We start from the raw sequence: 72089 nt of genomic DNA on the forward strand, positions 1-72089 counted from the left end.
GCTACATGGATTGTGATAGAATTGGGGTTTAAATTCGAGTTTGTGCTTTGAAATGTGCTGTACAAAAGCAAATTTTATTGAATTATGTTTATTTTTACATTAAACCTATTTTCAGAGATTTGTTCAAGATTTAGATAAAATTTTAACAAGTCAATGTAATTTTTCATAGTTAAAAATGATCTTTTCCTATGCAGAACTTTTTTTTTTTTAGTTTCAAACAAGTTTTCTTTGATAATTTCTTAGTAAAAATTTTTCCTTATTTCATTCAAATAGTTCTTTCATTATGAAAGAAAACATCTTGAAGAATGTAATAAAATAAAAATTACTAAAATACACATCTTCTAAGTATTTTTTAAAAAATCATGCAAAGTGCCAAAAAACCCCAGTCCGGCGGGAGATACGTGGTCAAAATAGGTAAGACCTGAATGTGGTAAATGCAAAATAAGTACTATTTTAGAAAATTTATGAGCTCAGATTAATAGTTCGAGAAGAGATAAGTCTGAAAAGTGTTACAAAGTAAGATTTTTATTTACAAGCTATTGACAAAGACAAAAAAGATATTTATTAAAAAAAATTCTCGTTTTGAAAGTTTATACAATTTACACAGTGGAAAATATACTAGGCCTTTGTTGATCCCGAAGATCCCATCCTTTGAGGGTCCTGGGATGGATAATGTATGGTTTGCTTTAAAACACTTGGATCTTCTGAAGGGGGAGGTTGGGCTGAAGTTTGCAGAGGTGGAGGGGGATAAGATCCTGGGGGGCGTAAACCTGGTGGCATTGAGATGCCTGGGGGTCTTAAAGAAACGCCACGGGTCCTGACAAAAGACACAGGTGGTGGAGGTGGTGGAATGGTAAATCCCATGCCTGAAGAAAAGAATTTGGTTTAGATAAATATTGTAAATGTAATAGAAAAAGTGACAAAAAATACATTAAACGAAAATGATAAGTCTATTTTCTGTTGGTTAATAACTACTTAATAATATGTAATAGGTGCCATAAAAATGGAATACACATTTGAGGCAGTGAGAAGCAAAGGGATGTAAGTGGACATTTTCAAGTTTTGAGTTAAACGCATTTAAAGATCAGATCCTAGGTAGGCTTTCATTGAAAAGTTTTTTTATAAAGCATGCTGTAAAACAGAACATACCAGGACTACTAGTACCATCTCTTCTTGCCCCAGGAACAGAGGAGAGGTTCACCTACGATTTGTACTGGTTATCCCTAAATTTTTTAATTTTCCACTTATATCCCTTTGCTTCTCACTGCCTCATATTTTGGTGTAACGAAATTTCTGCTTTAGTTTGAAAATAGAGCTATTGTAGAAAGATAATCTATTTTTGTTTTAACAACTTCATTTTAAAACATAAACGATGACACTCCGAAACATGCGTAGACAATTCATAAAGCAAATTTGTGCTTTTTTTATGCTTCTCTTCAATCTATGTCACATTTCTACAAACATTATAAATGAAAAGTGCAAAAGTACAATAAAAGAAATGAAATTTATAGGTTAAATGAAGATGATTTTGCTTGGTGAGTGCAAAATATGTGCATTTAAAAATTATATGGTGTAGGAGGAAATGTTTTAAAATTTTATAGTTGTGTCTATCACACTTCACACAAGAATTTCCTTAGCATACATATATTACAAAAGGAGAAAGTCAAAACAGTCGAGTCCCAAAATTTCCACACTCGATAACCTGGCCAAATCTAGAAAACTTCGGCCACAGTCTAGCAGGACGAAAAACCTGTTGCTCAAACATGGCATTTTCACTAACTCACCAACTTTTCTGTTCAAATTAGGCCAAGTTTTTGGGACTTTACAGTACTTACCAAAAACAGAACTACGAATAAGAAAAAAAGCTGAGTGACACTTCAGTATTTTATTTAATACTCCAATATAAATATTTCTAAGTACAGTGAAACCTCCCTTAACGGACACTCCCGAATAACGGACACCTCTAATTAACGGACATTTTTGCAAGTCCCAGTCCCTCAATATAGGCCATTCCATGTAATTCACTCTGAATAACGGACACTCCGAATAACGGACAGTTATTTCACAAAAAATTTCTCTTGCGGTCGTAGCACTTCCGTTTTTTTTCTTTTCACAGAATATCTTATTAATGCTTGCCTTACAAAGATTTTCATCCTCCACAACTGATATTCCCCCCCCCCTCCCCCATCATTTCCTTAACACTGTTTCTTGGAATTAAAAGGGTAACTATTCAAAAGTTAAGATAAAAAAGAGGAAACTGGGCGCTTTTTCTAACTGGGGCTCTCAGGAGATGCAATTGGACAGATCGGCGCCGGTAGTAGTCGGCTTTATGGCGCCGTGGTTTCGTTGGATTGTTTAATTTTTAGATATGTAAAAGATTTGCCCATATTCAAGGTTATATTGCCAACTGTCAATCATGCAATAGTGATACTGGAGATAAAATAAATAAATTAACCATAAAAAAGTGTGTGGAGGGAGGGGGTTGTTCCGCCGAATCGCCGCCGTTGGTAATGCTAAAAAGAGATGTCAAACTGTTTTAAGTAATTACTTTAATTGATTAAATGCTTTTTAAGACAAGTGTGTGCTGTCAGTATACCTTTATTAAGAAAAAACAGATTAATTACACTTGACGTAAAATGTAGTAATCGTTTCGCAATTGTTTCGATTGTGTTCTACAAAGGGAACAACAGTCCATTTTGAAAAAGGTAAATTAAGTAGTTCCTCCTAATAGCGGACACCTCCCAATAACGGACAAAACTTCTAGTCCATTGACTGTCCGCTATTCGGAGGTTTCACTGTATCTGATTACTGATGATTTGTATCTAAATCATGTAGAGGGCGCTGCGCATGCACGCCACTTGTCGAATGCTTGAACGTTTGTGTGGGGAGAGTAGCTTGTGTAGGAGCTCGGTGCAACAACCACCGACAGAGATGCAATATGTGTTGTTAATTGTTATTAAAGTTATTGTTTTGTGAATACAGTCCTCATTCTAAATGTAAAATGATTTCTGAGCTAACGAACGGACAACAACTGACATGGCACAAAGTTTGCATAGCCGCGAAAAAAGTAGATTTTCAAACACAAATGGTCAGGAACCTAAAGCTGGGGCTCTACATTTTCCTCTGTTTTAGGGCTCCTCTAGGTTTTTGATAATCTTTTATTTATTTATTACATGGTTGGTACAATTTTTGTAAAAATTATTTACAAGGAGTATTCAAGGATTTTTCAAAGATAAATGAGCTTTTTCAAGGACTAAGGATTATATGAAACTAAGAACTTTTTCACAACAATAAAAAAAAAACGAGGGCTTATTCAGTTTCCAATTCTAAAAACAGTTTCAACATTAGACAAAATCTTTCACACCATTGTAAAAGCTTCAAGAAAAAAAATTTTTGGCTCTTTAAAAAAAAAATTTTTTCAAACCTAAAAGCAAGTTTTTTTTAAAACTTCCAATATGAAAAAATAGTAATCTCTAGTTCCCGATTTCGGGTCCTGCCCCGATTTCCTAAAGCCGAAGTTCAGGTCCTATCGAAGGTGCAATGTGAGAAATCCCTACTTATTTTTTAAATCCCTTTTCCCTCAAACTTGTTTTGTTAAATTTGTCCATGCTAAGTCCCTCAAATTTTATGCATTGCTCTGCCTAAATAACACTTCACTGCATTTTTTGATAATGAAAGTTTTAAAATAAGCAATTAAAAAAAAAACTTTTAAACCCAGATTTGTAATATATTTTATTGCATTAATTTTTTCAAATTTACGATTTTGCACATATTACTGCGTTAAGGTGAAAAGATAAATTTCAGAGGAAAAAAATTCTGTACTCCATTACAAACCACAAAAGCTTACAAAAGCCTGGATAAGGGTGGTACTTTTCAATTATAGGTATGTCACAGCTTCAGCTTCAACATTTTTGGCCTACGGTTAAAACAAAGCGCTTAGTGGCTCCTCAAATGTTGCCGAAACTGAAAATTTAATGTTTTATTTTCAAATAAGACAATCTATTAAACATGGCTAAAAATTGTGTATTAAATTTTTAAACATTGCGCCAAAAGAGTGAACTAAGCTGTGAAATGCATAAATTTTGGATGTGCCAGAAGGTCTATGCAGGGTTGCCAACCTTGGAGAAACAATTTGAAGAGCATCTGTTGTGATTTTGAGGAGCATTTTGAAAATTTGCGGAGCAGCTCAGATTGGTACTTTATTTTATAAAAATCAATAAAAAAAACTAAAACCAATTATCTAAAATTGTTTTTGACATTTGATAATCATTTTAAGCATTAGTAATAAAAATTATTTTAAAATTAATAAAACAGCTTTAAATACTATGTCATGTTTGAGTATAAGCCTCTTTAATTTCCCATATTGGCGGAAGGGAGGTGAAAGGGTATTTGCATGGATCCGCAATCTCTTGAAAACACTCGGTCGGGAAATGGGCGTGGCAATGCAGAGCGTACAAGTCTTCAGCAAAAAATAAAATATAAGAAGGGGTTGAAAATAATATTCTACAAAAGGTTATGAAGGTTAAAGTGGCAGAGAGGTATGGTAGACAAAAATGAGCAAGTGTTATGGAAGCTGATGCAATTGGATTTCAAAATGCATAAATGCCAACGCTTGCATCATTCTTCTTAAACCTTTCCCCCTCCCCACCGACGGAACAAAGTTCCTAATTTTTTTCTACCTTAGAAAGAGTATGTGCGTCAGCAAAAATCTTGAATGGAAGATCGTGGCAGAAGTGAAATGAAGATTTGCACCATTAATTGAAAACGCACTTGGCCAGGAAATGAGGAGCAAAATATCTTCTTTGCGGAGTTTTGCTTTTTTTGTGGAGCAACTCCAATCGATGCGGAGCAGTTGGCAACCTTGTCTATGTAACTGTTTTAGCCGGTCAATTTCAGGGAAACATTCGCAAGCCCCATGAACTGAGAATAACTACATAAGAACTTGGGGGAAAAGGGAAATGATCGATACTTCAAGTCGCACATCCTCTAATATTTTATCCTTTTAGGCCAAAACAATTGCAAAATAAGTTTCACATAATTCGAACAAAAGCAACCCATGCCGACTTGCGCTTGAAAATGTAATGTTTACTAGACCGAATAATTTTTTTTTTAGAATTTTAAAATTTGATTTTGATAAAACATTGCCCCTATAGCCCCACATGTATCACAAAAATAATTAGGTTTCTGTCAAGAGGCCTAAAATTTATAATTTTTTTTAAATGGATTTTTTTTATTAATCTTTTAAAAAATTACATATAAATATCAATAAAATATCAAGTTCAAAAATCATTAGGGAACACATTTTCAAATGTATAATTAAAAAAAATTATGTAATTAAAATGAAAAATTTAAACTTGAAAAAATCCATATTTTGAGTACAATGTGGGAGAATTAAATATTCCAATAGAGCAAAAATTTCTATTTAGCGTTAATCACTTAATCACCGAGTTTCTGGTTAAAATTTTTCTGCTTAAAATATGTCTCACATTTTTATAAAAATGTATAGAAAAAAATCAATTTTTTGAAGAAAATTACAAATTTTAGGCTTCTTGCTGAACCCCTAAATATTTTTTAATTTGGACGAATAATTTTGTGGTACAAGTGGGGCTATAGGGGCAACGTTTTATCAACATGTAATTTCAAACTTCCGCAAAATTTTTGTTTTTATTATTCGGGTGTAGTACACAAACTTTCAGGCACAAGTTGGCACGGGTTGCCATTCTTCAAATTAAATGAAACTTTTTCTACAATTGTTTTGACTTAAAAGGAAAAATATAAGAGTGCATGCAACTTGAAACACTAACTTCTATCTTTTTTGGGGGGACACCCTACAGGTGACAGTAAAAAAATTTTTATATCCCTGTAATTGTTCAAGACCAAATATATTTTTTGATTTATTTGCTAGAAATCATTTGAGTTCAGTTTTATGCTTTGTAGCTGTACTTTCAGTTAGCTTTTTGCTTGCCTTTGCTAGCATTTGGAAAATAAGAGTTCATAATTTTAGCACAATGTTGTAAAAATGGACTAAACAGACTTGACAACATTTTGGAAATGGCAATGAATAAAATAATAAATTAAACCAACTAATGTGATTCCTACAATTTTAAGAAAATTTCAAGAAAATCCTGAATTTTACTAACTTCAAAATTTCTGACCTTTGCACAGTTTTAGTATTAAAATCAGAATACTTTAATATAATATCCACATCTTAAACATTTTTTAATTTTTAAGACTAAATTTCATTTAAAAATCATAATAAACTGAAGTTGAACACTAACGGATGGAAAATACACCGTTCACATGCAAAAACAGCTTGTAACCCCCCCCCCCTGTATCCAAGAAAGTAGTTTAACCCAGCATCCTTTGCTGCTATACCCAGCTAGTAAACAAACTTATTTTGCAAAGTACATTCAGGATAAAAACTCTGCTTTGACTCCAGTTCATCGCAGGAGGAAAAAAGATCCTCATTTTCCCAGCAACTAACCGGAATCAGAGTTAGAAATCAGTAAAAAATCCTACTGGTCCTTCAGACTAGTCAACATGAAAATGTATTGGTCTGCAGACACCACCATTGGTCCGCTTTAAATTTAGCAATAAGTATGTTTGTACGTATAATTATTTACACTTTATGATAGCATTTATTAAGTTATCTTTACTATTAATAAAGCTGAAAGTCTGTATGTCTGGATCCGTCTGTTATGCGCATAGCCCTTAGATCATTCGGCCAATTTTCATGAAATTTGGCACAAAATTAGTTTGTAGCATAGGGATGAACACCTCAAAGCAATTATATAAAGCGGTTTGAAAAAAAAAAAAAGTCAATGATTGGTTTGGCTAATAAATAGCTAAGCATCAGCCAGGCTTATGCTTTTGAATTTTTTCTAGCCAAGTGAGATCAGAAATTGCCAGCCGCTGGTGCTCCCGCTGACCACCGATCATTTTTACTTTCTTCTATATCTAATATATAGAAGAAAGTATTGGATTCGTGCAAATTTTCGAATTTCGAATTTTGACGGATTCGAACGTTTTGAGGTGTGCTGAGTCCATTTCGACCATTTTTGGAAAATGTCTGTCTGTCTGTGTGTGTGTATGTATGTGTGTGTGTGTGTATGTATGTGTGTCACGTCTGTGTGTGACCAGTTTTTTGTGGCCGCTCTACAACAAAAACTACCGCATGAAATCGAACGAAATTTAGTACACATATGCGCCCCTATGTGAACTTGTGCCCATTAGTTTTTGGCGCGAATTCCTCCAAGGGGGGTGGAGCAATGGGACGTTTTTCGAGTTACGCGTGCTTGCTATTCCTCAGGAAGTTACTGGCGGAATCAAACAAAATTTGGTCCATATGTTGGTATTAACAGGAACAGGTGCTGATTCAATTTTGATGTCAATAACTCAAACGGCGGTTGAGCTATAGAACGTTTTTTGTCGTCAATTGTGACTGCTGTATCTCAAGAAATAATGAACGGAATGAAAGAAAAATTTATCGGCAAGTAGCCCTTAGTGGGTATAAGAACTGATTTTATTTTTGTGTCAACAGCTAAAAAGGGGGCAGCGCAATCACCCGTTCTTTTTTTCCATTTTGAGTGCCCTATCTCAAGAAGTAATGCTACGTTCTGGTTGAAATTTGGAATATATGTGAATCCATATGTAAACAGGCTTTGGTTCTATTTTGACGCCGATCGCTTCAAGAGGTGTTGATTTTTTTTTTTTTTTTTTTTTTTTTTGCGAATAAAAATATTTTTATTAATGCAACAATAAGAAAGATAAATCGTAATAGATTGTCGTCTGCGTATTTCTCGTGATTTTAATTGTATGGAAATGATCGGAAATATTATCTCAATGATTTAAAATTTTTAACTGTTGCCATCTTATGTTTGTTAACAAATAAAATATTTGTAATTCATTCAAGCAAGGCTTTTAAAATAACTTTCAATTTTCGCTCTTTGCTTTGCTTTTGCAATAATTCAGACATTGGGATAGTCGTCAAGTTTTTGCATGTGTCATTTTGTTTTTGTTGGGAATATTGCTTCCTCGTCAAGCATGGGGAGGGATCAGAAAAAAAAAGAAAAATATAGAAGAAAGTTTCCTGATGACCACAACATACTAGTTTTATGGTGGTCCGAGGAAGGTTTCACTGGTCTGAGACCAGCAGTAATTTCAAATGCTATGAATGTGTTTAAAAGTAGGTTTTTTCCGTGGTAGAAAAGGTCCATGTAAAAGCAGCTATTCACTGTTCATTGAAAATTCTGCTAATTTACAAATAAAATAATATTTTTTCAAATGCAAGTCAAGAAACACAAGAGGTAAAAACATACCAATTGGAGGTGGTCCTCGAAGCATTGCAATTGGAGGAGGATACGGTGGCAACGGTGGAGCAGGCTGCATCATTGTCGGTGTTAAGTTGAAATAATTGTTAGCTAATTCTTCCGAAGGTGCCGGCAAAGCTAGAATAAGAAAATCAGCAATATTTCAGAAAAATTGACTCACATTTGGAGCAAATCAATATAATATTGCAATTGTAATAAAACCAAATGGAATTATACTACATAAACCACTTTTTAAAAACTTTGACACTTTGATAATAGACATCAGGGTTAGAAGCAAAAAATGGGAACAGCTGAAATCTTACCAGAATAAACAACTAACGAAAACTGCTCTAAATATATTTTTAGCATTATCTCAACATTTTAAGGTAGTACACTATAAGGTAGCACACAACATGAGTAAAATCCAAACTCAATTGCAGGAATTTTTATTTCCTTGAAGAGAAGGTAAAGCCACGAAAAAAATAAATAAATAAATTCTTTACTTTACTGTAATCAGACAAATTCTAGCAATACAGAAACCTAAAATTTTTTATTATCTTTACTTTTAATAGTTCAATGATAAATATAAATTACTATCTTACTAGTTAGTTTTAAAATTTTATAACTAGAAGGCAAAAATATATAAGAGCAATAAGATCTGACGAAGAAGAAATTTTACAAATGTAAGTACAAGCATAAAAAAAAACCTTCATTACGTATTAGAGGTTGTTTTCATTCTCTCAGAGTGTGGAGAGCATAATCTTTCACTGTTAATTTTATTATTGCAGAAACCAGAAGGCAGTATTAAATTTAAAAGGTTCCTTACAAAATAATATAAATTATCTCAGTTTCAAAGCTATTACACTGTCTAATACTGCATACATCAACACTAACAGCTTTTAGTTAAAAATTTATAACTAATAAGAAAAAATAACAGTATCAAGATTTGGAAAATGTTATGTGGCAAAGAAAAATGAAGTTTTTCAAAAGGTAACTGCAAGCATAAATGCTTTAGAAAAGAAGCATTTTTCTAAATTTTATATCTTTATACCCCCCCCCCCCCCCCCAATTAACATTTGCAACTTTTACTAATTATTATTTTATTGAGAACAGTGCAGTTTACTACACTTGCACAACAAAGTAACTACAGTGAAGCACCGTTTATACGTTTCTGAAGGGACTATATGAAAAAAGCGTACAAATGAAAAAAACGTATGGTAGGATACATTAATATGTATTAAACTCTGCAGGGATCAAATTAAAAAATGTATAAATGATAAAAACGTATAAAAGAGAAACATATAAACGGTGCTTCACAGTAATATAAAATTTGCAAAGGAAAATGAGTACTATTCAAAATTAAGTGCAAACAGTTGCACATTTAACAAAAAAGTAGTTACATGTTTTTGCTTAAAAAATATATATATGTACAATACAATTTCTGACCTTTTACTCATGGAATGTTGAACCATTTTTCATCCCATTCATATCTCCAGACAATTCTTAAATCACTAATTTATCTTTCCCCTAAACAGTTTCCAACTGTAAGGAAACCTTCTTACAAGATTTTAATTTATATATATATTTTAATGTTCTGTTTAATTTCTCCAACTTGAAATTAAAATAAATTACCTTGACTTTCATTACAAAAACACACATTTAAATATCATTTTAAGGTAGCATTGTTTAAAACAACGTGCAACTTGCAAAATGATTTAAGACTAACATGAGGTAAAATGATTGAAATCTTAAATACAGCATTGAATTTTTGCCAAAGCATTGTTCAACACTAGCATGTTTCCAACAATAATAATAAATAAAATTAGTGATTTTTTTTTTTAAACCTCAAGTTATTGTATAATTTAAATCAGTTATTTCGACCTCGCAAAGTGAATTCTCAGAAAACTAAAACTGTGTGAGAAAAGCAAAATTTTGCGTGAAAAATCAGACCTTGAGAATAATGGAAAAAAAGAAAGCAGGGATCTATTGAATGGCAAAAAATTACAATTCCAATACGTCCCAATTCATGGGTTATAACTCCGAAAAGGATGGCAGGACTCATACTAAAACTTCTCAGATCACCTTCTTGAAAATTCTGCAGGTAAAAGATGTAATATTTGAAGGGTTTTTTTTTTTACAGAAAATGCAGGACTGTTTATCTTTATTTAATTTCTGACTTCTTTTATTCAAAACTAGCAAATATACCTGGCATTGCCTGAGTCAATAATTGTGAGAAACAATTGCTACTTTCATTCGTTTTCTGTTTTAACTGAAAGAACTCAAAACACCCCGCTTTGACGTGATTAAAAATTTAGCTTCTTCATTACCCAAAAAAGTAAAATAGCAATAAGTATAAAGAACGAAACAGTATTCAGTTAGAAACGAAAGCACAACATTTAAGCATATAAAAATTTGAAGAATTTCCAAAATATGATTTAATAAAAACAAAGAGCACTAAAAAAACCATGCACTTTATTTAATTAATTAAATAGTACACACACACACAAAAAAAAAAAAAAAAAAAAAAAAAAAAGCTCTCTACTATGTTTTACTAAGTGTGGAAAAAGTATAGTTTCCAAATATTTAAATGACTTTAAATTCATGTTTGCTCCAGAAGTCTTGATAAAAATTTTTCATTATGATTACTATTAATATTGCTGTTGCAAGGCAACAAATTTTTGTAACAATGGGTTTTATATTTAATAATTAAATTAATGGGGAAACTACATGAAATTTACTGATTTCCATCATAACTTTTTGAAACTAAGTTTTTTAGGAAAAAATTATAGCCTAAGTTGCTTCCTGATAATGTAGCTATCTGTGGTGAAAAAATGGTTAAAATCCGTCCAGTAGTTTTGAAGCTTACCCCGGACATGCTTACATACAGAAGTACAGGGTTCATACTCTGTTTGGATGAAAAAATTCCATGACTTTTCCGAGACTTTTCATGACGTAATAAAAATGTTCATGACCTTGTTACATGAAGATAATAGTAATATTTAATATCAAAAAATTTGTCAATTTTTGGAAATGTGCATTACCAAAACTTCTATGTGAATGCCACCCATTACCTCATCGAAGTACTTACTTGTGATTGAAAAAATATCAGTGTGCACCTAAAAAACTAAACTATTCTTATTTGTCTTCATCATATTAATTTAATTAAAGTAAAAAGACAGCAAATGGAATATGGTGATTAAATGTCTAATATTTTTTTTATAAACAAGCAGAATGATAATGAATTGATAAAGGTCGTTGAATGAGTCATTACCAAGTTCCAATAAATTTGCTTTAAAAGTTGACTTTTAATGTCAACAGTACAGTTAATCATCCACATAACTTGACATTATTTTGGTTCTTTAAACAAAAGTCGCATTCTTTAGTAAATTCATGTTTCTAAACCAGAAATTTATTATTTTTTTTGAAACCAATTCAGTAGTGAATAAGTCTTCTGAATCAAATGTACTTATTAACTTATGCGCACATTTTCAAATGCATATAAATTAATAGGTTCAGAAATTCCAGAACATAGTATTTGATTCCTGACATTGAATGTAGCTGTGGGTTGCATGGATTCGTTTAGCAGGCTGTATGTTCTATTTTGGGCACTACTGTTTTAGGGTATTAGAACTCTCCTATTTCTGTATTCTATCGCATGACTAAAGATTTTCATTTTCTAAAACCTTCAGCAAATTAAGGTAAACTCTAATAAATTTAATAATCATGTTTTTAAGGGTGATGGAAATGAACTTGGATGCAATTGAATTGCATTTTTTGAGTGGGAATGGCAAAATTGAAAACGTGCAAGTTTGCTACTACAGAAAATAAAATATAAGAAATGTTGAAAATAATGGTTCAATCAAAATGAGTAAAATTACATAGCAAAAAAAGATGAGCGGCTGCTAGAGTAGTGGATGCAATGAGATTTCAAAACTCAAAGATTTGTTTTTGGAATCGTTCAATTTTCTAGTTTTAATAGATTTTAAGTGCAATACTGTTAAATCACTCAAGATTTCTTTTGCTTGTTTAAGCTACTGTTACTTTCTCATTGCCGATGATATTTTTCCATGACTTTAAATGAAAATTTCAATTTTACATGACATGACTTTCCAAGATTTCTATAACCCGTACGAACCCTGGTAGTAGACATTTATGCATATAGATGAATACATAAATAATGGTAATTATATAGCAAAAGAAAGAAAAAAAAATTGGTGCAAGGTATATTCAGACATTGTTATTGATGATCTATTTCATTTATCTCAAAAGTGTAAAAGTTTATTTTCTTAGAAAATGTTATTCTTATTTCCCTTAAACTTTTGTCTATATTTTGTACAATACCTCTGACCTGAAATGTAGTATGTTTTTATTCTTAAGAGAAATCAAAATTTTCTCTTTCAAATTGTTTATTAGCAACCTCTAAAAAGTGGATAAATATTTTTTGTGTAAATTTTAACTTATTTTTTTGAGAACTTAGTTAGGTCAGTTGTGAAAACATTGCTGAAAACGTATCAAATACCAATGTTCTTTTAGATATTTCTACTAAAAATAAAATTTATACCTGATTAGAATCTTAAAAAATCTTAGTAAAAAAAAAAAAAAAGAAGAAGAAGAAAATGCAGATTTTGTGAACTTGGAAAAAGTTTCGGAAAAAGCATGCAAATGCCATTTACACCATTAATATTTCGAGGTTGATTTAAAATGCAAGGTGTATTAAGTAGAAGAATTTAAAAAGACAATTTCAATCAATAAATTGCTTATTCAGAAGGGGATTTTTTTCTCATAAAATTAGCTGCTTTCAATTTTTTGATATGTTTCCTAAAAAATAATTTTATTTTGGCAGAAGTTTCTCCTAAGATTAAAATTCTTGGAGGAAAGCACTGATATTCATCCTTATCATATAAGGATAAAGCATTAATTTAAAATCATGGCGAAACAATTATTTATACCAACCATAAAAAACACATCAAAACTAATAGCACAAATTCTTATGTTGTTAATGACCTTTGGAATCAATTAAGGTAAATTTGCTTACAATATAGAATTTTCATATTACATACAAATTTTATTTAAAAAATATTTACCTTCTGGTAAACCAGGTACAGGTTCAAGATTTTTTGCTTCAACATCTTTACTTCCACCAGTACTAACTTTCGCCTGAGATCGACCCCACTTAATTGTCAATCTTCTGCCCCCGAGTATTAATTTATTAAATGCTTTTTCTGCAGCTTGTTCTGCTGCAGATCTTGTAGTAAACTGAATGAAAGCACACTGCTGCTTATTCAGCAAAGTTATAGAGCGTATTTCACCGTACTGGTAAAAATGATCTCTGAAAAAGAGAAAGCACAAGATTAAGTGACAGAGAACAGAAAATTCAAGTGAAATGTGTAATATATCTGAACGAAAAAAAAAAGTTTTAAAAAATACATGAATTCTAAACAGGAGTCAAATAAATGGTGTACACTAGGGTTGAGTGAAAAAAAACAAAATTGAGAAATATGCAAAGCCTATATGCGGAAAAGTTGCCTCTTACCAAGTCTATTTATCATAGAAAATTTCAGCTAAATCAAACAATATCTTTAGCTGCCCATTTGACTTTGAATTTTAAGCAATTAGCCTGATTTTTCACTAAACTGGCAAAAATGGAATGATAAAATAAAATTACATCTCTTTTGAAACTTGAGTGTTTAAAATGAAACTATTGATAAATAAATACTTAATATATAGTTAGTTGAATTACCAAGGCGATTGCAAAATTGCTTTCAAACGTACATTAAGCGTGCTAATCGCACATACCAGCACCCTTTCTTATTGCATTCATTGGTATCCACTGTCTTCTTTGTTCCAGTTGGTTGTCTCTCTCTTGAAAGTAGTTCATTCAGTTTGAATTGTTTCAAACCATTAAAAATGTTACTTCAAATATAAATGAAGACGCTGTTTTTACATATAAACAACTTGAAAATAGAAAAACAACTACTGTGTGACCATCGATTACATGGAAAGGCTAATGTCCGGTTTATAGACGGAAATGGACACATCTATTAGTTTATAGGGATGTTAATTGGTTTGTTTCAGATGTGCACTTTTGCCTCTCTATTATTTAGCCTTAGTTTTGTAAAAATGAAGTTTTGCTCACAGCAACATTTTTTAAATCTAAAGTATATTCGAACTATATTCTCACGGAAAAAACTAATTGATTTATTTATTTACAACAAAATTTTGAGCTTACCATTTTGCTTTTCCGTTCCTGAACGAAATGAAAATATTTTCTTTTCTTTTTGTTGTTTCCATGGAAACTACTTTTGTTTCCTTTTATTTTATTTTAGAGAATGCAATAAATGAATAAGGCCACTAGTGACATTATAAAACGCATGCATCAAAATCCCATCGTTATTTTCCCTTCCCCTCTCAATCAGATGGAATCGTCTTTACTTGGCAGATTTCCAAATTACATACAATCTATGGTCAAACAGTATATGTATAAGTCAAGGTTTTTCTTCTGCATCGTAAATGAGAATTAAATTTCCAAATGTAGCATAGGATAACTGACTCCGATAGATCAGCATCAATACTTATCAATGCTGCTTTAAAAGATATATGAGTTTGGTAAGATCTCATCTTTAGTAATTAAGTATGCAGTTCAGTTTCAGTCTCCTTATCCGAAGAAAGATATTTTTTCATTGTAAAGGGCACAAAGAAGGTCTTCTAGGCTAGTAAGATGACTTTTATATTTAGATAACAGTGCCAGACTTAAAACCTTAATATGCATAGCCTGGAGCAAAGGAGAGTCCGATGCGACATGATTCAGTTGCTTAAATTTATCAATATGGAAGATGCTAATGGGTTTAAAATTTTTGCATGGAAAGCCGGACAAGGGGTCATTGTCTTAAGATATTCAAATCTCAGGCTAATCTGGAAATTAGGAAAAATTATAACTTTAGTAGGGTTGTGGGCACTTGGAACAGTTTATCGACAGCGACTGTAATGAGTAAGGGGGTAGATAGCTTTAAGAGGGCCATTGATCTTCATTAGAGACTAACTGATCAAGGACCCGCCAAGCTGGGCCCAGAGCCTGTTGCTGGTCGTCACATTTGTATTTGAATAATTGCCAAAGAAGATTCCTCGAAAGAAGTCGATTGTAGCAAAGTCAGAGAGAAAAGAAGAAAAATACCCATTGATTTGAAAAAAATAAGGAATAACACTTTTCATAGGAATATGCTGTACTTTGACGGTCGAAGGAGCAATATTTTGATTCAAATTAAGGAATGAAAAAATAAAGCTAGGAAGATAACAGAAGACCAAGTTGTTTTCCTCTCATAACTTAAATCGAAGAATGATATCCTTGCAACTCCTATGTCTGGTAGCTCTCATAACATTAAAATGAGCATATTAACTTTTTTGAAAGAAAAATATTGATATTTCTAAGTAAAACGCTGTAGGTTAAGTGCAAACAGTTGTCAATACAGGTTTTAAAAGTGGAGTCATAAGGCAAATTGAGATTTCTATTGGACGTTTTTTGCAATGGTTTATTTATGAATTACAATTACGCCATTTCTCCAACATTTGAATAGAAATAACCACTGGGCCAAAAGGATACGGTTTAGAAATTAGGAATAAACTAGAGTCCTTTGAAGATATGGCTGTAGTAAACTTTTAAAAAGTAGATGTATCTTGGTCAGAGGTTGCCCCTGATGAACTTAGAACAGATCAATGGTATATCTACAAAATGTGGAATGGAATTTGAAACAAAAATATTTCATCCCGCTTGTTAAAAAAGAAAACAGTAATTGTAGAAGGTCAACGACAACAAATAGAACTTTTCGGTTTCCAGAAAATGCCCATCAAAGAACGTGAAATTTCAACAGAATATGATGTTAGAGTAAACTTTATAATATTAAATATACATTATCATGTCGGATTGGTAGTGAATACTTTTACAATTTACAGTATAATAAAATAACGTAGTCATGCCAAAAAAACATTCAATTGTCAATGCTGACCAACAATATAAAAGTGCGAGAGAGATGGGCCTTCAACAGCTTTAAAAGGGAAAAAATGGCTTAACTCGATAACTTATGTTCAATAATTCAAGATTCCTATAATATATTTCAATGCAGATAACTATTTGACTTTAATTGACATTTTTATTCAATTGCACTTATATAAAATTGACGCTGATCTCATTTACGATTCTAAAGAAAAACTTTGACTCATAATTGCATTTTTTCTTTTTTCCTAATAATCTCCTCCTATTAATCTCCTAATTTCTTTTCTCCTTCAGTTGTTTATATGCAAAAACAGCATCTCCATTTATATTTGAAGTAGTAATTGTAATGGTTTGAAATAATGCAAACTAAATAAACTACTTTAAAAGAGAGAGACAACAAACTAGAACAAAGAACACAGTTGATACCAGTGAACGCAATTAAGAAAACTCGCTGGTAGAGCATGTGCGATTAGCACGCTTAATTCACGTTTGAAAGCAATTTCTCAATTGCCTAGGTAATTCAACTAACTATTTATTAAATATTTATTTATCAAGAGTTTCATTTCAAACAGACAAAGTTTCAAATGAGAGGTAACTATATTTTAACATTCCATTTTCGATAGTTAGGTGAAAAATCAGGTTAATTACTTAAAATTCAAAGTTAAATGGGCAGCTAAGGATATTATTTGATTTAGCTGAAATTTTGTACGATAAATAGGCTTGGTAAGAGGCAACTTTTCCGCATATAAGCTTTAAATATTTCTCAACTTTGATTTTTTTACTCCACCCTAATGTACACTAAGGATCATTCAACAGAGCAGCATTAGTAGTAAACAATGCAGATAAAGCACAAATTAATAAATTTATCAATTTTGTCTTCTGCTGCTACTTTGCATCACAAAGGTATTTATTCATTTCATTCAATGTAATTTTTAAATTCCTCATAAAATTACACTCAGTTTAGCTTTAGAAAATTGCAGAAACAGAAGGAAAAATTATGATGGTTTTTTAAAGCATATTGCATAGATCATTTTAGACTCGATTAATGTAACCCAAAATAGGAATCAATGCCTAAAATAAATAGCATATGTACAAGCATAATTTTATTTATGAATGCATAGTACCAAAAATAATAATTACAGAATGTGCATATAAAATTATACACAGACATACATCATGCAAGCAAATATGTATCATCTGCAACTCTTTCAACAGAAATCAGCAACGGCAACCTTAACACTCTGAAATTTTAATTAGACTGCCCCCAACAGAAAAAAACCAAGTTAATTTTATTAAAGCTGCTGTTACCATTACTCTACAAATATAGAGGAGGAAAATAATGATCTTTTCTCTTTTACATTGTATTTCATGAGAAAACTTTTTAAGGAGAAAAATAAAGACTTTAATTCAAATGTTTTTTCCTTTTTTTGAAGGAAGGGGAGAGAGAGAGAGAAAGGTTTTGCATTTTGGCTCAATAAACTTGTTTTTCTTACAGTTTAGTAAATAATCAGAAACAAGGCAAACAAGAGCATATTTTAAAACTTATAAATAAAACAGCCATCCTAAAATTGAAAATTAATTTTCAGCTAAATTTTTTTAAGGATAACTGGGCCCAGCTTTATTTTCTATCAATATCAAAGTAAAAACTAAAAGCACAAAACTGATATTGAAATTTCGCATAATTTAGCAATGCTGAATATTTAAACTTAAGATTAAGATAGATATGGTACAACTATAAAAAATGAATCAGTCATGAAAACTTCAAAGCTGCCAACTAGTTTACACTCATCTGTATCAAATACAGTAAAAACTCTTTGAAATGAAACTATAGGCCCAAAATATTCTTTCCAGTTGAAAGATCTTAGTGCTAAAAGATGTGTTAATTGCACATTATAAATATCAGGACAGCTAGATTATTTCATGTTAATTGATTTTTCATGCTAATCGTTTTCGTATTAAATGCATTTCACTGTAATTCTTTACAAATAGTTAAAACTAAACATACGATGAGTGAAAATGCGAAATGCCTTTGATAACTTCAATGACTAATAATCAATATTCTTTTGAGTAACTAATGTTCCAGCTTTGTTTTTACAAAAACAAAAGGAAAAAAAATCATTGCTATCAACTTACTTGAGATCTTTTTCTGTTATTTTTTCACCTAAATTACCAACATATAATGTTGTTATAGTTTTATCTTCAGGGGGTTCTAACTTGGGCATTGCAGCTGCTCTTCTAAGTAATTTATCAGCAACCGGATCATTTGCACCATAAAACCGATCTTTTATATTTTGATCAGCTAATGGATCATCAGGGTCTGTAGGTTTCTCATGTCTGGGAGAAAAAGAAGCAAGTTAGTGCCAAGTCAGGGCTGGAAAAAATCTTTCAAATATTACATGCCTTGCCGGGCATGTTTGTCTAAAAGATACATGCCAAATTTTTACATGCCCAGTTTTCCTTATTGTATATCAATAAAAGCATTTGAATTTGTCCTACAGCATTAATCAGACGAATTATTTTTATATAAATCATTTAAAAAAATAGTTTGAATAACTAGTACATAATAAGCCATCGTTAAATTTAACAAAAATTTAAATTATATAATGGGAAGGATCGCAAACCGGAAACAGCAAACCATCTTAGCAGTAGGGCTTGAAATAAATTTTGAGCTCCAAGTAAGGATACGTTACTTTTTCAATAAAATACGAAATACTAAAGTTTTAGGAAAAAATATTTGATCAAAAAATTACATGTCTGGCCGGGCATGTAAGGGTAAAGATTCATGCCGATCGGAATTTTTACATGCCCCGGGCATGTCGGGCAGTACAGTTTTCGAGCCCTGATACATGTAATAATAATAATAATAATAACAAATGTTAACACATTACATTCTTAATATCATATATTTTGAATAACTAAAAAAATAGCTTCCATGGAATCCAAATTTTAAATAAAAATTAGATGAAAATAAATGATGTGAGAACTTTCCAAATTCAAGTTTAAAAACATTAAAATCCTTATTCACAATGAGTTGGGATGAGTCACAGTTTTATTTTCTCCAACTTCATGCATATTTTTTGAAAACAACACCTAGATACATTTTCAGGTTTTGAAAACTTACTCTAGACATTACCTGGAAAGCTAACTTAAATTTTTTTATTTACACTGGTTTTCTCACAATTTCAATGATTTAGCAATACTGTAAATTATATTAAAGGCTAAAAATAATCATTCCTTTCTTTACTTTCAGAAATTTTTAGGAACAAAATTATTACTCTCGGTTAACAGACATCAAATTTAATTAATGTATACATTAATAGCATATGTTTTACACATTGATAGCAAATGCCATTGCAGCAGGCTATGCAAATAAACTTAGTAGCACCTCAGTAAATTAGTTTCTGTTCTGTCTTCAGGATAAATTAAAACACATAGATATAAATTAAAATACATAGATATAAATTAAAACATAAAGATGTAGCATTTGTCACCATATGAAAAAGTTCAAGAAGTCCTTCTGCAAAGGATAAAAATCACAAGAGCTCAAAATTTCCCCAAATATCATGCTTAATGCTGAAAGAGAAAGCTCTACAAACTGAATTAGGAGAGAATGATTTTATGGCAAGCAATGGATGGATTCAGCATTTTAAATCAAGAAATGGCCTGGTTTTTAAAACAGTATGCAGGGAAGCCGGTGACGTGGATGAGAGTGCTTTAAGTGATTGGAAAAAATCTGTGCTAGATGACATTTTAATGTGGTATAAACCTAGGGATGTATTTAACGTTGATGAATGTGGACTTTTTTATCGAGTCTCCGCCCAACAAAACTCTTACTTTCAAAAATGAAAAATGTGTGGGAGGGAAAAAAGTAAAGAGACTGACAATTCTTTTATGAGCTAATATGGATGGCTCTGATAAACTAAAACCACTAGTTATTGGGAAATTTCACAAGCCACGTTGTTTTTAAAACGTAAAATCCCAATGTTTAGATTATGATGCAAACAAGTTAGCATGGATGAGTATGAACATATGGGAGAAAACTGTACGACGTTTCGATACACTTTTTTAAAAAGAAAAGAAAAGTAGTTTTCATCGTGGACTGCTCATAGCAACATCCCTCAATTGAAAGGAATCGAACTGGTTTTTTTACCCCCAAATGTCACTAGTGTGTTGCAACCCTTGGATCAAGGAGTGCTTCAAAATTTCAAAATGAACTACAGAAAGCTTCTTCTGAAAGACTTGATTTTAGCAAATGATGAGAAAAAAGATTTTCATGTTTCTGTGCTTGATGCTATTTTTTACATTGATAAATTTGGAACTTGGTGTCAAACACATGCATTTCTGATTGCTTTTAGACATGCTGGATTTCAATCAATTGATGCAGGATCACAGAAATCGTGGCTGTGTAATAGAATGTGAAAGTGATTACGCAAACCGTGATGATGAAATTGCTACAACTTGTCAAGCTTCAATTTCTGAAATTGTCTCCCAAGTTCTGGACACAAATACGATTGAGAGTAAGGAAAACGACAGTGATGCAGAAATTGAAGCAATAACAAAAGCAGAAGCTCTTAGAGAATTAAATGTTGTAAGATATTTTTTTGGGAGCCATGAAACAGCTGAAGAACATTTTCAAAAGGTATAAAGTTTAGAAAACATTGTACAAAAAAATAAATAAATCCAAAATTGCGACATTCTAGTATTCTGGACTACTTTTAAAGAGGTAAGTTGCAAATCATAAATTGCAGTTAAACAACAGTGAGCATATTTGTACACAATTTTATTCTGAATTAAAATTTTAACAAATAATTTTCTAATTTCTAACTAAATGCATTGATTTTAATTGACTCAACTTAATTAAAACACCATAACTTAATCAAGTGATATAGTTTTGAAAACATTATATTTCAGAATTTGTTTATTTATTTATTTATTTATTGATAAAAGTTTATGAACCGGTTATAAGGTCACATTATCGAAGTCCCAAGGGGTGACCTTATATTGAGGTCCGACTGTAATACGGCGCCTGCTATTTCAGTGGGCAGGGTTTATAAGTTGAAAAAGTCATGCAATACTTATATTTTCAAATGAATATAATTTTTAAACATTTTGTTTCTAAAAATTGTTGCAGAAATTTAGTACCTAATAAAACAGAAAAATAAAAGAGAAAGGTCACTTTTACTTTGTTAGATTATATATACATAAATGTGAAGAAAAAAAAATCATTGTTAGTAAATATCACAACTTATTTCTATTGAATAATAGAAATAAGAAAATCTCTTAGAAATAAAGATTGTAGCATCTTCACTGGGACTTTACTTGTTAGGAAAAGTTTTTTTGGGTGTGATATATTTTAAAACACGGTTCCAAACATAGTCCAACTTGACACTCCTCACAGCAAATGTGAATCTCTTTGAGTATTTTCTTTCAGTTTTTGTCTTTTTTCAAGCAACATACAACGGAAAAAAATCAAGAAAGATAAAAAAAAATCCTGACCCTCTCCAGTGCCATCTGATAGCGAAAATAAGCATCAAATAAAGTTTTTTACTCTAAGCGAACAAATAGCGGCATATGTATTGAAATTTGGGTAAAAAATTCTTCGCCCTCAATTTTCATGTGACTCGTATTTGGGGATGAAAATGACACCCCGCATAAAACGCAAGAGCCGTATGCAGAGGGTTAATTAATTGCCAAAACCAATTTTATTTTCTAAAATCTTCATAAAAACGAAGATGTTGAGGTTTGCTTTATGAAAACTTCAGAAAAAATGAATGAACTGGAAAAAATAAATCCGAAGTTTTACTAGTGAAATTGTTGGATGTCTTTTCATCATAAGCTCATTTCTTTTGCATGGAAAAAGGTGTTCTTTGTGATGCCGAAACACATGTCTGTAATTTGTGCTATTTGACGTTCTTATTTCTTATTTTACTTTTTATGCAAAAAGGTATTTATTAATTTATTGGTATTGGCTTGAATCATAAGGGATGCAATTGGATTGAAATTTGCAATAAGGCGTGACAAAAATGGAAAGCTTGCAAGTCCTCCGCTATAGAATACAAAACGTAAAAAGCCAAAAATAATGATAACTACAGAATTAGTGGTGCCTATGCAGCAAGATCAAGTGTTAAGCAAGAAGATAGGATTTTCACAGAAGTGGATGAAGTCAGATTTAGAAATGTGTAAAAAATCGGGGGCTGTCACGTAAAAGCGGAGGAAAAAAAAGCTAAAATGCATATCTTTTATGCCTCATTCACAAAAGATGGCAAGTACGTAGGGAAATGTGGGGCAAAGTGAAATGGCTAAGATGACTGAGCTTTTTGAAAATAAACCATTTGAAAATTTGATTTGAAACGTACAGTACAAAAAGAAAGAATATTGTATTTTATGATGAAACTAGCATTGAAACATTTTTAAAAATTTTTGGCAGTAATTTTGAGCTTTCAAAAAAAAAAAAAAGTGGAAAAATTTCACTTTTTTTTTTCATGGGGCAAAGTAAAAAATTTTTGCAATGAAATATTTTTTATTTGATTATAAAAAGTATTTTTGATCAATTGAATCTGTAAATAAAATTTTGAATAAATAAATGAAAAGAAAATGGAACAATGAATGAATAATTAAATTAATAAACTAATTAATGTATGAAGAAAAACAAATGAGTGAGTAAAAGAGTGAATGAATAAGAAAATAAGTGAACGGATGAATAAATAAGTGAATTATTAAATGAAGGAATGTAAAAGAATCAATTAATAAATGAATACGTAAATGTTTTAGTAAATGATTGAGTAAACAAAATAAGCTATTTCACTTTGCCCCGCATGTACTCGACTTCTTCAGCAAAATATTTAAAATACAAATAAGATTAATATTAACTAAATAAATATTGCACCGCATATTAGAAGGTTTCAATTCATAGTTAAAATGTTAATAACAAGAACTTTATTATTTTATAAAATCAAAAATAATTTTTGACTTACAACAAATATTACAATAAGATTATCAATTTTCGAAAATTGCCTGTATTATCATATGTTCCAATTTTCGGCGGTACTTTTTCCTGACTGGAGTAGACTACATGTGAAACTACATTGTTAATATATTACCAAATAGGTGGTGCTAAATGCAGAGTAAATGTTTCATCTTTTCACTTTGCCCCATATTCCCCTCTTAAGCAATTACACAACATATAAATTACAAAAACTAATAAATGAATGAAAGCGTGTACAACCTGTAGGGGCACTCTTCGCCTCGTTTGCATTCACCTTTTACCCAAAAACTGCAAATATGAGGCCTGTTACGTTTATAATATGGAGTGGTTCGAGCCAACTTCATCAGAAGGTCACTTGGAGTTTGAGCTTTTGCTAAAGTACCGTATGGTTGGGAACCATCAGCATTCATTACCTACAATTAAAGAAAGACATGAAGTATAAAGTAAAATGTGTTACCCATATGTATTTTCTTCACCACATTACTTTGCATATGAAATAATACAGCACAGGGCAAGTCATTTTGGTGTCCAGGTACAGGGGGTGGGGTATCCCTCGTATAACATGGTTAATTCATTCCGCGTAGTATCCAAACCGTGTTATGGGAGACTTTTTTATAAATGGTTTTTTTACTCATTTTTTAACCTAATTAATCATGTACATATCATAAATCATGTCAATGTGTACCATGTTATATCAAAACCATGTTTCGTGTTATATCAAAACCGTGTTATACGAGACCTTGAAATAATGTAAATCAAGGAATGTGTATCGTGTTATATTGAAACCAATTCATAAGGTGCAAATTTTATAATAGATGAAATTTCAGTTCAATAGAACATATAAATGAAAACTGGCAACCAAAACATACAAAGACCCACTCGCTTACAAAAAAGAGTTGTTATAAACGATAAAACTTAATCATTTTACATACTCTAAATTAAAACTGTTATTCACAACAAGAAGAAACTTAATCCACTTTTCTTTTTGTACTAAGAACAAAACGCATTCTATAAGAAAAAATATCAGCACTTTTCTATAGCAATAAAAATGCTTTTCTGTAGCAATAAAGTTCGTGTGAGCAACACCAACAAAAACAAAATTTAAAATAAAATAAATAGAATCATTCTATGTATTTTATTTCATATTTTCTTTTGACTACATTTTTCATTTATCGTTTGCCAAATTTAGCTTATGTTTAATCCTAATGTTATTTTCTTACAATGCATTGAAAATAAAACAATATTGACCTTTTTGCTTTTAGAACACTGATGAGAAAAATCAAGTATGTATTTAAAAGTTGAAAGTTAGTGTAATACGGATAAACCAAACTTTTGAGCCCAAGACACAATTTTTCATAAAAGTTTCATAAAAACAAAGTAAAAACTTATTACAGTTGTTATCATACACTTTTTAACAGTGTATTGAACAAAAGTTGAATTCTTTCCTTTAAAATTGATGTTACAACAAAACCGTGTAGTTATGAATTAAAGTTTTGTACCATGTAATATCGAAACCGTGTTATACGAGGGACGCCTGTATTTTGAACTGATTTCGTATGAATTTGATACCTCAACTCAAATGTGAATTTTTGCCTAGGAGCTAAAATTTCTAAGATATAACATTTTAGTGAAATACACAGGGCATAGGTTTAAGTTAAATCCATAGATCAAACAAAATGCAAAATATGGAATTATGCAAATATTCTGAGCCTGATTACCAAACAGGCCAACTAGTATCATGCCTGACAAAACTACTCTTTACATGAAATAACAAGAAATAAACATACACTTGAGTCATTCAGATTAGAATTTCCAACTTTTAAATTTCTAAGTTCTGTTACTTCGATGGGGAAAATACGAACAGGACTAGAACTAGTTGCATGGCCACATTTTGATAGGGTAAATTTGCATGGAACTAGAACTAGTTGCATAGCCAACCTTGAGTGGCTGGTATTCATGAGTGCCACTAGAGCAGACAGAAATTCCTTTGGGAAGAGGTTTTTTTGGTAAAAGCAGTCTTTACAGGTGTATTAACTATTGTATTAGGATTGGCAATAATGTTAAAACCAAAGCTTCGTGGGAGGGGGGGTTAAACCCCTCTCCCCTTCACCGGCTAACACAGGCGAGAGCTAAAACAAACTTTCTATCAAACAAGCATAAAATGCAAACATGTACAAAAAGCAGTATGGCTAACTTCCCCACTCGAGAATAGATAGATCAATTAAGAAAATTAAGAAACAAGAGCTATTGCATTACACAAAGGAAAAAGCAACCTAGCTTAGTGGTGCATGCTGAACAACTTTTGTTGTTCAAAATTTTTCCATTTTGTTGTCAACTTTAACATCACAGCATTTGCCACGTTATTGCAGTGGCATGGCTTGCCACTGTCTGGGATTGTATTATTTGTTCAAATTTATTTCTGGCTTATGTTGCTACATGGTAGTTTTCTTTCTCTGCTTTGAGAATCCATAACATCAAAAAATACATTGTTTTTTATGTGCAAAATTTCTTTTACTTTACTATGCTAACAATCATGTAAATTCATGATTTTTAATAACATACCTCACGTTCCATATTCTGTGAATAATACTCTCGATTGACCTCAGATTTTGGTATTTCATCTTTCATATTCAAGGCATAGTCACGGACTTGAACCGGCAAGCCTGGGGGAAAAAAAGAATGTGGTTATTTTCTTTTTCACAATGACTTTTTAGTCTGAGTAAAAAATCAAATATTTTGAGTGGCTACAGTATGAAACCCCAAATTCGGAATGCTCGGGCCCCCCAAGACTTAAAGGACTAGAAATTTTCTGGATTTTAGATTCTGGCACCAAAAATAATGAAAATTATGGTTTTGTGCAATACAGAGAGGTTTTTCTGAATTTTGCATATTTTTTCACCAATTTTTTTAAAAAGTTAATTTTATTAAAATGCATACTTAAGTATGCCAAAAATACCTTGATTATAATTTGATGTGGCAAATGATGAATGGATGCAGCTCTTAATTATCATGCGTTGTGCGATATGCCTATTGATACAACAAATAAACCATATTTGTACTAAAAATAGCTCTGCATCTTTGCTCAATATGCTTCGTATTTTATACTAATGAGGAAATAAAAATAAGTAACAGAAACCGAAAGCGGATGCTAAAAGATTGCAACATAACTACAGCAAAAATGCTAATAGTACACATTGTCGCCTAAGAGCAACAGTAGGACATCTCAGTGTTATTACTTGAACTAGATATCTTACTGTTGCTCTGAGGTGACGACATGACGTAAGGCATTGAACAAGACTTTAAAAAAGATCTGTAAGCACTGTGTTCTCAATAAGAAAAAGTTAATAAGAAATAATAGTGTTAACAACTTTGAAAATTGAAATTGAAAATAAAATTGCCTATTATTAGTATCATTATTATTTTCTCAATAAAGAGGGGATAAAATCTAAGTTTAAGGTCATCCATATTTCAGGATTACAAAATTGGTGTCCCATACTGTAGTCTATTTTTGCATTTATTCTAGAACTGGGAGTTGTAACAAATAATGGAGGAAGAAAAAAATTACAAAGTGTACTGTTTTTAAAAACAATAATAAATTCTTTCAATCAACTAAAGCTGTAGCTGATTCCATGATACTAATTATAGGATCCTGCGAGATATGATTTGTAATTTATGTAGCTAAAATGGCTGTAAGTGGGAGAGGGTGGGGGTCTCAAATTATATGAGCTTGCATAGTGAAATGCTACAACAAGCACTGCAAAATAGTAAGACTGGTTTTAGAAAAATTTACTCCAACACCAAAACATCAACCTAATTTTTTTTTTAAATCCAGGAAATTTATTTGAAATAATTCAAAAATGAGAGAGCTGCTGATTTTCTCCCCATCGGCTGGAATCTCTCCCCCTACCCTCGAATATGGGGTTAGCAACTCTGTACAGGGGTAATGAGTTTATGAAAAAATATTTGTGAGGCTTTAGTAGTTGGTTATTTATTTAACTACCGTATTACCCCGCATTATCCGGCATGCCTGAAAAAAGCGAAATTGACCAGCATGCCGGAACATTCGAATTTTCGCGCATACCGGATAATTCGAGGTTTATTTTGCAACAAAACAAAAGTAAATTTCCCCATTCATTTCCAATCAGAAAGCAAGCCACTGTTCGGAAAAAACTAAATAAATCCCAAGAGTAACCTTCTTTCAAAAAAAAAAATGTCTGTTGCATATAATATGTGCTTGTCGGCCATTATTAATGTATTTAATTATATGCCAATAAAGTAATCGATTCAGGAGCAATCATCGTTACTGCGATTTGTTCATGATTTTTTTAAATAAATTATTTCAGGTTCCTTTTAAAGAGGTAAATTTAATAGTTATGGAAAATTCTTAAGCACTGGTTTAGGAGCGGGAACTTACTACTTAAATGTTTGCTTTAGTTTTAATTGAATTTTTTTTTAATTATTTGTTATTAAACAATATTTTTCTTGTCAAAATAACAAATGACATAGTTAATAAATATTTTTACAAAATTAAACTGTTTATTAATACTAATAAGATATGTATAGAACTTATATTTATTTTAAAGCTGAACATATATCTTTTATAGTGTTATTATTTTTTCCTAACCTCAATTTTTCCGGCATGCCGGAAAGGACCACGCAAGTGTTATTGGAAATCTGGTGACCGTTGAATTTTGCCGCATGCCGGATAATGCGGGGTAATACGGTACGACTTCCATTATTTAAATAAAGGGTTCATTATGAAAGTAATGCACATTTTCTGAGAAAAATAGACTTATTGATTGCACTTGTAACGTTTAAAATTCTTCGGAATACTGTTCTCCTGCATCAGTACACTTGAGGAGACGTATTTGCCACACCTCAAAGGCACCCTGAAACTTCTTGACGGGAATGTATCTCGGGAATGCTGTAACATGGTTTTTTGATGTTTTCGAACGGTTTTTTTTAATTGAAGAAACAAAAAAAAAGTTGCATGGAGCCAAGTAGTCAAAAACGGACTTTGGCGGGAAAAGTGAAACATTTGGGAGCTCTGCTGACAAAATCATTGCAAAATTGGAATTTGCTAAAAAATGGGGGGGGGGGGAGGGGGAAGGGGGGGGGAGATAAAAACAAAACACACTATACCGTATTTCCGGTATTAATACACAAATAGTACCGGAATTTTGGTGTACAACAAGAAACTTAGTTAGCACTGTCAGTACATGTAGCAAAAATTCAAAGGATTTTTTTAGAACTCTATAGAAGTAGAATTTTCAATGTTTAAAAAAAACTTTTATTTCAGGATCTAGAAATTATAGTTCAAAACGACAAACTTAAAAATTATTTAAAAGGTATTAAAAATTAATATTACTAATGTGTTTATAATAGAATTTTATATTACCCTTGAAACAAAAAGTGAAGGAGCATAAATTTAGCAGTTTTATTAGATTATGATAAAGGTACATTAAAAAAATGAAAAAAAAAAAATTACCATATTCTAGATCAAGCAGACAAGTTTGACAAACATTCTTCTGTTTACTACATGTTTGGCAAACTTCTGTTTTCTTAAATCTCATTCTGGAACCGGGACACCACCTGAAAACTGTGAATGGACGAGAACATATCTTGCATTCTTTTCCGAATCTTTCTTTTGTCTATCAAATACAAATAAAAGACAATAAATAACAATAGATTGACAGTTTGCATAAAATAAACATAATGTCTTTGCATTCCAAAGCAAACCAAATCAAAAATGTGTACCATGTCCCTGGTGTAAAAAATATCTACTCATGGGTAGAAATTTTAAAACTATGTCACCAGTAACTACAAAATTTCACTGGTTCTTACACTTTTAGTGGTTTAATCTTGGGCCTCTTTTTAAATTATGAAAAACTAAAGAAAACAAGGCATAAATATGCAAAATAAAATGCATGAATAAATGAAGTTTGGTTAGCAAATTTAGCCAGCAAAATTTCATCTCTGTTGTTGCTTTGTGAGGGGGTAAACGGGGTGGCACAAATAATGTGTTACAATGCTGCAAAACTTTGTCTACCTACCTTTTTTCTGCAAAGCAGACTGAAGCAATGCAAATAAAAATGCATTTTTTTAACAGTTTCAAAAAACTTTGATGCTTAAAGTTTTTGATAAGAGACCCGGAACAAAATTTCACTGGTCCAATGAACCACTATGATTCCGTTGGTCTCGTGAATGTTTTTGTGGTCCGGGACCAGCAGGATATTGCTAATTTCGAGCTCTGTAAATACTTACGTGACAACTGCACAATTTAAATTAAGGAGTACATTTTAAGTAATTGTTTTCATGAATTTCCTTTGCTTCATATAAAAAATTTTGTTTTATAGTCCAACATTTTGTAATGGGAGAGGATCGCTGCTACTGACATAAAAATGAGGCAAGTTTTACAGGTAACAAACACAACTAGGTACTTACAATCAGGGTTTGGAAAAAAACCCAAGTTTTTTTTTGAAAAAGCCAAGCCCAGTCTTGCATAATATAGACGAACGCACGAACGGGGTTCGCAGAAAATTTTTGGCTCTGCAGAAATTTTTTTTCAAATTGCTAATGTTGATTTAAAAAATAAATTTTTTTTTTCAAGGAATTTTTAAGAAAATCCCAGAGTTTATTTCTGTTAAAGCTTTTCTCCAAAAGCCTTTTAAAGCACGTGTGTGAAAAAAATAATGGTTTTGGAAGTTTTCTTCAGTTAGTGAAAAATAAGCAAACTATATGTTATTGTAAAAAAAATTAAAAGATTTGAAGCACTTTTTTTTGTCTCTTTCATATATTTGAATATAAATTTAATTTTTTATTCAAGGGTGAGTTAGGCAAAATAATTATTTGCAGAAAATTTTCCAGTTAGGATCTGTGTTCGAAGAAAGCTTTTCATTTTATCTAAGTCTGGCCAAGCCCAGCTGGGTTTTGATCAAATATATTACGTACTTAGCAACTTATTTTTTGCAGTTTGTACTTACAACCTATGACTCAGTTTTAAGATAAAGGGGGCAGTATAAACCATAAACATGAACAACATCAAGTATTTTAAAATTCATCGACTGGAGAAGTTGGAAATAAACAGTTTAGAAATTACCAGTTATCAAGAGTAACATAATAAATCTTGCATATAATAATACGGAAACAAGTTATGAATATTCTGGTATAGTTAGTTTAAGGAATATGGTGCAGTCATCAAATAGGTTGGCTAATTTTGGCTAACTTCATATGAATATTATAGTCTCATTTTTTCACCTGGCAACCTTAGATTTAGCTACTGTCAAAGAAGACATTCCCTGCTAGTTTATCAAAGCATTTTCAACAATAATACAAAAAAGTAAAATCCTTTTAAAATTTATTCAAATATTTTAATTACTTGCTTTGACTCCTAAATATTAAAAAAAAAGAAAAAAAAAGTTCAGAAATCCATATACAGTTTTAGTTTCTAATTATTACTAAATTGTCCAGAAAAGAAAATGACAACTTCTGGACTTGGTTTGATCAACACGGTTGTAACATTTGGTTTGTTTCTGAAGTATAAGTTTTGAATATGCTGTACGTTTTATAAAAACACTTTGTCCAGATAGCGTTTTTTTTTTTCAAGTGGACCCGCCTGAAAACACCCGAACCGCTTTGGCAAACCCTGAGAACAACACGAGTTCAGGAAACATTAAACTCCCGATTATCGGCGATCGCATTATTTGTCGGTCTTTTCACTTTAAAAATATGAATGTTTAATTGTTCCCTATTAAATTTTACACACAGTTTTTATATTCAATTTTAGTATATATGCAATGTGTTAAGTTATAATTTAAATGTATAGTGTTTTTAATATCTTTTTTAGCTATTATATAGGTACACTTACACAAAGTATAGTTTTTAAACGGAATTTTATTTGGATTATCTGCGATTTTCCTTTATCTGCGGATACTCTGCCACACTATTCCATGGATAATCGGGAATTTTCTGTATTTATATATGTATTATATTTATCCAAAACTACATTTTTAGTGACATTACTATGTGAGGCGATATGAAAAATGGGATAAAATCTATTAAAGTAATATCTAATATTGGCAATTTATTGAATGTAACATGAAAAATATAAATTGCACGAGTTTGAAAATATAAGTGGAACTTAAAAATCGTGTAAAACATTATACAGACACCGTTAAAAAAATTGAGCTCTTTATTTTTGCTCTTGAATATTTGAAATTTAATACTATTCCTTTGAGTTACAAATGGAGCAAAAATTAAGTTTATGTGGTAGTGTTGTGAATTCAAAGGTGACAACCCCCCCCCCCCACCAAGAGCAAAGGCGCACCCCCACTAAATATGGCAAAGACCACCTCCCCCCACCAAATGGAAAAAAATACCCGTGAAATTTCAATGGCGCAGTCTACGCCATGACCTCCCCCCACCCAGGGGGAGACCCCTGGTGAATTTTTTTTCATAACACTACTGACTTGTACATAGAAAATTTTTAAGTAAGAGAGTTATTGGCAAATGTTTTACGTGACATTTTAATGAACATTTCAGAAACAAATAGTATCAAAAATTCATCAATTACAACTAATAAATATTTATTTATATTTTAATTGATTGAATGATTTTGTGGTTGCCTATCCCACAAAGGGGAGCTTTTGGGGCATTCCATGGTATTTTTGACATTTATGTAGAGTCCGTAACGTGACCTTTTTTGCCATAACTTTTTAATTTACCGTTTGATTTGCAAATTATTTTAATTTGAGCTGGTGTGTTGGTAGGAAAAGATCAAAATAAAATAATATGCTAATCAAACAGTAAATTAAAAAGTTATGGCAAAAAACGTCACGTTACGGACTCTACATAAATGTCAAAAATACCTTGGAATGCCCCTTTTACTAATATTGCAGTAAATTAGATTGCCCTCTTTTAGCGTCAGCAAACTTTTCGACAGTTTAAGACGCTTACGGAAGGTAAAAACATCTGTACATTGTCCAACAACAGTTTCGGACGTCCAAAACCCAACCTGGACCCCTTTCTAGGTCTGAATATAGACCCTTAGGGGTTCACCAGGGGTTCTGTTCGGGAGCCACAGATCTAAACAGAAGTTTTATTACGCTAAATTTTTACGGATTAGCTTTGAGATGACTACATATGGGCCAAACAACGTTGGATTTATCGATGCATTAATGCTCAAAATTATATTACAAAAATTGTTTTCCTCACCATTCTTATGTATGGATTGTCTCCAAGACATGTTTGACACAATACTGGAAATTCCTATAAGCAAAAACAAGAAAACAAAGCATTGAATAATAATATTTGTAAACAGTGCATAGGAAGAATAATAATAGATAATTTTGAAGAGGATATTAAAATGATTTGAATCCTTATGACTTTAAATTTAATGCTGGAAAGTGTATAATGAATATGTTCTATTGATCTGATTTATGTTGAAAATTATAATTTTACCGAGTCTTCCCAGTTTAATCTGTTGTATGTATTTGCTCCCTTTGAAGTCGCCATAGCTTTTCGTTTTAATGGAAGAACAGGTTGCCATTTCGTGTAAACTAAATACTGTTTCAAAAAGGCCAACCGTAACCAGAGGGTGAACTCTGTGAACCTTAAATTCGACATATTTATGCAGAAGGTGCTTTTTGTTTCAAGAAAGAAAGAAAAAAAACCTTTCCAATTCAGAAAGAATCTGCAGTCCTCCGCAAGAGGTTACGACGCTGTTTTTGTTACGGGAACTGGAATTTTTTGTGCAGCTACCTCCTAGTGGTGAATTCTGGGATTTTTCTTTAAGAAAAATGCAAGGAGCTGCTCAATGTATTTTACAAAAAGACATAGCTTAGGTCCTTGTATCTATCAAAAATATCGACTGAAGTAATGCGTACGTTGATTTTGTAAAATAATGAGCAAAATAGTAAATTTTGGCTGTCATAAGAGGAACTAGAAGACATGGATTTACCGCATCCAACCCATTTGTCATCTTTTACCTACCAATGCAAAACTTTTCGACGTTATATTTATGGAAAATCTAACTTGGCAGCTTCGTAATGCTGTGATTAGTATCTGCAGCGTAACCTTCCTAATGCTACTAAATTAGATTACTCCAACTGTCGGACAATTTGGGGGGGGGGGGACTAAAAAAATTAATTTGAATTTTGACATCTTGAATTCAAAATATGTTTTTCGCAATCACGTGTGTGTTGTGTGTGGGGGTATGTGTGTTTGTGTGTGGGGGTACCCAACGAGACTCCCCGCCCTGCTCCACCCGAAGGCGTGTGTGCTTGTGTCTGTGTGCTGGCATAGTGTGTGAGTTGTGTGTATGAATGTGTGTGGGGGGGTATGTGTATGTGTGTGTAGGCATATGTGTTTGTGTCTGTGTGCAGGCATGAATGTGTGGGTAGTTGTGTGTATGTGTGTGTATGTTTTTGTGTGTGTGTACCCTTACGAAAATGGTTGATAGAGCTAAATAGAATTCTATAGAAAATTATATAGAAGTCTAAAAGAAAGTTCCTATAGAAATTATTTCTATATAATTCTATAGATATCCATATAGAACTTGAGAATGAAGTTTCAATAGAGAATTTCTTCTATAAAGTTCTATAGAAACTGCTATAGAATTTGAGCATAAGGTTTCTATACATAATAAATTCTATAAAATTCTATAGAATTTGTTCAGAAAACTTCCCTTATACTGTAGAATTTTGTAAAAAGTTGAGAATTCGTTCATTTTGTTTACAACTATAGTTTTTATTAGTGTTTATATAATACTTCTAGTTTGGAAAGCCTAAAAAGCCCTAATTAATTAGGAAGTTTAATCCCTAAAATGAAATGGTTTAATTCCTAATTAATCTATTTAATTTTAAGAATAATTGTTTTAACAATTAATTATTTGCTAAGGTCATATTTTTTATTACAAGGGCGGATTGTAGTATGGTCTTTAATAATAATACTGTTGCATTTTGTCATAGTTCGACGAAAAAAATCAAACTTAATTAAATAAAAAAAATATACTCATAAAAGATTAAAAATTATTTATTATTTACAATGTTTAAGTAATTTAATAGTAATAATAAAACTTCTAAACATTGAAATTAATTCTAAAAATGTGAGACTTCGTAAAAATTCTTGTCAAGGTTTAGTAAATAAAATAATCAAAATTCCAAGATGCAACTCCGTATTTTGTCGGGAGAGTTTGCCAGCAGTATTTCTCTCAATCTCTTTGCGCATGCGCCAGTCTGTTTTCCCTTTTCCGCCCCGAACGGCGCCGGCGATAGCGTCCATCTTGCACGTGCGATCCTCTAAGCGTTTTGCGATGAAAATGGCTGAACCTTGCCGAATTCGTTAAAAGTATGTATTATTTTTGTGTTGTTTTGTTATATTTATATTTTTATTGTTATATTAAACAAATTGGGAATGAAAAAACTTATAAATATTAGTTATAAAACAAAACTTGAATTTTAAATCCAGAATGAACTGCATTATGCATCGGAAGTAGCATTTGATTTTACTAAATAAAGCTCATGACTGAGTAATGACATTAATTTACTAGTGATTTTTGCGTTATAAATTTATATGTAAGTAACAATAACCGAAAGTTTGGACGAGTTAACATTGTTTTTTATAGTGATAGGGGTTTTAATATTTAATTACTCCCAAATGGTACCACTGTTCAGTGTTATGAAGTGTCTTTATCTAACAATAATGTGTAATCGTTGTAATAAATTGCTGCACCTAATATTTTTAGGTGCAGTTTATGTAAAGCATTGTCATTGTGTTTTATGAGACTCTTAATAGGATCTAGAGGCTGTATAGGAAGATCTGTATACTCTATAAGAAGATCTATAGAGGCTCTATAAGAAATACCTGTATAGAGTTTTATAGAATTATGGCCCAATTTTCTATAGGGCAGTTCTATAGAATTCAATAAAAATAACTCTACAGAATTCTATAAGAAGTATACAGAATTCTATAGAACTAATTTTATAGAAACCTATAGAATTTTTCTCTATAGAATTCTAAAGAAAACGGCCTATAGAAAATTGGGCCATAATTCTATAAGACTCTATATAGGTATTTCTAAAGAATTTTTTTATAGAATTCTATAGACCATTTTCATAAGGGTATGTATAGGTGTCTATATGTATGCTTGTGTGTATGTGTTTGTGTATATGTGTGTGTATGTGTTTGTGTGTGTGTGTGTGTATGTGTGCGCGTGTGTGTAGGACATAGATGCAACCTGGAGACGGCTTTCGCTATAGGAGCAGCATCGTGAGGACCCGGTCGACTTGATGGTGCGGAGGGTGGCGGTGGGAAAATAAAATGATAACACGCCAAAAACAGTCAAGTGAAAGCAATAAGCAATCGTGATTGCTCAAAAAAAAAGAAAAAAAAAGGAAAAAAGAAAGGAAGGATCAGCAGGGGCGGCATTTCAACATTTCATTTGGGGGGTCGAGTTTTTCGAATGTAAATTATCTCAGTTTGGAATAAAATGCATATTACTTAAGAGAGAGGGATCATAACCAGATTTTGTTTCTAAAGTAAGGTTATTAAAGTTATTTAAATTTTAATGACCACTGTTGAGCTATTGCACAAAATATCTTGATATTACCGTTATGTAAATTTTAATGTGCGATTTTTGGAATTATCCAATGTCATACACTTTTGCCAGTACAGCTGAAGTTCGGTGCATTATGCACCGAAGAAAATTCTCTAATCTCCTGAGACACGAGAATGATCTTTCACAGCTAAAACTGAGCTGATTGGAATGGTTGAAAAACAATTAAAGCAACAAAGTAATGCTCTCTTTTAAATTTTTCTCTTTAAAATAACCCACGCAAATCTAAAATTAGTGCTGGTCTTTGTTTTTCATCATTGAACGGTTGACTGGCGCAAAACAGTACTTTTTGCTTCTTCTTACAATAAATTTTACTTGTAAGGGAAATATTTATCTCTCTTGCTCAATAACCGATCCCTATAATATCGAACTTAAGACTAACGACACAGATAGATAAGTATTTATCAACAAATCTTTTGTGAATTTCATTAGAAACTGAATGAATTTGTTACTATATGCAAAATATTAATTCACTCTTATTACTTTTCATCATCATGTGGGGGTTTTGTCACTTTTAAAAAAAAATATTTTTTGCAAATGGATCCGTTGTAAGGTCTGAAAAACTCTGAAAATGATTCATGAATTTCTAAATTATTATCAAACAACGAAAAACACTCGTTCGTGTCAGGAAATGTTTTCAATTTCATCAATTTTTATTGAGAACCAGCTGGAGATTTTCTTTAAAAGTTATTTTTACATATGATCATTGATTTGTGCGTTATGTAAATTTTCTCCATTTTTTATCTAAATGTGCAAATTATTGGGGGGTGCGACCGCCCCCTCTTGCCCCCTCTATTTGCCGCCCCTGAGGATCAGTAGACGAAAATTCATGACTTTTTCTCAAAGCAGAAAATTTGGGGACTCATGAGAAACCGGAAGATATCATTTGGTTTTACTTAAATTTTTTACACGTAGTTAACTTACCATTACGCAACGTTTGCCCGCTAGGGTATATTGAAAATCGGAAAAAAGTTTTTTTTCCCTCCTTTCTAATGTACATTTATAAAAGGTTGTGCTGGCCTGTTGGTAAGGCGTGAAATTCGTAACTAGAGGGTTCCGAATTCGATGATAGTCGGTCGAAGTTCCTCCGTGTTCGTCAATGGTGACTTGGGTAAGTTAAATATGTTCATGGTCACAACATTCTCCAAGTTCCCATTCCAAATCAATACCTCTGTGGGTGCTGAATCAGGTTTGCTCGGATGCAGGTCTCTGGACCAAAAAACAGAGCTGTCTTCAGAGCCTCATCCAACTGGTTAACTTATAGTGGTGGGTACGGGGAATCTTGGAGCGAGTGTGAGTATGTATACATATACGAGTTTATTGAATAAATACATTGGAATTATTCCTTGCAAACATACAGGGTGTTCCGTTTTAACCTGCAAGACCTCTATTTTTACAACCGTTAGTCCTAGATGCATACTTCCAATTGCAAAAATGCTCAAAATCAGATGCAGAGTTAAGATACTGAAAGTTTGAAGCAAAAATAAAAATGTGTCAAAAAATACAAAATTTAACTTTTTATACGGGCCCTAGGTCCCTTAACTTATATTCAGGGAAATAATCACGATTGAAAAATAATTCCAACACAAAAAGTTTGACATCACTAGGAAAAATATCGACCGATATATGAAACGCAGCGTTTTTGTGACTTACACCACTTTACATTCGCCGTTAATAACACCTTTTGGGGGAAAATATAGCAGTTAACAAGGGTTCAAAATTATATGTGTGCATAAAGTGATTTTTTAAATTAATTGAAGTTTCGTGTTGAGTTTTTGCGTATCATGGCATAACATTTGCAAGAATTTTCGAATATCAATGAAAAATATGAATACTTTGTTTTTTTATTTCGACAACATGTCATTCTTCTGAAAGGGCCGTAAGTTCCAATCTCATCTTCTGTATGGTTCCTTAAAACTTTGAACTCGAATATCTCCTTGAGTTTTGGTCTCACAAATGTAAATTCATTTTGTGTTAGCAATATCTTTCAATGTAGATTATTTCCCTAAATATAAGTTATAAGACCTAGAGCCTGTATAAAAAGTTAGATTTTGTATTTTTACTTCCTTTTACAAAAAAGGAAGTATTGTATTCGCGAAAACATTTTCACTCAAAAATCGGCCTTAATTTCCATTTTTCTCACTCCCGAATGAATGTTGAGTTTTTTTTTCGACCCGACCACACGTGGATATATGTCTAGGAACCTACCGACACCCGAAACATCCATTTTGACGACCCCCGAGTTAATTACAACGAATTTTCTCGTGACGTCTGTATGTACGTATGTATGTGCGTATGTGTGTATGTATCTTGCATAACTCAAAAACGGTATGTCCTAGAAAGTTGAAATTTGGTACAAAGACTCCTAGTGGGGCCTAGTTGTGCACCTTCCTTTTTGGTTGCATTTGGGTGTTCCTAAGGGGGTCTTTTGCCCCTTTTTGGGGGGAAATCATTGTTAATTTCGATTTAAACTCAAGCGGTGTTATAATTTGTCGGACACTTGACGTTATATCGCCAGTCTTTTGGTCGCCAAGTTTTGTCACCAACTTAGCGACAAATTTGGCGATGTTTTTTTTTCTTTTTTAAATTTTAAATTTGGTTTCAATTTGGCCACTGTTGGTGATATTTAGAGAGTAAACAATTGAATCACATTAAAATTGCCAATAATGGGGAAATGACATTAAATTGGAGTAAAAGGAAGTCATGTGATGCACACATCAGCTCGTTTGACTCATTTTACTTCCTTTTACAAAAAAGGAAGTATTGCATTCGCGAAAAAATTTTCACCCAAAAATCGGCCTTAACTTCCATTTTGCTCACCCTCAAATAAATGTTGAGTTTTTTTTTTCAACCCGACCACACGTGGATATGTGCCTAGGAACGTACAAACACCCGAAATATCCATTTTGACGATCCCCGAGTTAATGACAACGAGTTTCCTCGTGACGTCTGTACGTACGTATGTATGTGCGTATGTGTGTACACTGTAAAAAATCTCGGAAAACTCTCTGAATAGTACAAAAAAGCTTTCCGTAATACACAGATTCGTACGCCCTCAGCAGTTTTCTGCTCTTATCAAAAACCTTTCCCGTTTAACAAGAAAGTAAGAGTCGATGCATACGCAGCTCACACGGCAATTTTATAGTCCAGCACTTAAATCCAAACTGAAACTCGTGAAAGCATGCAATGAAAACAAGTGCTGACTCAAGTGCTGAACTCAAATGCTGAAACAAGTGCGAAGTAACACTCAATCAAAGGGATTAGTAGAAGTTTTGTTCCTCGCATGAATTCACTGAAGATAATTTTAAAGTCTTATATTTTCTTTTCTAATGTATCGTCATGAGATTGAATTTGAAGCTATGTCACTTATTTTTAAGTACGAAGTGCAATTTCTCAACGCATGCTCGCGGAAGCAATACAAACTGAAATTAAAAACCAAATAACTGCCGAGAGGACGCCATGTAAATTCGTTGCGTCGCATAACTTGTGTAGGTAATTTACTTTTTTCTTGGATACTCTTCTTCTTTCTACCAAATGGGTAATTTTTGTAGGCAGAATTTTATTCTGTCATAAAAATCACCTTTTTGGTGACCAAAGCCTGCAAAAGACCACCACCGACGAATAGGTAAGTCGCTTTGCAACTCTATTACTTTAAAGTGATTTAGTTCATATAAATCTCGTTAAAAAAAAAACTATTTTCCTCAGTATCATTTTTTCGTTGTGAACTATTGCAATTTGAAAATATTTTACATTACATAGAACACATATTTAAAGTGCAAGTGTGTCTAGTTTTATTCTGTAAAATTTATGAATTGAAGATTATAAAAAACTTTAAATAAGTGTTATTGTGTACTTTGTTTTTATGTGTCAATCTTAGTTAATATTTGGCTGAACATTTATGTATCAAGCATTATGAATTAAATGTTATAATATGCAAATTGTCAGGTTTGATAGTTCGTCTTTAAGGTTGCATGTTTTCATTCTCTTGTAAACAGTGTAGCTAGATTGTATGAAGTAAAAAAAAAAAAAACTATCTCTTGTAATTAGGAACATAGTGCTTCAGTATTATCTAAATGACGATAGCTCTTTAAATATTTGCATTAGCGAAACGCTTTAAATTAGTTAAATGTGTATTAATTTCTTTAACAAATAGATTCATATATGTATTTAAAAGTGTCTTCATTTTTTTCGTTTTACGAGCCTCAATTTTACCAAAAGCAAAAAAAAAAAAAAAAAAAAAAAAAAAAAAAGACCTAATAAAATAAATAATTTTGTATTTTTACACCATATTAAAGTATTTGACTTATAATTTATATGATACTTTGATTTATAATGTATATGATACTTTGATTTATAATTTATATTATACATGAAATATTATTTATCTCAGCAGAGCTTCAGTAGTACGATTTATTTTAGTTGCAGTGTACCTGCCCTTAAGGGAAAGAAGCTGCAAATATAACAAACAAGAATTATTTCTCAATAATATATTTTTGTATATATATGAAATACACAAGCAATGAATAGCAATGAGAAAAAGAAAATTAAAAGTAGCAATTATTAGAATAAAGTTGAAAGGTTGAATTCGGAGCTCATCAGCCGTGGAAGATTCGATAAATATGGTCATAAGACCAAAAGATATTAAACTACTTACTAAATAGAGAGTGTTTAAGCTCTAATATATGCATTTCATTGGGCCAAACGCACCATATGCTAAACTATATGCAATAAACAAGAGCTTAAACCTAAAATTAAAAATAGGGGTTTTTTACCTCGGCTAAATTAAGAAACAAGTCCCTATAATTTGTCTTCCTCAGGACAGTACCTACTGCATGCATACTAGTTTAATGTAGGAGAGTCAGGAGGAATGAGTCAGTGGCAAAAATGGAACAGCTGCATTTACATGCCAAAATAAAAAGTAACATTATTTCATGTCATTGTTTTAAAAGTGATCATTTTTAAAAAACTATGTTATTAATATACAATGTACATATGGGGAGAAGACAAGGGGCGTTCACCACGCAGACTGTGCCATTGACATTTTCAGGCGGTTGCTTTTTTAAGGGGGGGGGGGCGCTTTATAGCATTTTATGGGTGCACCATCACTCTTATGGTGGGGGGGGGGGATTCTCGTATATATGAAATGGAATAATCATGTAATAGAGTTCAATGTTTTAATAAATAAAATATATATTGCATTTTGCGCACACTGTAAAAATGAAATCAGTAACCTATTTTGAATAAGTATTTATATTTGTGATGAGCTGGAAAAGGGCAAGAACAGAAGAATCAACCCGAATGGTTCCAGCAGGGGGACTTGGTGTCATATTTAAATTCATCAATTTCTCTGTTGGTACTTTTCGGTACACTTTGTTCGTCAGAGAAATTGACTTGAGGTGAACGAATTCCGGAACGCGAAGGGTAGGTAAGTCCTGTCAAATTTTATCCGAAGATTAAAGCTATCAAGTTTGATACAAGATGTGTTTTTAAGTTCTGCATTAAAAATACAATATGTTGATAGTTTTGTCTTGAAAATATTGAGAGAAAAGCTGAAGTTTAAGATTAATTAACAAACATTCCCCACTTTTCAGAAGGTACCTCCCCTCCAATTCCCCGACGATTTTGTGATTAGGAATGAAACTACTAGATTATTTCATAATTTTTTAAAAATTTATAACTGTGCATATGTTATGCTGTTAACCATGCTATTTGTCATCAGAAATTCAAAAAAAAAAAAAAAATCCACGAATGATTCTAAATTTGCTTGTATTATTGCTCTTAGATATGAAAGAATTAAAACTGATATAGTATGCAATCTTCTTCTTCTTAATATATTAAAATGGAGTTTGGTAAATTTGTTCCCTAAGATCTCAGAAACTACCCGGCAGATTTGGCTGAAACTTTCACCGTTTGTTCTTTTTGGTACTGGAGAGGTTTGTAGACCAGTTCGAAAAAGATCCGATTGTTAGTTCCTGTTTTATTCTAATATGTCCAAATTTTCGCATAAATGCCCCAATATGACGGTGAAAAAATACGTGCACATATTAAAATTATGTGTCCATCGAAAGCGCTTATTTTTCTGCTGAAGATGGCATCTGTTAGAAAGTTCTAAGCTGTATGAAAAACGAGATATGAGCTTTTTTTGTTCCATGTTCGAAGGCTCTCCTCAACCTAATTCATTATTTAGTGTATCATCTCAACTCTCAGTTGATAGCTAGAATTTTTGCGTTTCGTGTGACTGTTCGAGGCTTTTCTCAAGTCAAATCCATAGACTAATAATAAGAGTAGACTGAGCTTCCCCAGACTTGCTGATGAAAAAATTGGTTCATGGATGCATCATGTGACTGGTGGAAGGCTCGGCGAAAACTTTGGCGGCATGGTTGCCAGCTGGCAGGATTATCTATAGTTTGGCACTCGGCATGTATTTTAGGACGTAGTGTATTTTTATTATAATTTTTTCCCCAGGTGCAGAAATGATTGAATTGTTTTTCTTTTAGTTATACATTATTTTGACATTAGTAATTAGTTATTGATCGCAGTTTTCAGCAACTTTAATTTCATTCGGAACTACTACATCAGCGTTGGCGTAAACGTAATGGCGTAAACGTTTTGCGTTAACGCAAAAATGTACTAATCGTTATCTTAAATTGAAATTGTAGGTAAAAATCTTACCGTTTGCCGAATCTTTTTGGGCGCTTGCATCTTTAATTGCTTAGAGAGTTATTAAAATTGAATAAAGAAAATGCACAGTACTATCTAAACGAAAAACTCACTATATTAACAAAATATTTACAACTTAGAATAACAAATTTACAAATCAGACTCCATAAAAGATCATTCTTCCGTGTTTCATAAATTCTATTTATTTTATTTCTCGCTCGCGTTGATCGTCTGCTATGATCAACGCCCGCTGTTGCTAGGATATCCACCAGTCACATGGTTTGGTTTATGAGCAGCAAAAGGGTTGCCATAGCTCGGTCTACTCTTATTATTAGTCTATGGTCAAATCTTAAAGTAACGTTTTTTCACAAGATTGGCTGATAATAAATGGATTTGGCTGATTATTTTCCATTTAAATGGAACTTTAATGAAATTATTGTTATATTTTTATTATTTGTGCGATCAGACTCATGATCCAATCTACCAGTAGAAATCTCGCCAAACTCTTTGCAAAGATTTCAGTAGCTTATGCGAATACATTTGTGCAATGTTTTCAACTGCCGCTGTTAACAAAATATCGCCATTAAAGGCATCTTTAAAACTTTTTTCAAGATGTAAAATAATCCACCATAAACTAAATTAGGCAAATCCATTAAAGAGCACAAAAACATCCATAAACTTTTCTTTTTGCACATTTTCAAACAATCGTCAAATTTTACTACTCATTTTGGAAACATTTTGGATGAAAATGTTTAGCTCCATGTTATGGTGACTAGAAGTATCTCAGGATTTGGCGACAATATCTTTTTGACGAAAATTAGTAACAGACCGTTTTACAATTTTTGTTAGCCGGCCGAAGACATCTATTTTAGCTGTATTAATGAAGATTTTTACTATTAATTTTAATGTAATGGAGATTTTTAGATGAGCCGTTATCGTTATTTCAAAATGGTTGATGCTGATGTTGATTTTGAGGGACTGACGTCGATATTCTAAGATGACGTTTCGAGAATTCATTGAAAAGGGAATTTTTTGAAGCTATTATGCTAATTCTGTTGGGGTTAAAAAAGGGTGTCTTCCCAGTTTAGCCGACATTTCGTCCCCTCCCCCCGTTTTCTTATTTAATCATACCTTTTGATACATTAAAATATTAAAGGCGAGAGGAAGTTTGAAATGTCGGCAAAACTGGGGATAAACCAAAAGCAAAAACAGAATGTTGATGTTATTTCGAAAATTTTTCTTATTCCGAAATGAGGGGGGGGGGGATGACTACTTTCCTTATTCAGATACATATTTTTAGAGGGACTGTTAACGATATTTTAAAACTGAAACCCTCATTCTAACTCAAATCTGAACGTTTTTTCCTCTTCATAAGTATTCAGGTTTTGAACGTTTTATGTGTTTAAAAGTATAGTAGCTTAGTCTTATTTAAAAATACTTGACACCGTATTGTTTTTCATAATATGCAGCAATATTGAAAATTATTTTAATGCCGCCTGGATTGGTATAAATTCAACGCTGAATGATACACTCAAATTGATATCAACCTTGCCAAAAATGTAATTATTTTCTTACACGTTCTGTTGTTGATATTTTCAAAATTTATGGAACTCGCTTCTTCGTAATAGCTTATGCGAATAGATTTGTGCAATTTTTTCAACTGTCGCTGTTTTTGAAGCCAATGTTTCTCAGCTTTCACCATGTAAACAAAATATCGCCATAAAAAGAATCTTTAAAACTTTTTTCAAGATGTAAAATAATCCACCATAAACTAAATTATGCAAATCCATTAAAGAGCACAAAAACTTCCATATTTTTTTCTTTTTTGCACATTTTCAAACAATCGCCAAATTTTACTACTCATTTTGGAAACATTTTGGATGAAAATGTTTAGCTCCATGTTATGGTGACTAGAAGTATCTCAAGATTTGGCGACAATATCTTTTTGACGAAAATTAGTAACAGACCGTTTTACAATTTTTGTTAGCCGGCCGAAGACATGGATTTCAGCTGTATTAATGAAGATTTTTACTATTAATTTTAATGTAATGGAATGATAATAATATAATAATAATATAATGATAATATATATATATATACTAGCAAAAATACCCGGCGTTGCCTGGGTCAGTAATAATTATGAGAAACACTCGTTACTTGCCCTTGTTTTCTGTTTTAAGCGAAATAATTTAAAACAAACCTTTTTGACGTGGTTAAAAATCGAGCTTCTTCCTTACTCATTAAACTAAAATAGCAATAAGTATAAAGAACAAAATAGTATTCAATTAGAAACGAAAGCATTTAAGCATATACAAATTTGAAGAATTTCCGAAATATGAAATTAAACTTTACATGTTTAAAAAGATTTATCTGTTAGTACTTTTACTTTTAATCTAAAACCTTCTCTGTATGGCTATTGATGTACGAACTGTTTTAAAAAATGTAGCCGCCCGTGTTCCCCTTACACTTGCTTTAGTTATTTTGGGAAATTTCAATTTTTGTGGGCACTTGGTGCGGTTTAAAATCTTACCAAATTTGCGCGAATCATTTCGGGACACTTTCGATAATACTCCCCCTCCTTACTAATTTTTATTATAAAAATATTGTTGCCAGATGCTGAGATACTTTTGGTCAAAATAAAATGGTGCTAAACGGTTTCATCCGAAATGTTTCCAAAATAAGTAGTAAAATTTGGCGATTGTTTGAAATCGGGCAAAAAGAAAAATTAATGGAAGTTTTTGTGCAGTTTATGGATTTGCCTAATTTGTTGAATTATTTTACACAGTTTTTTTTTTCTAAGTATCTTTGATTGGCGATATTTTGTGTATATGGTGAAAGCTGAGAAACATTATTAAGTAGTCTTTGGGCTCAAAAACAGCGACAGTGGAAAAAACTGCCAAATGCATCAGCTACTGAAATCTTTCTGGAAAAATTCTGGCGATATTTCTGCTGGTTGGTTGGATATAGTGAGCAAGTGTCCAATCAGCATAAATAATAATAATAAACCATTATTTACATAAGCTCCGTTTAAAAGTAAAATGATCAGCCAAATCCATTTATTTTTAGCCAATCTTATGGAAAAACGTTACTTTAAGATTTGACTTGAGAAAAGCCTCAAAAAGTCAGACGAAAGGCAAAAATATTCAACAATACAACAATTCTTGGGAGTTGAGATGACACACTAAATAATGACTTGGGTTGATGAAAGCCTTCGAACAGGGAACAAAAAAGCTCATAACTCGTTTTTTATACAACTTAGAAACTTCGAACAGATGCTATCTTCAGCAGAAAAATTGGCACTTTCGATGGACATATAATGTTAATATGTGCACGTTTTTTTCCACCCCCATTGGGGCATTTATGCGAAAATTGGGACTAAAATTGAAATAAAAAGGGAACTATCAATCGGATTTTTTTCGAACTGGTCTATAAACCTCCCCAGTACCAAACTGAACAAACGGTGAAAGTTTCAGCCAAATCTGCCGGGTAGTTTCTGAGATCTTAGGGAACAAATTTACCAAACTCCATTTTTATATATATAGATATATAAATGAATGTTGGTAAATTTGTTCCCTAAGATCTCAGAAACTACCCGGTAGATTTGGCTGAAACTTTCACCGTTTGTTCTTTTTGGTACTGAGGAGGTTTGTAGATCAGTTCGAAAAAAATCCGATTGATAGTTCCTTTTTTATTCTAATTTGTCCAAATTTTCGCATAAATGCCCCAATATGACGGTGAAAAAATACGTGCACATATTAAAATTATGTGTCCATCGAAAGCGCTTATTTTTCTGCTGAAGATGGCATCTGTTACAAAGTTCTAAGTTGTATGAAAAACGAGTTATTAGCTTTTTTTGTTCCATGTTCGAAAGCTTTCCTCAACCCAATTCATTATTTAGTGTATCATTTCAACTCCCAGTTCATAGTTAGAATTGTTGAATTTTTATGTGTTTCGTCTGACTGAGACTTTTCTCAAGTCAAATCTTAAAGTAACGTTTTTTCTTTTTTCCCCAAGATTGGCTGAAAATAACTAGATTTGGTTGATTATTTTCCATTTAAACGGAACTTTAGTGTAACTAATGTTTTTTTTAATTATTTGTGCTGATCGGATTTTTTAATCATTATCCAATCTAACAGCAGAAACCTCGCCAAAATTTATGCAGAAAGATTTCAGTAGCGAATGCATTTGGCAGTTTTTTCAACTGTCGCGGTTTTTGAAGTCGAAGACTACGTAATAATGTTTGTCAGCTTTCACCATGTAAACAAAATATCGTCAATCGAAGAATATTTAAAAACATTTTTTACTGTAAAATAATTCAGCAACTAAATTATGTAAATCCATAAACAGCACAAAAACTTCCATTAATGTGACTTTGTGCACAAATTCAAACCATCGCCAAATTTTACTACTTATTTTGGAAACATTTCGGTTGAAATTGTTTAGCGCCATTTTATGGTGACCAAAAGTACCTTAGCATATGGCGACAATATCTCTTTAACAAAAATTAGGGGGATATTTCGATAATTGGGAATTTGGCGCGGTCGTCTCATTTTTGGCGTAAATAATTTTATTTTGGTAACCCTGCTGATTAAAGTAACCCTATGTGAATAGATATTTCCGATCTCTTTGTTTTGATTTGCAAAGAAAAATACCTCTCGCGCAGGCGCTGGAGCCAAAAATTAAAGCCAATGAAGAAAGATAGCCAGATTCCCAATTATCGAAATATCCCCAAAATTAGTAACATACCGTTTTACAAAGTAAGGAGGGGGAGCATTATCCAAGGTATCCCAAAACGATTCCCGCAAATTCGGCAACATTTTAAATCTCACCAAGAATCCACAATGATTCAAATTTTCCAAAATAACTAAAGCAAGTTTAAGGGGATCAGGAGCGCGTGGCTACATTTTTTTTAAACAGTTCGTTCTTCAATAGACATACAGAGAAGGTAAGACTCTATGTAAAAAAAAAATAAGTATTAACTGATAAATCTTTTTAAACATGTGAAGTTTAATTTCATATTTCGGAAATTCTTCAAATTTGTATATGCTTAAATTTTGTGTTTTCGTTTCTAAATGAATACTATTTTGCTCTTTTTACTTATTGCTACTTTAGTTTTATGAGTAAAGAAGAATCTAGATTTTAAATCACGTCAAAAAGGTGTGTTTTAAGTTCTTTCACTTAAAACAGAAAACAAATGCAAGTAACGATTGTTTCTCATAATTATTGCTAACCCAGGCAACGCCGGGTATTTTTGCTAGTAATATATAAAAATGGAGTTTGGTAAATTTGTTCCCTAAGATCTCAGAAACTACCCTGCAGATTTGGCTGAAACTTTCACCGTTTGTTGTTTTTGGTACTGGGGAGGTTTGTAGACCAGTTCGAAAAAAATCCGATTAATAGTTCCTTTTTTATTCTAATTTGCCCAAATTTTCGCATAAATGCCCCAATATGACGGTGAAAAAATACGTGCACATATTAAAATTGTGTGTCCATCGAAAGCGCTTATTTTTCTGCTGAAGATGGCATCTGTTAGAAAGTTCTAAGTTGTATGAAAAACGAGTTATGAGCTTTTTTTGGTCCATGTTCGAAGGCTTTCCTCAACCCAATTCATTATTTAGTGTATCATCTCAACTCCCAGTTCATACTTAGAATTGTTGAATGTTTTTGTGTTTCGTCTGACTGTTTGAGGCTTTTCTCAAGTCAAATCTTAAAGTAACGTTTTTTCCCCAAGATTGGCTAATAATACTAGATTTGGTTGATTATTTTCCATTTAAACGGAATTTTAGTGTAATTAATGGGTTTTTTCTTTTATTATTTGTGCTGATTGGATTTTTTAATCATTATCCAATCTGACAGCTGAAACCTCGCCAAAATTTATGCAGAAAGATTTCAGTAGCGGATGCATTTGGCAGTTTTTTCAACTGTCACGGTTTTTGAAGTCAAAGACTACGTAATAATGTTTGTCAGCTTTCACCATGTAAACAAAATATCGTCAATCAAATAATCTTTAAAAACTTTTTTTACTGTAAAATAATCCAGCAATTAAATTAGGCAAATCCATAAACAGCACAAAAACTTCCATTAATGTGACTTTGTGCACAAATTCAAACCATCGCCAAATTTTACTACTTATTTTCGATTCGATTCAGAGTCACAACTGACTACAACTGTATTTATGTCGAGGACTGCATACTAAGTGCCTTGCCTCCATTATTTTTATATACCGATAGATGGCAGCACCATCACCGGATCGAGCAGTTAATGAGAATTTAGAACTAGTTCAAGAGCTAATAGCTACCTGGTACTAGCACCCCCAGAGGTATCGTTTCACTTGGAGGACATTGAGACCACGAGCATATTTAACGTCGCCCAGTCCCCTTTAATGACGACGGTGGGTCTTCGACCAGCAAGGATCGAACCCGAGGCCCTCCGGTCCCGAGTCCAATGCCTTACCGATCAGGCTATCACGGCCCTACTACTTATTTTGGAAACATTACGGATGAAATTGTTTAGCGCCATTTTATGGTGACCAAAAGTATTTTAGCATATGGCGACAATATCTCTTTAACAAAAATTAGTAACATACCGTTTTACAAAGTAAGGAGGGGGAGCATTATCCAAGGTATCCCAAAACGATTCCCGCAAATTCGGTAATATTTTAAATCGCGCCTAGAACCCACAATAATTAAGATTTTCCAAAATAACTAAAGCAAGTTTAAGGGGATCACGGGCGCGCGGCTACATTTTTTTAAACAGTTCGTTTTTCATTAGACATACAGAGAAGGTAAGACTCAATGTTAAAAAAAAAAAAAAAATAAGTATTAACTGACAAATCTTTTTAAACATGTGAAGTTTAATTTCATATTTCGGAAATTCTTCAAATTTGTATACGCTTAAATTTCGTGTTTTCGTTTCTAAATGAATACCATTTTGCTCTTTTTACTTACTGCTACTTTAGTTTTATGTGTAAGGAAGAAGCTAAATTTTAAGTCACGTCAAAAAGGTGTGTTTTAAGTTCTTTCACTTAAAACAGAAAACAAATGCAAGTAATGATTGTTTCTGATAATTATTGTTAAACCAGGCAACGCCGGGTATTTTTGCTAGTACTATAATAAAGAATTATATTTTAGAAAAAATCACGGAAAAAGGATTCCGAAATTCTCGGAAACGTTTTTGAAAATTGTTTGGAGAATTCCGAAATACTCGGAAACGTTTTCGAAACTTTCATGAACCACAGCTGCACAGAATACTCAGAAACATTTCTGGAAATTACGGAAAGAGGATTCCGAAATACTCAGAAACGTTTCTGAAAATTACAGAAAGAGGATTCCGAAATACTCAGACACGTTTCTGGACATTACAGAAAGAGGATTCCGAAATACTCAGAAACGTTTTTGAAACTTTCATGAACCACAGCTGCACGACATACTCAGAAATGTTTCCGGATTTTTTTTACAGTGTATGTGCGTATGTGTGTATGTGTGCATGTATGTCGCATAACTCAAGAACGGAATGTCCTAGAAAGTTGAAATTTGGTACGTAGACTCCTAGTGGGGTCTAGTTGTGCACCTGCCTTTTTGGTTGCATTCGTATGCTCCAAAGGGGGTCTTTTGCCCCTTTTTTGGGGGGGGGAGGAAATCATTGTTAATTTCGATGTAAACTGAAGTGGAGTTATAATTTAGCGGACACTTGGCGATATATCTCCAGTCTTTTGGTCGCCGAGTTTTGTTGCCAACTTGGCGACATATTTGGCGATTTTTTTTTTTTTTTTTTAAATCTAGTTTTAATTTGGTGATATTTAAAGAGTTGGTGATATTTAAAGAGTTTGGTGATATTTAAAGAGTAAACTATTGAATCATATTAAAACTGCCAATAATCAGAAAATGACTTTAAATTGGAATAAAAGGAAGTCATGTGATGCACAGATCAGCTCGTTTATTTTCGCTTCAAAATTTCAATATCTTAACTCTGCATCTGATTTTTAACATTTTTGCAATTGGAAGTATGCATGTAAGACTAACGGTTGCGAAAATAGAGGTTTTGCAGGTTAAAACGGAACACCCCCTGTATATTTTCTCTCTGTGTTTCCAATATCAAAATCACTGTAAACTGGTTTAAGAAATAATTTTGAGTGTATACTATTAGAATTAGAATGGTTTCAAATAGCCCCGGGCGATTTTTTTGAATGCGCATGTAGGAAATTAGTTTTGCTCATTTTAACATAGAAAGTTCTGCTTCTGTAACGGCAGATAATAGGAAAAAAAAATTACATTTCATTCTTCAAAGAGTAATATATTCTTTTTAAAAACTTTCTCGGTTTTCTTTCCTTTATCTTTCATACATTAATTGAAATTATTAAAAAATTTCTATTTTTTTCAGCATATAATTTGAATTTATTAATATTTGTTATCTTAAATGCTTTGCCTTTGTGATTTTTTTTAACTATGTATTTTCAATTTTTTTTCTGAAAACTTAACTATTTTAGAAACGAATTTAGTTCACAAAAACAGAATGGAACATTCTTCACTGCGTTGAATTAATTATTAGTGCAAAAGGACATTCACAAAACTATGGATAGGATTTTTCTTTCTGTAGAAAATTTAAAGATGGTTATGGAAGCTATCGTTTGCTTTGATTAGTAATCAATAATTAAATTCAATGCATGATCGCATTGTTTAAACCTCGATTTGCATATTTTAAAAAAGAAATAGATGAGACTTGAAATAAGTATTAAATTTTAAAAATAATGTTATTTCGACACAAAAATGCAGAAGAAAACCTAGGGAAAAATTAAATGAAAAAAAAATCATAACCAGTTATTTTGTACAATTAGCGATGCTATTTTGAGAATAAGGGAGCTAGCTATTAGCACAGGGATGCTCATTGCCCAACCTCCTAAGAGCAAGGGCGCACCCCCTAAATATCCCGAAGACCCCTCAAGAGCAAGAGCCTCCCCCCCAAGAAAGAAAAATACTACTCAAAACACCCCCTAAAAATTTCAATGGCACAGTCTGCGCCATGACCCCCCCCCCCAGGTGGGACTCCCGGTCTAGCACAATTTTATTGTACACAATCAAACCCCGTTAACGCGAACTCCCTCAGCGCGCGAAACTTCGTTTAACGCGAGGTAAATAATTCCTCGTCAAGTAAAGCTAAAAGTTAGTCCTAAATGAATCGTTTAAAATGAAGATGAGCTGGGAGAAATCCCGCCACATATTTTTAAGTTCAAAAGAAAAAGAAATATAATAAAAATGCAAATTAAAAAATATAATCAAATAAAAAAGAAAAAAAAAGAATAATAAAAGAGAACGGGGGGGGGGGGGCATTTTTTTTTACAGAAATTTGGAGTTTTATTCAGCAAACTATCATCATTCGGCAAAATTTGTAGTTCCTTTTGGCAAATTGAGAATTTTCACCCTCCCGAAAAGTTAAGTCCCCATCGGTTCCGTTATGAATAGAATGTTGGAAAAGTGCATTGAATGTGTTTTGCTGAGGATCTTTATTGAATTGACGTTCGGGAACACATTTCAGAACACATTGTGGGAACATTTCCGAGAACTCGTGAAATCACCGCTTTCTTTGCTACAGCGAAAATAGCTAGATATAAGGTTGGTTCATTGTACTACATACTGTATAGTATGTATACCGATGGGCATAGTCAGAGGGGGGGGCAGGGAGGGGCAACTGCCCCCTGCTGCTTTTTCCAAATGTCACCAAAGATACTGTCAGCCCCGCTGAATCTGGTAACGGATAAACGAATACCCGTCTTATACGAATAAACCTCCCGGACACGAATGTTTCCCCATAGACGCAATGTTAAAGATCCCCACTTAATCGAATAATTATCTCGGATAATCGAATAATATTTATCAGCTTTCGCAAATTTTTTTGTTGAAATTTTTTTGAATAAATTAAAAATAAGTTAAGTGAGAACAAATTGTTGATGTAAAATTATGAAACTATTTTTCGCCTTCAAAGGTCGAGAAAAAACATCTAATTTTCATCAAAACATTTTCTCTATTCTATCTAATTTCTTTTGTTGTTGCCATTACCAAAAAAAAAAAATAAATAAATAAAAAAAATAAAAATAAATAAATAAATAAATAAATAAATAAAAATAAATAAATAAATAAAATAAATTTTAAAATGTAATAAATAAAAAAACAGCGCAGTCGGTAATTAAATTAAGTAACACAGAAATATACACATTTCAGACGATTAAAAACTGATAAATATGAAATGTAAAATAAGGCAGACGAGAAGGGGAGAAAAAGACTTGAAAAAGTGTTCTCAAAAGACCTTGGAGCAATCCACTATTACAGAATGTTTTCAAAAAATATTGTACTGAAATGAGGTACCAAAACAAACATTTCATAATTAAAGTTGAATGTTACATTTTTTATATAATTTTCACACGTACTATAATAATTGTACAAATTATTAAACTATTTTGTTGCTTACTTAGCTTATTTCAAAAATGTTTTCCAAATAACATTAATTATTTCCTTTATACAGCTATTGATTTCTAATTATTACGCTTTAAGACAAATATGCTGTTAATTTAGAAAGGTAGGAAAATTTTCCCCCTTATATCAAATACCCCGCTAATTGAATAACATTTTTTGGAATCGGCGATATTCGATTAAGCGGGGCCGACAGTAATTTAAAGCTGCAATTTTGGGACTTCAGTTTCGAAAAATTCCCGGGAGAGAAACAAAACTGCTTTTCTGCCCTCATCTGATCAAAAATAGCATAAAATATTTTTTTAAGGGAAGAGAACTAGATAATTTCAAGCCATTTCTGAAAATCACACTGGGGTAGTGGGGTGACTTCAAATCAATATCTTGTTGCGCCTATGCTTGCTCCTCCCTGACGAGAATCCTGGTTACGCCGTGGTTACGCCCATGTGTATACCCTGGAAAAAATGTTATACTTTTTACAGCAACTTTTGCTGCATTTTTTCAACCGCAGGTGTTAACTTATGTGAATGTTCTTCGTACAATTAATTCGGAAATTTTTTTTTATCACGTGGGCTACGTAACCAATAGGAAACTCGAACCAATTTCTGCGAAGCTAAGCAAAAAACAGCAGCACGCCTTGTTTTGTAAACATTATGTGGCTCATCCGTAATCATTTTTGTCTTGCTTTTGAATATTTCAAAGGTACGTGACTTACATATATTAATATTCCTTACAGTGTGATAAATTTTTTATTTGCACATTTACTGAGTTTCATATATTTGCTTTAAATACACTAATAATTTAGCATACTACTTAAGTTGTGAAATATTCTGAATGTCTGAGTTTTAAAACTATGCGGTATGTATAGGGTAACGTGTTATGGTTCTAATCCTGATGTTAGACCATTGAATTCGGACTCCCAATCAGTAGATTGAAAAATTCTTTAAGAACGTTGACATTAGAATTTTGAACAAGGGCTCCCAATCTCTAGATCACTACCCCAATGTAATTCTTATGGGGATTGTAAGGCATTTCTTATGCTATTCTATTTCCATCTATAAAAGAAAAGTATGTTTCATCTGTGTGGTTTTCCCAAAGTTGTCATTTTTGATTGTACAAATATTTCTGGAGATTTTTTTCTGGTGAGCAACTTTAGATACTATAGAATTTTGCTTGCAAACGGCTTAGCAATCGATCATCTAGTGTACCAATGTTCGGCTAAACAAAACAAAAAAAGAATAGATCGCTGTAGGTTCTATGGGGCTTAGATTGGGTTCCACTAGAATAAGATCTATATCAACGACAATAACACGGATGAGATTCGAACCTAGGTTTAGAGAGTAAGATTCTTCTGTGCAAAAAAAAAGTCGTCTACAGTTTTATTCTAAACTAGTGGTACCCGCACGGCTTTGCCCGTAATAGAAAATTAAAAGGTCTTTTGGTTCGCCTGTATATTTTTGCAAATAATGTATGGTGAATTTTCTCGCCAATTGGCTTGTGCCCATGTTACGGTTCCACGTAACGATAATTTCGTAATTTACTCGTCCTTCTTATGAGAATTTTGTTCTTAAAATTGGAATAGAAAAAGAACCACATCGAATTTTCGAAAAATCGCTTCGAGGTGCACACCTCCATACTACAAACTAACTTTGTGCCAAATTTCATGAAAATCGGCCGAACGGTCTAGGCGTTATGCGCGTCACAGAGATCCTGACGGACAGAGATCCTGACAGACAGAGATCCTGACAGACAGAGGGACTTTCAGCTTTATTGTTAGTAAAAAGATAATTTAATTTTTGCTCACCTTTGAGGAAAAAATATTACCTGCCATTCAGTGTCCGTGCGCAGAAAGTAATCAAAACGTGTTTGATTTTTTGCAGTGGAGAACCGATTCAAAGAACTTTCAAGTGCTGTATTTCATATTTTAACATACAATTAATAGTTAACCCGAAGAGTTCAATAATTTTATGTACTTTATTTGACTTGTCTAGTTAATTCATGAAAAACCTAGGTATTCTATGAAATAACGAATTTCACACTATGTCGGCAACATAAATACTTATTTCTGACTCGAACTGAATTCAAGGAGAACATTTCGAATGGGGGGGGGGGGGGTTAATAATTAGAACGCTTGTTGAATTGTGTTTTCGCAATTTACAATTCACCAAAGCAGCGATTAAAAGATAAAGAATGGGCAGTTTTTCCAGTCCCCCAGCAGACCAATTAGTCACCATTTTTTTAATTCTAGTCGCCTACTTTTTTGTGTGTCAAAAATAGTAACTGAATAACAAGTTAGCATTTAATTATCTCCGAAACATACAAAATTTTGAACAGCATTTTGATATTATATGTTTTGTATCATTGCCTACACAGGGTGGCGACAGATCAGGGAAATCAGGGAGATCAGGGAAAAGTCAGGGAACTTTATTAATCAGGGAAAAATCAGGGAAATATCAGGGAATTTTGAAAAAATAATAAAAAATCAGGGAAAATTGATTTTATGAAGAAAATTTTTTTTTCTGCTTTACAAAATTAAATACTCAAATTCCCTATGCATTTTCCGCCAATTATCTGTTCAAAAAAAGTAAAATTAATGAGGTGCGATTATACACTGCCGCATATTTGTGCATTTTTTTTCCTCAACGTCGAAGTATTGAATGTTACTTATTAACCTCAAGATGAACTTATTAAGATTGCTTCTGTGTCTGTTAGGTTGTTTATTTTACCTAGCTTGAAATTTCCTTTAACGCTTTCAATGCTACGTAAAATATACAACCATACAGGCAAAGAGGAAGCCTTCATTAATGCCTTAGCTCCGTTGCCTTTATTTCATTGTCTCGAAGTAATTAAGTACTGTAATCACGATTTCAAGAAGAAATCTTTGGTGGTTTTTGAATTAATACTATAAAAGCTTAAAAGTTATTACTTCTTTGGGTTTTTAATTTAATTGCTAAAATAGAACTTTCAATTAAAAAAACTTTGTTTTTTGCCGTTATACTATTTGTTGTCACCGCAGATTAAAAAGGTTTTCTTTTCTTCAGACTTAAGTAATTTTTTAATTTTATAACCAAGTTGTATTCTTTTATATATATTTTGATATTAACTAATTGCTTTTTTTTTCTTGCATTCAAAGTTGTTTGTTACAAAAGCAATCTAAGATTTTTTTTCGTTACATACTGAAATCATTTGAAATAGAGTTAACTTGCGAACTTAAGTAAATATTTTTATTTTTTTATTGTTAAAATGCTGTATTCATTCATTAAAACCTATATTCATGATTAGAGAAAAGCTCCCTATGAATGGATGTCAAATGGTTTCATCTGTTTTGCATAAATATGTCAATTAGTTAGATAAGAATAACTACATTACTTCTATTCTTTCACTATTACTTGTTATTCTTACAACAATTATTATACTGTTTGAAAACTTAGTTCAAAATTACTTTTTAGTTCTATCATAAATACAGATATGTTTTTAAGAGTAATTTTTATAGTTTCTTAAATTTCTTATGCTAAGTGGTTTCTGGAAGTAAAGTATTTATTTATTTATTTTTATTTTTTTTATTTTATTTTTTTGAATTTTCTATAATTTTTCCAAGTATAAAAATTTAATATACTGTTTTGTTGGTTTTTCTTTCCTTCCAAAAAAATTGTCTTTTTTTTTTTTACCATTTTATTAAAAGAAGTAGCATCTTTTTAAAATATATCTTTAGTTCAACAACTTTGCACAACTTAAAACGTTTAAAATACTGCATTTAATACAAACATACAATGGATTTCAAGTAGAGCAAAGAAAGAAAACCATTATCATTGGTAACGTAAATCAGGGAAATTTGGTGAAATTAATCGGGGAAATCAGGGAAAAGTCAGTTAACTTTTTTTCACAGTTCCTGTCGCCACCCCACTGTAGTACAGAGTTCTGCATGGATCTGAAGTATCGTTTGCATTTGTATTACAGTGCTACAAGTGAATCAACACTGTTAGTGGGTGGATGGGCAGAAGTTGGTTATTGCAACAAATAGGAAAATCAAAATTTACAGCATGTGAGTAATTTATTTTCCCCAACTACAATTTTTTTTAAAAATTGTGTTTTTAATATTTCTTGTGAATTTGACAACAAAGTAATTTGAAAGACTAACTTTACTGCCGAAACTGCTCTGCTCCTAGGGGCTGTCCACAAATGGTGTCACGTTTTGAGGGAAATTGGGGTTCGTGAAATTGTAACGGTTTGAAACAAGGGGGATGGAAGGGCGTAACAACAACGGTAGCGTAACTAGGCGTTGGCAGGAAAGGCTCTCGCCAGGGGCGCAGCAGCCAGGAGGCGACATTTCAAATGATTAAAAAAAGTTTTTTTAAGAGTTTTTTTTTTTTTTTTTTTGTTTTGATCATAGAATTTAAAAAATGCTTTAATTAAAAAAAAGCTCGCAAGAAAAAGATCTAAAAGAGGTATATATATATATATATATATATATATATATGTATATATATATATATATATATATATATATATATATATATATATATATATATATATATATGTATATATATATATATATATATATATATGTATATATATATATATATATATGTATATATATATATATATATATATGTATATATATATATATATATATGTATGTATATATATATATATGTATAACATCTACTGAGATAGAACATTGGGCATCATTGAAAACAATTCTAAAAAAGAAAATACGAAAAATATTACAATGCTGCCTCCTATTTGTCGAATCAATTAATCAAAATGTACCAAAAAAACAAAAAACATGTTTTTTGGAGGTCACAATGACCTCCGGTGACTTCCCATGTTTACGACCTGGAGGGGGGCGCAATTTCTTCAGTTCGCGAGAGGCGCTAGACCCCATAGTTACGCTACTGAACAAGAAGTGCGACATCACGCAAGTTATGAAACGAACATGTTTTTGCAAATAGCGTGAAATGTGTGTGTGTGTGGGAAGGGGGGGGGGGAGTTAAGTGTGGCATTTCGGGAGGAGGTGTCAAAAAGTTGAAAAAACGTTCAGCATCATTAATGGACAGCCGCCTATGCTCTCGTTTCTTAATTACACTTCTTAGATCAGGGGTTCTCAATTTTTTTCGCCTTAGGGCCTTTGAAGAATTAGAACTTTCTCACGGCACCCCAGTCCATCTCTATTATATACTAGCCGCCTACGGCGACCAGCTGGTCCGCCTTTTTACGCCAGGGTTGCCGCCTTCGGCGGCTGCTTAGACAATTTAGCGACGGTATTAATCAATGTTTTTCTCTATATATCAATATTATCAATCGCCTTTTTACACCAATGTTGCCGCCTTCAGCGGCTTCTTTAATAAATTTCGCCGCGATATCAATCAATCTATATCTATCTATATCATTAGTAGTTTGAATAAAATATCTTCTAGATCTATCTCTAGTTCCGTCATTTGGAATATTTTTAAAGAAGGGGAGACACAAACGGTGTACTCTTCACGCAAAATTTGTCGAAAAATAACAAAAAGCACTTCCACTTTCATGTGAAAGCATCGGTTTTTCAAAGTCATGGTATGTGTGTGTGTGGGGGGGGGGGGGTATTGAAATGACGAGCATGTCTCTTTCTTGCTGTCCATCTACTATATCGACCTCTATATTTGTCTATCTATCTATACGATCTATGCATATCTAACTCTGACCAGTAATTAACAATCTCTTTTTATTTATATAAGTATTAATTCGAAAAAACCATTTTTTGTCCATTCAATCTCTATCTATCTCTGTATCTACCTAACCTAACCACCAATCCGCAACAGAAACAAAGATCGTGCAAAAAACCGCGGGCTTTATTTATTAATAATTAAAATTGCCCGCAAAAAAAAAAAAAAAAAAAAAGGGCTCTATGTTCCCCCGTAGTGTGCAAAAAGTAGCGCTTGCAAAAAGAAAAAAAAACTTAAAAAAAAGGTGAAGAGAAGGCAAACGATTTTAGTTGGATCACGTGATGAGGTAAGTTCGGAACTCAGATCTCTAAGGTACTGTTTGTTTTCGTTAGCTGAGACCCAGGCTCCAATCTACGCATGCATCAGGTCTGCTCTATTTTATCAAAATAGGGTGGGAAACCCGGAATTAAAATGCTCAAAACAACGTGTTCAGCAGTTCTTCCAGTGTTGCATCGAAAAAGACAGAGATAGCACGTGCGAGCGGAAAACGCCCATCCTCAACCTATCGCCCCTTTTTGAAATGGAATCTATCCTAAGTGGTAGTCTCTTTGAAAAATAAAAGACTCTTAAATTCCAATAAAATTAGGTTTTATTCCCTATTTAAATTATAAAGTATCATTTCAGAAGCCAACGGCCTTCTGAGACATTTTTTTTTATAGTTTAATATTAGTTTTTGTTATTGATTTGGTGTTTCTGTTATTCTTCATTTTGGTTTTTCTCGGCATCCTTCAAAAAAAGGTAAGACAAAATTCACCATTTACTGTTTGTAAAGGTGTTCCCGGCTTTGTTATTCCGTCGGCCGGAGTAATTTGGGTGGAATAGATCAGCGCTGCAATTGTGCTGAAATAAAATGCGAAAAATTATTTCTAGCCTATCCAGTAACAGTTTTACACTCCTGCTCCTGTTTCGCACATCGTACAACTACCGAGCAAGCTAGAAATAAGTTTTCACATTCTATTTAAGCATTGATGCAGCGCCGACCCGTTCCTTCCAACTCTCCCGCAATTTTAACGGAGATTTCCTTAAAGAGTATATCATAGTCTTTATTATATTTTCACCGTAGATGACATTTTTTGAAGAAACAGTGCTATTATTATGACGGGAACACCTTCCATAATAAATTTTACACATGGATACTTGAATTGGGCAAAAAATTTTTGAGATCCGTATCCGTATCCGCGGATCTTGACACTAATGATCCGGGTCCGTATCCGTATCCGCGGATCTACTTTTTTAACGATCCGGCACATCACTAGTTTTAACTATGTTTTCAGTAGTTTTAACAAAGAAAGACCGTTTAGCCTTATTAGAAAAATAAATTAGGCTTCACGAACAATAAATAACTTTTTTCATACGAGAAACCTACTGTAAAATAAGTTTCGGTAGTTTTGACACCATTCTTGTGTAATAACTTTTGTGACTTGGTTTCTGTTGCCTGTTAATTGGAAACTGCTTATTGATAACATTTAATCATCAGTTCATGTTTCTGATGTGGATGAAGTAACGATCTAGCAACGATTTTTATACTTTGATCGGCGACATTTTGTAAGGTTTAGTGCTTTGTTACGATTGAATTTTTCAGATTTACCATGAAAGACGTTCTAAGTCAAAAGCACCGCTTGAAAATATACCATTTCCAGTAATTGCCCTCAATTTCAAAAATATACCCCCCCCCCCCCGTTCACTCATGGAAGACTGTCCCGTATTTACTGTTAGTTTATCTGGCAACTCTAACTCAAAGAATAAAATAAGCAATACAGTCGACGCTCATTATAACGACCACACATTATAAAGACCGTCCCATTATAACGACCAGTGGTAAAAGTCCCAACTTTGTTCCTATGAACTCTACGTTAATTTGCCTTCGTTATAACGACCGTTCTGTATCGTCTTATCCAATACAACGACCGAATTCAGCGGACGCTATTTCTGGTGTTCTTTCCAATAAAACAAATTTGTAGCTTGAAATGACTTTGATTATTGTTTACGGAGGTCTGCCTGAAGTTTTCAATGTCAAATCGAACTTTGAGAAGGGGGAGGGGAAATTATCATTCACTACAGCTAGCACAGAAAAAATAATGGGAGGAAAAATCGAAAATTTTCCACATTCCTAAGAAAAGGGTACATCTGAAACGGAAAATAATGTTTTGCAAAAATCATGTCTGCTAAAAAGGCAAACATCTGTTTCTGTTTTTTTCTTCAGAAAATGTAGTGGTAGCAGTAGTAGTAGCAGATTTATAAGTGTCTAACATTTTCCTCCCTATATTTTCTACTTTAAAATTTGTTTAATATTCTATCATAGTATTTTGCACACAATTTTTCTAAAAATTCCTATGATAAAAGTAATTTGGGCATTAAACTGGAATGTTTGGAAAAGTACCATTTTTTTTAATGGAACAACGGGGCATGCATGATGACTGTGTACATTTTTTTAAATTATACCTCTTATAACGACCACTCGTTATAAAGACATTTTTCTCTGGGACGGAGATGGTCGTTATATCGAGCGTCGACTGTATAACGAAGTTCAGTATACAGATCGACGTTGATAGGAACAGGTGCTAATTAGTTTAGTCACATTTTTCGTTTTGCTTAATTGTTTTTACCTTAAAATACTGTCTCGTATTGTAAAATATTGTCATTTGTTCGAAAATGGGACCTAAGCCGTCCCGTATGGAAGTTCCCCAGGACGCGGGACAATTTTTCAAATTACGGGAGTGTTCCTTGGAATCCGGGATGTCTGGCAACCCTGGCCGGGAGTCGAAGGTTTAAAATTTCAAGAGTCTTTAATCGGTCATTTTCCCTCAAAGTCGCAACTCCGCCAGTGCTTGTGGAGTCTGAGTCGAACTGATTTTGGGATAAAAGAGTCGGGAGTTAAAGGCTTTAAAATTATCGGAGTCGAAGTCGGTCATTTTTCTTCCGACTGCGCAGCCCTGGTCACAATAGGTTTAGAACTGATTGTCTCAAACTCTCTATTATGCTAACCAACCACCAATGTTTGATTTCTTTGGTAGCCGAGATTATAGTAGGTACGTGGTACTCTACTTCCATATTTATGCACATTGGCAGCGGGTTCGTATCCTGCATAAATATGTAGAAGACTAAAAATTAGTTTTTTTTTTCAGACTACATGGTTAGAAATTTAAAAATAGAGATAGACCACTGCACTAAACAATAACGTATTAAGATAAATAAATACCTTTGTGCTGAACAGTAAAATAAGACAAAACAACGTAAGCAGAAGCATATTTTTCTAACATTTGGCTCCCATATCTTTAATACTGTCCTTTCCCCATTCCCCCCCCTCTTTTCCCATTCATTTTTATCTATCTTCGTTTGTTTATTTTTACCTTTTTGCCTTGATTGACACTCCCCCCCCCATTTTCTTCTATTTATCTTTATTTTTCCTTTTTTTCGAATGTTTTTTGTTTCTGTTTACTTTATTTCATGGTTTTCCATTCAGCTTTCCTTTCTTGCGGTTCACGGTTACTGACAATTTCTTTTCTTTTTGTTTAAGCTTCGGCTTAATCTTTGTCCAATTGAATTCTTTCAATCTGGGTTCGTACCTAAGAGCTCTTGGCCTTTGCTTGCATTCCTATTGGTTCCGGATCGGTTTATAACTTTGTCATTGGTGTTTGGCTAATCCGCTGTTTTTATCTTTTACGCTGCATGCTTATCTGCTCTTGGCTTTTGTCGGATGTCTTTTCATCCATAAGCTCATTATTTTTTGCATTGAAAAAGGCGTTCCCTGTAACGCCGAAACACGTGTCTGCTGTAATTTACAAATTTGTGCTTCTGCTTACGTTGTTTTGTCTTATTTTAATAACGTATTGTTTGTTACGGTCAGGGTTGCCAGAATTAAGAGCAGTAAATACGGGACAGGCTTCTAGAAGTGAAAAGGGGGAGGGGGGATATTAATGACACGTCTATGCATGATAAATCTGAAAAAATTCAACAAAGCATTAAACTTCACAAAATGTCGCCTATCAAAGTACAAAAATCGTTTTCGTTCGCAATTGACGACGCATGCGCAGAAATACAGGAGTGACTACCTATGGGAGGGTCATGGCGGAGACTACATCAATACAATGCTTAGGGAGGGGGTGTTTTAAGTGGTAATTTTCACATTTTGGGGGGGTCTTGCTATTGGGGGGTGGGCACTCCTGAGATATATATTCTCCAACATCAGTCAATGAGCAAAGAAGCAACCATTCAGTTCGTCATGGTCTGCCGCCGAAGCAAAAATATACAAACCAAATTAAAAGAAAAATAATTTTTTCATTTGGTGGCACATGATTTTCTTATGGCTCATTGTTTCGTATTTTTTGTTTTACTTTATTTTTCTTCCCCCTTAAAGTATTGTCTCGATCTGTAAAATATTGTTATCAGCTAAAATACGGGACTTTAGCCGTCCCGTATGGAAGTTCCCCGGGACGTGGGACAATTTTTCAAAATACGGGACTGTCCATTGAAATCCGGGACGTCTGGCAACCCTGGTTACGGTTTTTTTGTGTGAGGGGGGGGGGGTAAAAGTGCTAACAGTCAACTAAAACATTAAATAGGTTTTCCTAAAAAGCAACTTTTACATTTCAGTTTTCAGTACTTAAAAAAATAACATTTCACCAGTTGAAAAAGTACAGCAAATCGTTTATCACAAAATTTGTATGAACGTTTCCTTTAACATAATGCCATAAACTAAGATTAAGGATAAAACCCTAAGGGGAAGAAAACACCAAGTAAGCTTACACTATTTATCTTATTCCTAAAAAATCTTCTACCCATGGGCAATTATGGCTGATAGTTTAATTCAATTTTTATCCGTCGAACTTGATTATTGATCATTAATAATTCAGAGAGAAAAAACTGACACTTCCAACGCCTAAAGAGATCTTATGAAACATTTTTCGTTTTGAAGGAAAATCCTCAATATGCGAGTTAAAAGTCATTCACTCGATAGGAGAATTGTTCTGTTTGGGAATTAAGATGGAAATGAGTGAAAGAATATTTCCTCAAACAAGTTCTAACAAGTTTTCCAGACTTTCAGCTTACTTTCGAAATTACAGAACCAAGAATAAATTATTCAGTAAGTTACCGCCCTATAGCCAGGGCTAAGGCAGCGGTGTATTTCAAGAATAAATTAGTTTGCAAAAGTTATTTTGCATTCTAATTACGTCGCAGTGGAAGAAGGAAATGATGTTTTTTATGCATAAAAACATCATGTTCAAACAAATGTTCAAAAAATGATGCATATTTCTGAAGTTGAGAGAGCTTTACGGCAGATTAAATTCGAATATGTAACGGTAAAATGTGAAGAACTTTCAACTGCGTCTTGAAAAAAATATATATATGAAAAAAGTAATTCAGCTTTATTTTGTTTTTGATCTTTGCACACATTTCGAATATTTTGGTTAGTTGTTGAACCTTTCTGATTTTTCTTTGAAAGCTTTGGAATTTTTCAATATAGAATACTAACTACAAACTACTACTCCTTATTTCTTTGAAAGCTATCCAGATTTAAAGCAAAATGATTTTTAAGTAGAAATCTGTGTTCTTGTCTACAATGGAGTAACAATGTTTCAAACATAACACATTTTTTTTCAAAAATAAATAAATAAATAAATAAATAAATAAAGAAAATTAATTTGAATTTTGACATATTGAATTCAAATTATGTTTTTCGCAATCACGGGTGTGTGTATGTAGGCATGTGTGTTTGTGTGTGGGCATGTGTGTGTTTGTGTGTAGGGGTATGTGTATGTGTGTGTAGGCATGTGTGTTTGTGTCTGTGTGCTGGCATAAGTGTGTGGGTAGTTGTGTGTATGAATGTGTGTGGGGGGGAGTATGTGTGTGTAGGCATATGTGTTTGTGTCTGTGTGCAGGTATGAATGTGTGGGTAGTTGTGTGTATGTGTGTGTATGTTTTTGTGTGTGTGTATGTGTAGGTGTCTGTATGTATGTATGTGTTTGTGTGTGTGTGTGTGTATGTGTTTGTGTGTGAATGTGTTTGTGTAGGCGTAAGTTTGTGTGTGTATATGTGTGTGTAGTTGTGTATGTATGCGCGTGTGTGTAGGACATGGATGCAACCTGGAGACGGTTTTCGCTATAGGAGCGCCATCGTGAGGACCCGATCGACGGTGATGGTGCGGATGGTGGCGGTGGGAAAATAAAATGATAGGACATCAAAACAGTCAAATGAAAGCAATAAGCAATCGTGATTTTGCTCAATAAATAAAAAACAAAAAAAGAAAGAAAAATTAATTTGAATTTTGACATCTTGAATTCAAATTATGTTTTTCGCAATCACGAGTGTATGTATATGTAGGCGTTTGTGTTTGTGTGTGGGGGTATGTGTGTTTGTGTGTAGGGGGGTATGTGTATGTGTGTAGGCATGTGTGTTTGTGTCTGTGTGCTGGCTTAAGTGTGTGGATAGTTGTGTGTATGAATGTGTGTGTGTGGGTGTGTATGTGTATGTGTGTGTAGGCATGTGTGTTTGTGTCTGTGTGCAGGCATGAATGTGTGGGTAGTTGTGTGTATGTGTGTGTATGTATGCGTCTGTGTATGTGTATGTGTGTGTAGGTGTATGTATGTGTGTGTAGTTGTGCATGTATGCGCGTGTATGTAGGACATGGATGCAACGTGGAGACGCCTTTCGCTATAGGAGCAGCATCGTGAGGACCCGGTCAACGGTGGCGGTGGGAAAATAAAATGATAGGACGCCAAAAACAGTCAAATGAAAGCAATAAGCAATCGTGATTGCTCAATAAAAATTAAATAAAAAATAAATAAATCTGAAATATGTGTCATTTTTTATGCTCAATTAAATTTCTATGAAACCTTGGGTTTAGGCGCATTTAAGGAGCTACTATTTAAATGCATTTTTATCCCCTTCATTTTTCTATTTGTGTAACGTTAGTAGGTTAATGTTTTCGGTACATTTTTATCCCCTTCAATGTTCTATTTGTATAACGTTAATAGGTTAATGTTTTCGATACTACAGCACGTCTAAAATCCGAACTAATTGGCACCGTAGGTAGTTCGGATTTTCAAATTATTCGGATTTTTGAAAATAAACAAGAAAATACCATAAAGGAAAATAGTATACGATTTAATGAAACAAATTGGTTAAACAATATAAATGCACATACATACAACACAGTACGTAACGGTACAATACCTAATTACGTTTCTTAATGAAATATAAAAGTAATTAACTTTTTCTGTTCACAGAACATGAAGGAAATTTATTACAACTTCAAAGGAGTGTGCCAGGATTTTTGACAATACGGATTTTTGACGTTCGGATTTTCGACACTCCGAATGTTTGACCACCTGACTTTTGAAAGTTCAGATTTTTGACGATTCGGATTTTTGACGCCCTACTGTAGTTGCATTTTTTAGAATATCACGTATGCGTGTGCGTGTGGGTGTTCAAAAAGTGCAGTACAGCCTTAAAAAATAAAAAAAGTCGTTCGTGGTTAATCCACAAATTCTTACGTACTTACTTTAAGCTCATAGGACTTGTTAATGTCTTACTGTAATGGGGTTGTTTCCAAAATTTCAAAAGAATTTTTTTCTGAAAGAGCATGCTTAAAATCGTAGGATCTGACCATTTTTTAAATAATTGGTTTAAGGGGGTCCGGGACACAAAAATCCTCAAATTTTGCAATTTTTTTTTTATAATTTGAAAAATTGCTCCGTTTTTTTCTGCTTAAGAGGACGTTTGAATCTTGTTTCTACCTTAAATAGAACGAAAGTTATAGTTATTTTTGTTGCATGCATCTAACGAATGTGTACATAACTTTAAAACTTTAAACGCGTTTTTCTCCATGATGCAATTTTTTCCGATTTCTTGCATTCAAACTCTTATAAGTCAGGAACCGATAGAGATAAAGTAATGAAACTTGGAGCATATCTTTTTCAAGCAATTTACTTTAATTTTTATTCGGCGAATTTAAAAAAAACGTTTACTTCAAAAATTATGATTTTTTTAAAAAAAAGTATCTTCGAATTTTTCGAAATTTTTCTTCAAATATTTTTTATTTTTTATTGAATCAATATTTTTAAAATCGCCGAATAAAAATTAAAGCATAGATATTTGTGCATACTTTTTTGAAAAAAAATTGAAAATTGACCAACAATATTTTGAGTTATAGCAATTTAAAGCAACCCCATTTTTTTGAAAAAAAACTAATTAAATTTAAATAAAAAATATTTTTTTTTCATATTTATGTTATGATTTTGCTTATTAAATAAATGATGAATCAGTTCAGAAAATTTCAAAACTCTAAAGTACATAATAAAAAAAATTTCAAAATGTGTCCCGGACCCCCTTAAGTTTAATATTTTTAAAAAATTACTTAAATCGATGAGCTTTCATTGTTTACATTTCTTGGCGATGACATCACAAATGATGAAATGCCATTCTGTGTTGCCACTCACAGAGCTAAATATTTAATTCGCATCTTTACTCACGTGTATTGGCAACGATATGGTTGATACCAAGCGTAGAGTGCAATTTTAATTCGCTGCTTGATTATCATAACGTGGAAACGTAGTAGAAAGATGCGCCAAAAAGCATCATGTGTGACCTCATAAAGACCACGCCTTGTTTGAAAAATCGGACATTTAAAAAAATTAATTAAAAAAAAAACTGCTGGGAAAATAAAAGTATTTTCTGGGACCATGTTATTTTTTATGCTCATTCTATCCATTTCAAGACTAAAAGTAGTACTTTTGACTGAAGGAAACCACCCCATTGCGAGGCTAAAACAGATCTAATATTTATTCAAAGGCAGTCTTTAGAAACTAGAAAGTTGCCTGTCAAAGTATGACGGGTGAAAATTGCTTCTACAGTTGAACGAAGCCATTGCCTGTTTGATGATATTTTGATACTTGAAATTGTAACCCTAAATCCGGTGGATTAACCCTAAACTCCAGTAGGTAGCGTTCATTGTTAACCATTTTTTCGTTTCTTCATTCCCCTGAAATGACACGGTCTTACCAGTAAAACATTTGTTACCGGATCGAGTTCAGCCTTGTCACAATGAAGCCTTTCCCTGCATGTTAAACTTTACCAAAACATATTATAAAATTATCATGCCGTGGCGCGAGTTTCATTGTTGGAACACGTGGGTTACTCGATCATCAGCTATCATTTATTTGAGGATGTATTTGAAATGAAAATACACCAGAGAGAAAGAATAAAAAATTTGAATTTTCGCCATCTTGAACTCAATTTCAGTTTTTCGCAAGGACGAGTGGGTGTGTGTGTGTGTGTGTGTGTGTGTAAATAAGCTTTTTGTTGTTTTGACTAGTAGTTGGCGAAAGATTTTGAAAAGGAGCAGCGACACAACTAACTGGAAAGTACCACCCTAATCACCTTAGAATAGGAATTAGTAAATAATTAATTTATCTCTCCTCAATGCTAGTCACCCGCATGTGAGCTTTTGTTAGGTTTCGTGGTTTATACAAAAGTACAGGTTTTTTTCACTGACATTTATCTTTTCGCCATAATTACAATAAAATTTGCGAGATCATAATTTCGAAAATATTTATGTGTTACGATACAAAAAAAAAAAAAAAAAAAAAAAAAAAAACTACCACCAGCCATTTGAATTCTGACGTCTTGAATTCAAAGTAATGTTTTTCGCAGTCACGTATTGTGATAGGACCCAACTCGTTGGGTTTCTTGTTTTTACAAAAGGAATTGAATGGAAATGGAGAAGAAATTCGCACCCTTCATATTATGACTGGTAATGCTCTAGATTAGGTAATACGAAGCATACCCATAAAAAAAATGGTGACTAGGATGCGGTAGTAAAGATATAGATATTGTGACCAATTTTCATTCGTAGAATTATCGTAAAGATTGAATTTACAGACTAGGTATTTTTCTTTCTTATGAATCTTAAATGATGTTATTAGTAATATGGAAATTTTGTATTTAGATTAAATTTTTCTACAAAGCTCATCTATACAGGTAATTTTCCTGAAAAAAAAAATCCCGGGATTCTACACAAATAATCCCTCCGTAGTTTAATGTAAAACCCACTTGAGTTAAGTCTTGAATAATTGCAGACGATTTGTAACCATGAAAACGAAAATTAATCTCTGGTTATAAATATAAAAAGCTATTGAGATTTACACAGTGGAAATAAGACAGGGCAGAAATTTAAAGAAGCATTTAGTTTTATTTGTATAAATTCAATTGTTAAAATAATGTTCGATATCAGCTTCATTCCCAAACATGTTACGAATGGTCAACTCGTCATTTAACTTATAGCCCAGTCAATAAAGGTTTCGTGTCGCAACTAATTTAGTTAAAGCTAAATTTTTGCAGGTTGTTAGTACATAAAGTATACATTAAAAAATTCAAAGTCCCGACCCCCACCCCTCTTGCTTCCCCCCCCCCCACCCCTCCAAAACACTGACAGAGCAGTACTATGATTATACGCTTTTCGTGTTGCAACTACTTAAGAGAAAACAGAGCTTTGGCAGGATGTTAGTACATAATGTATTCTTTAAAAAGTACAAAGTCCCGATCCCCACCACTCTTTCTCCCCCCTCACCCCCTCCGAAACACTGCAAGAATAATACTATGATTGCACGCTTTCCGTGTCGCAACTAATTAAAGGAAAGCTGAATTTTGGCACGATGTTAGTACGTAATGTATTCCTTAAAAAAGTACAAAGTCCCGATCCCCCACCCCTCTTGCTTTCCTCCCCACCCCCTCCGAAACATTGCAAGAGCAGCACTATGATTATGCACTTTTCGTGTAGCAACTAATTTGGGGAAAGCGGATGTTTTTCAAGAAGCTAGTACAAAAAGCATACACTAAAATAAAACAAAGTCCAGATCCCCCTCTTTCTCCCCCCCTTTCCGAAACATTGCAAGAGCAGTACTATGATTACACGCTTTTCGTGTCCCAACTAACTAGGGGAAAGCTGTTTTTTTTTTTTTTTTTTTTTCAAGATGTTAGTATACAAAGTATACACTAAAAAAACACCAAGTCCCTACCTCTATCGCTTCCTCCCCTCCCGCCCCGTCCGAAACATTGCAGGAGCAGTATTATGATTATACGTTTACAGCTCGAAAACTAATGATGATACCGGAGTATTCCTTTTATTTCACTTCTTACAATATTATAAACCAGTGGTGCCCAACCTACGGCCCACGAGTCACATCCGGCCGGATCAGTGTTTTGGGAAATGTTATAACTCGAGGACTATGTTGCAACTGGTTTCTGAAAAACAGGTTACATTCAACAAAAAAAAAAAAAAAAGGTATCAAGTTCTTGTAACTACATTTTTTTATAAGGGGTCATCTAACAGTTTGTTGGCTTGGTCTGAAATATTGTTACAATGCATTCCATTACAGTGTTCACACATAGACGTACAATCGAACCCAGTTTTACGACAGCTACAGTTTGTAACACAATGTTTTACAGCTGCAAGATATGAGTAAGAGAATTTCACTTGGAGCAGAGGTAATCTTCATGAACTTAGGAATCAGTCTGTTGCATGAAGTATAATGCCAACCCCACTCTTCTGGAGGACGTTCAAAACCTAACCAAGTTCGAATCTGGTGTTAACCCTAAAAACTCTGGTGGAAACTTTAAAAAGATGTTGACGAGTGACGTCTGAAGTTGGTGGAAGTTTTGATAAATCAAAATTGGACTTTAGGGACATTTTTGCGATTACTTGCTTTTCACTAACTTTTATTCAAACTTGGTTAGGTTTTAAATTTCCCGCAGAAGAATGGGTTTGGAAATATATTTCAAGCAACAGAGTGATTCCTACGATCCCATTCCATTAGTGTTCACACATAGACGTACAATCGAACCCAGTTTTACGACAGCTACAGTTTGTAACACAATGTTTTACAGCTGCAAGATATGAGTAAGAGAATTTCACTTGGAGCAGAGGTAATTGTCATGATCTTAGGAATCACTCTGTTGCTTGAAATATATTTCCAAACCCATTCTTCTGCGGGGAATTTAAAACCTAACCAAGTTTGAATAAAAGTTTGTGAAAAGCAAGTAATCGCAAAAATGTCCCTAAAGTCCACTTTGGTTTATCAAAACTTCCACCAACTTCAGACGTCACTCGTCAACATCTTTTTAAGGTTTCCACCAGAGTTTTTAGGGTTAACACCAGATCCAACCTTGGTTAGGTTTTAACGTCCTCCAGAAGAGTGGGGTTGGCATTATACTTCATGCAACAGACTGATTCCTAAGTTCATGAAGATTACCTCTGCTTCAAGTGAACTTCTCCAATTAATATCTTGCAATTGAAAACATTACGTGTTTCAAACTGTATCTGTCGTAAAGCTAGGTTCGATTGCACGTCTATGTGTGGACACTGTAGTGGAATGCACTGTAACAATATTTCGGACCGAACCAACGAAATATTAGAAGATGGCCCCTTAAATAAGACTTAAAAATAATAACCGAAAGTAATATTAAACGTTAATAATATCCGCTGCAAGAAAATAATATCAGTTCAAATATACTGTTCCTAATTTATTTAAAGCTTAAATAGTTAGCCAAGCATTAGCATTATTTTGTAGACTATCGCTGACACAAACGAATTATAAACTTTTGTAACAAATAATTGCATTATGGTAGTAAAAACTTTAAGTGAACGTCATTACATTGTTGATCCATTTCAAAAACATGATTATTATCATATTATCTTACTACTATTATTATGCGAAAGTTTGTATGGATGTATGGATGTATGGATGTTTGTTACTCTTTCACGAAAAAACTACTGAACGGATTTTTATGAAACTTTACAATAATATAGCTTATGCATCAGAATAACACATAGGGTAGTTTTCGTCCCGTTATGGGGGGCAAAACCCCCTTAGGGGGGCAATAAAATACAATTTTCGTATAAATTCTCTAATATAGGGATGAAAAAATACTTGCACATATTTACATTATATGTCCATCGAAAGCTCTGATTTTTCTGCTGAAGATGGCACCTATTCGAAATTTCTAAGTGGAATAAAAAACGAGTTATGAGCTTTTTAGTTCCATGTTCGAAGGCTTTCCTCAACTCAATACAGTATTTAGTGTATCATCTCAACTCCCTGTCGATAGCGGCAATTGTTGTATTGTTGGCTATCTTTGCTTTTCGTGACTGTTCAAGGCTTTTCTCGAGTCAAATCTTGAAGTAAGATTTTTGCACAAGATTGGCAAATAATACATGATTTGGCTGATCATTTTCCATTTAAACGGAACTTTAATGTAATTAATGGTTTTTATTATTATTTATGCTGATTGAACACTTACTCATTATCTAATCAATCAGCAGATCGCCAAAATTTTTGCAGAAAGATTTCCGTAGCTATGCATTTGGCAGTTTT

The 72089-nt window shown here is 32.8% G+C and overlaps 1 protein-coding gene across 1 annotated transcript; it reads right to left on the minus strand.

The window, feature by feature from the left end:
- Positions 1-526: 526 nt before the first annotated feature.
- Positions 527-32833, minus strand: LOC129223936 (pre-mRNA-splicing factor RBM22-like). Its single transcript, XM_054858317.1, has 9 exons — positions 32741-32833; positions 32495-32548; positions 28770-28932; positions 25844-25944; positions 23522-23694; positions 18430-18630; positions 13394-13638; positions 8319-8447; positions 527-866 (listed from the first exon to the last, which is right to left on the minus strand). Exons 1-9 carry the CDS (start codon positions 32792-32794, stop codon positions 619-621), a joined length of 1368 nt encoding a protein of 455 aa, XP_054714292.1. The 5' UTR covers positions 32795-32833; the 3' UTR covers positions 527-618.
- Between the last annotated feature and the right edge of the window lie 39256 nt (positions 32834-72089).

This window comes from Uloborus diversus, chromosome 6, assembly GCF_026930045.1.
Source record: "Uloborus diversus isolate 005 chromosome 6, Udiv.v.3.1, whole genome shotgun sequence".
Lineage (NCBI taxonomy): Eukaryota > Metazoa > Arthropoda > Arachnida > Araneae > Uloboridae > Uloborus > Uloborus diversus.

Coding starts and splice junctions, on each gene's coding strand:
- LOC129223936 (XM_054858317.1), bottom strand. CDS start 32,794: ATGGCGACTTCAAAGGGAGCAAATACATACAACAGATTAAACTGGGAA. Junction 23,695..25,843: donor CACAGAATATGGAACGTGAG/GTATGTTATTAA, acceptor CTTTAATTGTAG/GTAATGAATGCTGATGGTTC. Junction 18,631..23,521: donor GGCGAAGAGTGCCCCTACAG/GTTGTACACGCT, acceptor TTTTTCTCCCAG/ACATGAGAAACCTACAGACC.